At 39.6% G+C, this 72089-nt stretch overlaps 1 pseudogene; it reads left to right on the top strand.

Moving 5' to 3' along the window:
• The first annotated feature begins 33848 nt into the window (after positions 1-33848).
• On the top strand, positions 33849-70733 carry LOC123848918 (U1 small nuclear ribonucleoprotein C-like; annotated as a pseudogene).
• Positions 70734-72089: the final 1356 nt, after the last annotated feature.

Genomic DNA, 72089 nt, shown 5'->3' with positions numbered 1-72089 from the left:
CAACACAAAGCTAGCCATGAAATGTCACCGAATTAAGTATTCAGTGCTACCAAAATATTATTGATTGTGCATAAAGACAAAGTGTGACAACATGTATAGTGCGTAAACAAAGCACCATGACATGAGCATATTAGCATTTGGTGAGAACAAATGTCAGTAAACAGCTCTGAAATTTCAGAGGGCTTTTGCAAGAACAGGCATTAGGGAGGATCTGCTGGGGTTAGGATGCACTGGCATCTCAGAAGATTCTCCCTACTGTTAATGAGTGAATGAATCAGCCACTTAATTTCTATTCTATCTGAAACATGGGGAATTCCCAAGACAAGATTTCTTAATAGTCCAACCTGAGCAACAGAGAACATCCCTTGCTTTGCTCCATTTCCCAATTTATTTATTTATTTCTAGTGGTAGTATTATAATAGTCAGAGATAGGAGGAGGAGAATGAGCACTAAACATGGTTTGTAAGTTAAATGTTGTTCAAAGCCTGACTTGGTGGATCATTTGAAAAACAGATGCCAAATAAGACAAATATCTGATAACACAGTAATTTATTTTCATGATAATAATTTATGCTTGTAACTATGGACATCTAGGTCTGTGTAAACCTTGACCTATCTCTCATTTCTGAATATTTATTTATACCATTGTGATTCCTGACTCTTAGCATCCATTTCCCCTTCCAGGAGTACCCTTCTGATATTTCCTTATAGATATCTCCATCTAGCCCATTATCTATTAGGTGAACGTGGCCCTAATCTCTCATCGGCAGTCTCAACTTGTTTATAGCCCAACTCCGGTGGCCCATGACCTAGATGAGGCAATAAGAATATTCTGTCATTTTGGCCTTAATGACTGTCTCAGAGAAAGGTCTGTCCCAAGTCAGGCTAATGGGACTCAACTCCAGGGCATATGTGCATGTTCACTCTCTGCAGGGTTGCTGAGTTGGCAGGCTATATGTATCTGGAGCTTCCAGTCCCTACTGTAAAGGAGAACTTACCAGAGAATGAAGACAACACAGAGAAACACAGTGGTGTTTCGGTATATGCTTCTGTCATATCAAAGCAGGAGCTACTCCTAGACTTTTGAATACCTGGGCCAATAAATTCTTAGTTCAGGAAGGATGTTGTTTCTAAATATAGTGTGAAATGGGTTTCTCTAAAGAACCCATACTGGAATGTACTCTGTTCCTTTTGCTTGGAGAATTTTCTTGCCTTCTATTTACCTCCCAAACGTGTGCTCATTTTTCAAGATCCAGCTCAAACCCCACCCTTTCCAGGAAGTCTTCCTTGAATATCCCAGCCTAATGAGCTCACCCTCCCTTGACCTCTTACACCACTCAGTGTTCTTAGTCCTTGTTCCTTGTCTCCCAGGGATTGTGGACCTTGTAGTGCTAGTCACTTTGTTCTTTTCAGATAATCTTATTTCCAAAGGGGTGAAAAGCCAGTCCTTAAATGTACTATGTCCCTCAGCCGTTGTCATGGAAGGTTATACATTGTAGGTAAGCAATATGTATCTGTGACTTTAATTAATGTAATAAAAATAGATATAAGCACATTTCTTATCCACTTGTTAGTCCTAGCATGAAATACATGATTGTATGGTCATAAGGAAGAGAAACAATTATGAGGGATTGCGGCTATCAGGATGATGCTATCCGGTATACAGGGAAGGGCAAATAGAGATTATCAGAACTTCAACTTGCCTGTATTATGTGGTGAGCATTTCTCATTGCTGGTAGAGAAGGGACTCAGGGCTAGTATCTTCACTGTTTCTCAGGCTTCCCTTACAGCATTCTCGGCTGTGGGAAAGCCTTGGGCACAAGCAATAAGATATATCATAACTGGGTTTTGAGCTAAGCCTATAAATGAAATAGTATCTCAGTTATTTAAACATCTAAATTCTTAGGGGCTAATACTGCCACATTTAAGACCATTTCAACAAAATCACCGAGCTTCTGGTTCAAACTTGTACCCTTGCTTCACCAGAGATGATGGTTGTCTGGCTCCCTCAAGCACTCCCAGCTACTGCAGTCTCTCTCCCTGTATTCAGTCTGGGAGTTTCCGGGCCTCAGTCCACAGTTTGTCTGCCACCAGTTTGTAAAATGTCTTGACATCAATCGACAAGCTGTTTTAAGATCAAATCATCCAAATTTTCTTAGCCACACTGACTTACATAAATGTGCTATGTGCCTACTACGTCCACGGACTGGAGGGAGTCCAGAAGGCTATAAATGAAGGTTCCAACAAACAAAGAATTTTAGGTCTAACAAGAGAAGCAAACCAGTCTTTGCAGTGGGAGAGTGGGCAAGGTGAGGGTCCACGTCCCACAGACTGAGCCTCTTCACAGCCTCTGCCTGCCCCGCACGCCCCCCCCCCACCCCGGTCCTGCTACCACTCCAAGCCCTACACTCCTCCTTCCACCCTAGTGGACTGACTCCATCCCAGAGCTGAAAGAGTTTTAAAAAGAAGAACTGGGCTGCGATTCAGCCACTCTCTGGCCTCAGCACCAATTGTATTTCTTATTAGATATGGGCAAATGGTTTTCTGACGAGTTCTTTTTCATAAGATAGCTCCAAGTCTCTAAAAGAGTCTTTTTTGTTCCTTATTCTCCCTTCCTAATAGCGCCTGCAGATGTAGCACTTGTATAAATACCTTTCCAAGATCCGTGGAAAGAAGCTGCATTAGAAGTGAGTATTGAGGGGCGCCTGGGTGGCTCAGTCGGTTAAGCGACTGCCTTCGGCTCAGGTCATGATCCTGGAGTCCCGGGATCGAGTCTTGCATCGGGCTCCCTGCTCGGTGGGGAGTCTGCTTCTCCCTCTGACCCTCCCCCCTCATGCTCTCTCTCTCTCATTCTCTCTCTCAAATAAATAAATAAAATCTTTAAAAAAAAAAAGAAGTGAGTATTATGTGGTGTGTGGATATTCTTAGGATGTGTAGAGGAAATAGAGGATAAATTACCCATTCAGTCACCTAAGGAAATAATGCCTCTCTGGGGTTACTCTTTTGTTTAGAAGATTTCATAAGTTGAGCGTTTAGGATATTCCTTAGAGGAAAGTAGAAGGTATAGGCATCAAACTTGGGAACTCAAAGAGAGTTTTGGTCAGTATGAATCCCTGAAAGGAAGGTTCATTCTGTGTGTGTGAAAGACAACAAATTCTTTCACTAAGCCTTTGATCCCTTTATGGTTTCGTTGTTCATTCTACTGATTGTACTAGAAACAAGTTTCACTTCAGATATAATAGTTAATGACAGAGACTAGAAAAGGAAGTGGGTGTGGAGCTGTAGTAAACTATAATGACAAGAGCGTTGGTTGCTATTTATAGCATTTGTTAAACTTTCATCTCCTCAAATTGCTATTTTCATGTAGCAAACTTTAATCTCTCAGGCAACAGGGTAAGCAACATGAGATTAGAACTGGAAGTAATTTCTGGCATTAGTCAAATATGTCATGACTAAGAAAAACACCTTCTTCACTTTGAAATGTCACCAGTTACCAGTGAGAATAGGAAAATAAACATTCACAAGTGACCTTGCAGTGATCAGTGTGGGAAAATGGTGACATAGAGGAGTTATGTTACATGATACCATCCATGAGGCCAAACGGATGAAATGAGAATAAGGAACAAAAAAGACCCACAGCCATGGGGGAATGGGGTCCCTGAGAAGCGGGCAGCATCTTCATCTCTGTCTTGGGCTCACTTCTGTAAAATGTAGAATATGGGTGTTAAGTGCTCTATCTCTGGAGTTCATCTGACTGGGTTTAATGCCTGACTCGTCCACCTACCAGCTGTGTGACTTTGGGCAAAGCTATTTGCTTTTTTCAGGCCTTCGTTTACACATCATAAAGCATTTTAATGGCATTCACCTCATAGAGTTTCAGTGAGGTTTAAGTGAATTATACATGCAAAGCGTCCAGAACAGAACCCGAGACATGGAAGGAGTGAACACATAGTGTTGCAAACGTCTGAATCTTACTGATACTCAAAGAAGGGTTGTTTTCTCTGAAGTGCCTCACAAATAGGGCAGTAAATGAGGTCAGTCATAAGCAGCACTTTGATTCTTGTTATAAGACCTATAAGACCTCTCAACCAGGAGAATCAAATTCAGTGATATTAGGGATGAGAAACTGCAGCTGTCACATGAAGAAGTGATAAAAAAAATATAGCCAAATATGGTTGAAAAAAAGCATTAGCAAGTATATCAGGTAGTTAATTAATAGGAATATTGTGTTTTCATTCTAAACAATAGGCACATTCATAAATAATTTTACACTTACAATTCTGTATTCTTTTGCTTTCAAAGGGTCCCCAAAGTTTCATCCCCTCTACAAAATCTGAATTTGTCACTAAACTGTTCTTAATCTTGTTTAAAAAATGATAAACCCATTTAAGAGTTTCATGTACTCCATGGATTTCTCCAGAAAAATGCATGCTTTTCTGCAGTCCCGGGCAGTAGTTAAAGCTTTGGAGGCCTGAAGGGTAAAGACAGGCTGAAGTACTTTAAAACAAACATTCCTCAGGAGAAAAGTCACACTCATGAGGGGTAAAGAGAGATGAGGATTTTTTTTCCTATTGCCACCTATTTCAAAGAAACCAATGGCTTCCCAGATGCTCACATAGCAACTCGTGTTTATACTTAACTCACCACACCATGCTAATGTGGTCTGATGATTCGTCTCTCTCCAAAACTCTCTCTCAAATGAGGTTTTGGTAAACAAAGATTATATTGTTCATTATTGTGATTCAAGTTCTGGAACATAGGCATTAATAAGTGATTATTGAATGATCGACTGAATGAAAAAAGGAAAAATAGGTTTCCTTGGCTACTTTTGATACCTGTTGAGTAGAATGCATAAAACCAAAATATCTTTCCCCAACATAATAACCATAAAGCATCCTGCAGTTCATGATACTAAGAACTTTTATCCCCCCTTTTTTTTTTCTTTAAGATTTTATTTGTCAGAGAGAGAGATTGAGAGCAAGCACAAGCAGGGAGAACGGTAGGAAGAAGGAGAAGCAGGCAGAAGGAGAGGCAGGCTCCACGCTGAGCAAGGAGCCTGATGCGGGACTCGATCCCAGGACCCCGGGATCATGAGCTGAGCCAAAGGCAGATGCTTAATTGACTGAGCCACCCGGGCGTCCCTTTTATTCCTTTTTTATCCCAATACACGTATAGCTGGCCAACATAAACTGGTAGCAAAATCTGAAATGGTATCTGTGAGAAGGCAAAATTTGGGCCGTTGCAACTCAGTTAGATTTATGTTATTTATGCGTTTCTTTTTGCATTCATTCAAACATTGCTAGTTTGTGGCTACAGGTGCATTGAGACTTTTTTTTTTAAGATTTTATTTATTTATTTGAGAGAGAGAGAATGAGAGAGAGAGTGAGCATGAGAGGGGGGAGGGTCAGAGGGAGAAGCAGACTCCCTGCCGAGGAGGGAGCCCGATGCGGGACTCGATCCAGGGACTCCAGGATCATGACCTGATCCAGGGACTCCAGGATCATGACCTGAGCGGAAGGCAGTCGCTTAACCAACTGAGCCACCCAGGTGCCCTGCATTGAGACTTTTAATAATTAAACATGTCTGGTCCCACCAGGAGGTGGCGCACTGAATGGGCTACACCAGAATGCCCAGAACATTTCTATAACAAAAATGGCAGTTTGAAATTAAAAGCCTGTTTCTCTGGCAAGATCATCTTCGGCTCCCACTCAGTTGAACTTCATACCCAGATTAAAGATTGTCATTATGAATGACCAAATGTATGTGTTTATCCTTGGATGGCTACCTTAAGAGCTCATCTACTGGAGCCACCTTAACACTTAGTATTACATCTCCTATAGTGAGTTTAGGAGAGGAGTTGAGGTGAGTTGCAGAAGAAGCCCCAGAAACCAGCTCAGATTGATTTTCATACTTTGTCCTCCTAGGTACTTTAGGCACCAGTGACTGCTAGTTCAGTATGATTTAAAAGCCCTGCTCCTAGGTTCATTGGTTGTCTTTTATAAGATTACTTTAAACTCACATAAGGAGTGTGTGTGTGTGTGTGTGTGTGTGTGTTGGCTAATAGCTAAGAGCCTTGACTTGGAGCTAAACTTCTGCTGGTTATTTAATCTCTTTGGGCCTTGGTGTCCTCAATTGTACCATGGAAATAATAATAGAACCTTACTACCTCACAGATGTATTGTGAGGATCAAATGAGTTCATGTATACAAAGCACTTGGAACGCTTTCTGGCACCTAAGTGCTATAGAAGTGTTAGTTCTTCTTACCATTTGCATCAATACAGCATTCCATTCTTCTTAGATTCTGCCCATTGGGTTGTTAGACTCAATAGGGCCATGAAGGGCAAGTGTCTAAGTGGAAGGGGATCACTGTGTGACTTATTCCTTGAAATATTTTCAGTTTTGTCATGAAGTGGAGAAACCTCTTTCAGCAGAAACTCGTCTGTGGAGATTCAGGGATGGAGAGCACATGTCCCAGCAGCCCAGCTCTCTGCTGGTGATCTACCTAACCATCTAGCTGTAGACTGGAAGTGAAGAAGCAAACTAGGGGAGGTTGGGAATGTACAGGCTACTCCAGCAAGATATTCTAAGTATTCGGTTGTTGTAGAGATTCATGAGTGAGGAAAGTACTCCAGCCTTTAGCTGGAAACCTGAAGGCAACCTGTCGGGGTTTTAGCCAATGGAAAGTGATATCATTTACATAATCTGCTTGCAAAACAACCCATAAGAAGCTCATCAGACCCACTTACCTTTCCCTGAGTTCGTCTTACTGGACTTTGACTTGAAACACTCTCTTCTCCTGACTTCCAGAATGCCATGCTTGCCTGCTTTGCTTTGCACCTCCCGGGTTCACTCATTCTCAGGGCCCTTTGCTCATCAGCCTCCTCATCTCTGGGTGTGGTAATTCCTCAGGGCTTTGTACTAGCTTCTCTTCTCTCTCCTATACTCTCCCCCTAGTGATTCCATCTGTGCTTATGGTTTTATTTTATTTTTTTTAAGATTTTATTTTATTTATTTGACAGAGAGAGACACAGCGGAGAGGGAACACAAGTAGGGGACAGTGAGAGAGGGAGAAGCAGGCCTCCTGCAGAGCAGGGAGCCCAATGTGGGCTCGATCCCAGGACCCTGGGATCATGACCTGAGCCGAAGGCAGATGCTTAACGACTGAGCCACCCAGGCGCCCCTGTGCTTATGGTTTTAAACACCATCTAGAGTATAACACATTTCACATTTACATGTTGAGCGTAGACTTCTATTCTGACCACAAACATCATGATCTTCTACTTCCTAATTAAACATCTCCATCTCCATGTTTCTAACACAACAGGCCTGGAAGGGGACTTTTCCCTAATTTATTCCTTCTCCTGCCACTCTCATCTTAATAAAGGGCAACAGAAATCTGGCAAGTCACCTGGATTGTGTCTTCTCTGGTTAGGTTCTATTTTCAAAATCTATCTCGAATACACACTTCTCTCCATTTCCACTGCCACCATCGTAACTCAAGCCCCCCGATCTGTAATCTAGAAGTCTGATCACTTCCCACTTTTTCTTTTTCCTCTAATATATTCTTCATACAGGAACTTGAAAAATCTTTCGAAGCATGCGCTAGAGCACAAATGAAGAAACCAAATGTAAAGAGATCAAGTGAACAATGCAAAGTGACTAAGTGGAAGAGTTTTTCTCACACAGCTTCCCCCTCTCTCTGATCTCAAGGGTCTGCTGCCCCATCCATATATACTTCCGTACGAAACGGCGGCCATGCTCAGAAGTATGTTTGACTGTCTTTCAGAGTATTTTCACCGTTCCCAATGATGCCTGCTTTCGTTTTACTCTGCTCCAATCCCAGTCAGCATGCTCAGACAGTTTGCTCTCAGCATTACCCTTCTGACTCATGGGTCTGTGAGTTCCCCAACATTTTCCACCCAGAGATCTCGATGCCTACTTCATGTCAGTCACCCGCTCATGTTACCATAATAATGTGGGCCTCAGCATCACTCAACAGGGTCCCACCCATGTGTTTCAGCATGAAATTCCTCTCTCTGCTCGCAGCCTTCTCTTTTCCCGCCTCTTCCAGTTCCTAATACCTATGGGATCCATTCCTGAGCCTCATCAAAGCCTCAAAGTCATCAGCCTCCTTCTCACCTGCCATTTTATTACTGCTTTCCTGGAAGCAATCGGCTTTACGCAGCCAAGGCTTCATTTCAAGGAGGAGGCCATCCCTTCTCATTCCTCTGACATCGCCAAACTTACTGAAAGAATCAGAAAGCAGCATGGTGGGGTCCCACACAAAATCATGCTGTCACCTCAGTTGTCCCTTTGAAGGTGAGCATTTCTTTGACATCTGTTTTTGATATTCTATTGAATTAATCCTAATAGTTGTTTTAAAGCTTTTTCATTACTTAAAATTTGTTGCTTAAAAGTACTTAAAATTTCATCCCATCATACTTATTTTGAATAGAGTAGCTTTTTAATCCTTTGGTTGAGTAAGTCAAAATAACTCACACTAAAAAAATTCACTTTCGGGGCGCCTGGGTGGCTCAGTTGGTTAAGCGACTGCCTTCGGCTGGGGTCATGATCCTGGAGTCCTGGGATCGAGTCCCACATCGGGCTCCCTGCTCAGCGGGGAGTCTGCTTCTCCCTCTGACCCTCCTCCCTCTCATGCTGTCTCTCATTGTCTCTCTCGCAAATAAATAAATAAAAAATCTTAAAAAAAAAAATTCACTTTCTCTTTATACACAAATTCTCTCTCTCTCTCACACACACACCAGAATAAAAAGTAAATAAACTATATGCAGTTCAGGATTCTTTAGAAGAAACAATTACATGCAACCCAAACTTTATTTTTCTTTAGATTTCGATCTGTAAAGACATGCTTTTTTCAGTTTTCATATTACAAGCAACCACATCGGATATTATTCGAACTTCCTCTCCATCTTTAAAAAGGTGACATACTTAACATATTATTAAAGCCAGATCACAAGCAAATTGTAAAAGCAAAAACTCACCTTTTTTGATCAGATTGATGCCTCATGCACACAAAAACCAATAACACCATCACCCTTCTAAGTCATAATCATTTTGTAAAAACCAATTTCTGTAGAACTTTATGAACAGCTTTAAGTAATTTTGATAAGATTTATCCCATTATAATATTAGGGTAATTTTTTATTTTATTTTATTTTTTAAAAAAGATTTTATTTATTTATTTGACAGAGAGAGACACAGCGAGAGAGGGAACACAAGCAGGGGGAGTGGGAGAGGGGGAATCAGGCTTCCCGCAGAGCAGGGAGCCCGATGCAGGGCTTGATCCCAGGGCCCTGGGATCATGACCTGAGCCTAAGGCAGACGCTTAATTGCTTAATTGACTGAGCCACCCAGGCATCCCTAGGGTAATTAAAAAAAAAAAAAGAGGATTTAAATTTTGTATAGTGTCTTCATCATCAAGACAATAATATACTTAACCAATGACAGAATATATTTATAAAAAGACCATAGCTCAAATTTATTTCACATTTACCATCTGCTAAAACTAAGTACCTTATATATTATCAATTCTTTTAATCTTATGACTAAGCCAATTAGAAGCATACAATTATTATCTCCATCCTATAGTTAAGAAACTGAGGGTAGGGTTACTTGACCAAGTTTATTCAGCTTGAGCACACGCTTTTAACTATGAAACTTTATATCTAATCTTGTTCAGCATCGTATTGTTGAATATATTATGGGATCTTACATGTAAATCAGAATGAAAAGCCTAATATTGAAAAGCAAGCATATAGGTAATTGCATCAAATTAATGCGCAGAGGTCCAACTCAAAAAAAAAGGGGGGGGGGACTTATTCAAAAAAAGGACTTGCACTTAGAATTTAATTATCTGTACTCACAAAGCCAATCTAAACAATCAAACAAATACATAGGTTAACAATTACGTCAGTGTAGATAATTATTGACGTTTATACCTGCTCAGTTTATCAGAAGTTTTTGATACTTAACTTGGGCTGAGCTGTTGGCTGTAAAAACTTCCTCCTGGTAATTAGAATGAAATATTCTAACATTTGCATTTATACCTAATACCTCATCCACAGGACTACTAATTTTAACTTATAATTTTGAATACATTTAGTGTAAAGTGATTTAATTCACCAAAGTCCTAGTAAGATTTGTTTGCAATTCATCTCTTTCTTACTGCTCAGCGAGTTAATGAGTTAACATGCTGGGCTTGAAGTCTGAAGATTCAGTTCAAGGCCTCACTTGCCCCTGAACAGATGTTTGACCTCAGGCAAGCCACTGAGGTTCCTGGAGTTTCACTTTTCTCATCTGCAAAGTGAAGATAATGGTAGCTTCCCTGGCTGCTCCACAAGGCAGGGAGTAGGGTCAGGCGAGATAAGGTGTATGAAAGTGCTTCTGAACTACTAAGCCCAGGAAAATGCAGGGTGTTAGTCACCTGCCATCAGATCGTTCACGTGAAGGCGATGCTGTCCTCCCCGAGGAACAAGGACATCAAACTCGGAACCGGGGTAACGTTCCTTAAAGAATGTAAAATAAAACATAAGGAAGCCTCTACAATATTAAAAAATTTTTAATGTTTTTACTTCTGATTGTACTAATTTGGAGACATGAATTTGCTTTTGCCAGTTGTTTGGCAAAATAGAATTAGTTTAGTATTAAAGAAGGTTCGGGGCACACGACTGGAAAGTTTTTTCAAAGATTGTTTTATCTATGGCATGGTCATAAGAGAGAGGCATAAAGAAAGAGAAGCCTTAAGAAAATACGTTTCTTTGTCCATAAAAGAGTAAGTTCTCTTGTTGTTGCGGAAGGTACATAATGGTAAGCCAGTATTTAGACGTCCCCTTGACAAGTTCTTATTTTTAAAAGGAAATCTTTTACTGAAATTCACATATTCTTGAGAAGCCATGTGCATTGTTTGGCACGCAGAGAGTTCTGCCACGGCCAGTAACAGGTGAGCAGGAGACAGGGTGCCATAGTCTCGTTCTTTTGAAAGTCATGATAGGGCGCCTGGGTGGCTCAGTTGGTTAAGAGACTGCCTTCGGCTCAGGTCATGATCCTGGAGTCCCAGGATCGAGTCCCGCATCGGGGTCCCTCCTCGGCAGGGAGTCTGCTTCTCCCTCTGACCCTCCTCCCTCTCATGCTCTCTGTCTCTCATTCTCTCTGTCTCAAATAAATAAATAAAATCTTAAAAAAATAAAAATAAAAAAGAAAGTCATGATAGAGAAGAGGAAGTCATTTATGGACAATGGAAAACATGAATAAAGTAGCACTGAATGGCAGGCAGAAGAAATGTATCTTCTGTATCTCTTACTCTTTACCAGAGAACTTAGTGTTCTTATTCGGATCACCTTCCTAGCAATACAACTGGGAATTACAGCCCGAAGCCACAGAGATATTATTCCATGACTGTGTGTGTAATCAAAGCGAACTCAGACTTAAGAGATCAGTTTGACAAATGTCAACATACTATCTTACTTAGCAGCTTTTGTAATAGGGGATCTAGGAGGAGAAATGGTTCTATTTTGAGTGAGGATTACCACGTGATTTTGATTGAGTTGAATTAGAAAGAGACCCAGTTAGGAGCTCTAAGGATTACTAGCAATGAGAAACAAGACTCTCTCTCCAAATGACAGCGTCGTGTCCTCTCCCATGATGGTAATTATGCCTCCTATACTTCTGTGGATCAAACGAAATCTCATTCATTCATTCATCAAATACTGGGCACCTGCTGTATTTAAGAAAGTAGGCTAGACATTGTGGCAGATTTGGTGCTGTTTAAAATAGCCTCAGTTTTAAAATAACTTAAAATCTAAGATGTAGATCAATGACATCAACACCAAGAACACCAAGTTGAAAGTGTTAAGAACCAAAAGAGGCTGAAATAACATGATACAGAAATTCATGTCATGAGAAAGTGCTTTGAAACTGTAAAATGCTACACAGGTGCATAATATCAGTAGAGTTCAGGATACGCAGAAAGTGAGGGGACGTTCTTTTTTTTTTTTTTAAAGATTTTATTTATTTATTTGAGAGAGAGAGAATGAGAGAGAGCACATGAGAGGGGGGAGGGTCAGAGGGAGAAGCAGACTCCCTGCCGAGCAGGGAGCCCCATACGAGACTCGATCCAGGGACTCCAGGATCATGACCTGAGCCGAAGGCAGTCGCTTAACCAACTGAGCCACCCAGGCACCCTGAGGGGACGTTCTTGATGGCATATTCCTGGGAGCACTCCCTTTCCCCCTATTTACCTTCCTTAATAAAATAGGATAGAAATCAATTACCTAATACAGTGTCTTCCAAACTCTATATGCTCAGTAAATATTTGTTGAATAAATGAACGCTTAACAATCTTCTTCTCAATGTTATTTGAAGGAAGGCTCAGTAAAATTTATTCTAGTTGGATACACAAAAGCACCACTTACATTATTTCTAATTAATAATTAGAATAATAGTGCTATTTTAGAATCTTTTCGAGTGTATTTTATGACATTTGTTTCAGAAGAAAGAGCCTATCTCATCAACTACCTTGTAAAATACAGATGCGGTAAGAAACAGTAGAAAATGCAGCAGATTTGCGACCCAGAACCTCTGCCTGAGAATCCTTGTTCTGATACCCACTGGCTTTAGGAAAACTACAATTTCGTACCTCAGTTTCCTGATTTGTAGAAGAACAGACTAGAAGAGTTGATGTTAAGATCCCTTCCAGCTTTAATATTTTTGTGCCTCCACACAAGAGATATTTAACAGAAGACATTTAAATTTTATAAAATGGACTTAAGTTACAGTAGGTTATCACCAGGTTTTAAAATATTACCATATTTTTTGATTGACAACTTGTGCTAAATCTTAAGATTAACAAAACTTTAAAACAACATCAAGATAGTCTAATGTAGCTAGAAGTACTAGTTTTGCATCCTCAGCCTGCCCACCACCACACACACACTTTGGGCCATTTGGGGAGTGATCTATGGTTAGTTCTACAGAGCTAAGGCTTACCAAGGGACATTACTTTTAAGTGAATTGGAGTGGTTCTGGATAATCAAAGAAGAAACCTTAAGTTCTTTAAGGACACACCCACTTTTCCATTCTGCTTAGACTTTGTTTGACAAGTGACAAAAACAGCCTGGCCAACCACTTGCCAAAGCAGTACATTCAAGCAATTTTATTAATAATAAATTCAGGGGATTAATGATGCATCAAATGTGTCACTAACAAGTCTGTAATCAAAACGGTCTTTTAGACAATGTGGATGTGACGATGATTGAATGAGCCTTCCTAAAGGTAGGAGGCCTCAAGCATCCCAAAGTAGTTGAAATGGAAAGACAATGTAGTATTTATAAGGTGTCTGCACTGTGTGTGACTCTTTGTTGGACTGTTACATATATTTACTTATATTCAACCTGGTCAGAAACTAGCAAGCCTTGTAATTGTTTGAAAGATAAATAGTGTCAGAAGAGTAAGCCACTTAAAATTGCAGAGCTAATTAGATTTGAATTCAAGTCTCTGAAATTGCTCTGCCCACCACTGTACCACCTCCTGTTAACTATGCTTAGTGTATAATATATTTTAGGAGATAAAAATACAAATTTTAAACATCTTTTTAAAGCATCTTATGCAAATCAAGAACCCTCTTGATAGTTCATGAGGTCCCATGCTTGGTACTACAGAGATTCATTCTTTTTCCTGGAAAGCAGTGCCTCCCCACCCCCACCCCCAGGTCCCCTAATTTCATCATGCTAACTTTTGGCCTCCCTCTGGTTTTATTTATTTATTTATTTATTTATTTATTTATTTATTTATTTGAGAGAGAGAGACACAGAGAAAGTGTTTATGACTAGAGGGGGAGGAGCAGAGGGAGAGGGAGAAAAGGAATCTTAAGCAGGCTCCATGCTCAGGATGGAGTCTGAAGTGGGTTTCCATCTCAACACTCTGGGATCATGACCTGAGCCAAAATCAAGAGTTGGGGCTTAACCGACTGAGCCATACAGCCGCCCCACTCTGGTTCTCTTTAAATGTCACTTTCTGTGCAGGCAAACTTTGATTTCAGATGGATAAAATTCCCCTCTTACTCTTACATCATCCTTGTGCCTTTCCATATTAGCCTTTATCCCACATGTCCAATACTCACACTGAGCTGCAACATCCATGGGGGCAGAAACCATATCTGTCTTGTTCACTACTGTGTTCCCACCACCCAGAACATGGCTTGGTGTAGAGCAGACGTGCTCAAAAATATCTGTTAAATGAATAACACCTGTATCCAATAGGGTGGATTGTGCTATAAGGTTCCCAAAATATATGGCCTTTAGGGAACCTATATTGTGTGTTTTTGTATTAGGGGATCATATACAAAATGAGGATATATGATTTCTCATATATGTGGAATCTAAAAAACAAAACAAGAAAATGAACAAACAAAAAGCAGAAACAGCTTCATAAATACAGAGAACAAACTGATGGTGGCCAGAGGGGAGTGGGTGGGGGGATGGGCAAAATGAGTGAAGCAGAGTAGGAGGTATGGGCTTCCAGTTAGGGAATGAAGAAGTCATAGGGATGTCAGATAACAGCATAGGGAATATAGTAATGGTATCGTAACAGTGTTGTATGGTGACAGATGGTGGCTACACTCGTGGAGAGCATAGCCCATTGTACAGACTTGTCAAATCACTATGTTATACACCTGAAAAGAATGTAACATTGTGTGTCAACTATACTTTGACGGGAAAAAAAGAACATTGAAGGTCTTGTAGTAGTTAACAAATGAAAGAATACATTAACAGATTAAAGACCCCAGTATGGATTGAAATTGTCTCAGGGTAAAGCATTTATAAGCAGGTTCATGAAGTGCGGCCCCGTTTTGTTTTGTTTTGTTTTGTCTGTCAGTTCCAGTGAACTTCTACCAGTGGGGCAGGTGGTTTTGCATCAGCATTGCTTCTATGCATGGACTGAGACAAGTAACAGGTAATAAGGCCTCCATTCTTCTTTTGTCTTTTCTGCTGTTCTTCTCACTGCCGAAAGATGGCAGTGTGTTAGAGAAGGACAGCCTTCTTTTTAAGTCTGAGCTGACCAGCAGGCCGAATGGTTGGTTGTTGGCCTGAAGAATTGACCTGGTTTGGCAAAAATCTCAGATTTCAGAGAGATATCCAAAGTGGAAACCAGGGGATCTCCAGGAGAAATGTACCTGCCTGTTGGGCTCATTATCTGCCTTTGTTCGGGAGAAGAGAGGTCCAGAAAGAGTATGTTGTTACACACAGATAAACAAACAAATTTGAACCACAAATGTAAAAGATAGTATTTAATGGCAGGAAAAAAGGTATTGCTGGCTTCGAATTCCAAATGCCAATGCTATGATCAATCCATCTGCTGATCCCGCATGGAGATCTACTGCCTCCATTGACTGATAAACCAAGAGACGTCTCCTAAAAACTCTTTATTTTCTTTTATGGGATGTTAGGTTAAAAATACTTAATCTTTATCACAAGCTGTATTTTCTCAAATTTTGTTTACAGCAAGAACATCATAAGTAAGCTTGAGCTTTGGCACAGTTGTAGACTTGGTGAGTTGTCCTTGAAGGCTCCCTTAGGTTCTAACTCACTCTTTTCTGCCCTCCTTTAAGATTTTCTAGTGCTGTTCTCCAAAGACTACCTCCTCACTGAAAAGGGTCTCATCAACAACTCCTAAGTGATTAAATGCACCGCCTTGCCATTCATTCACTCCTTTATTCATTATCCATCACTCACGAATGGGGCTGCTGCTGTGCATCAGTCACTGCCACATGCGGGGGTTACCAATGTTGAAGGCCCTACCTTCAGGGGCAAAGCTGGAGAGACAGATAATTAATGGTTAACAATAAGGATGCTTCGGATAAACTCCCAGGCAGAGCAGAGCAGTTTGATATGGCAATGCATAGCAGGACTTTAGAGGATCCTACTAATCTTTTGTATGCTTGTATTATAGTATCATGCCTGGCCCACCATTGACGTGCCGTAGATACTTAGGTCTAAGCTTTTACTGAAGAGATGCTGAGACGAGCTGATGGGACTGATATTTTTGGATCTCTCTTTGTTCCCATCATACCATCTGTTCACATGTTGGAAGGAGAAATCCCTGCCTACTATGGACGGCCTCTGCCCATGACTGTAGCACTGAAACAGAAATCGTGCTTCCATTTTTATTCCTTTTTAATATTGCTTCTGAGGTGTAGAAGAAAGAAGGACTCATTAGACGGTAAGTCAATAAAATGGAGATTGGAATAAGTTCCTGAAACTCAGAACTGCTCTTATTATGAGAAGGCCACTGGGGCGTGGGAGGGGCCATGTGGCCATTGGGCACTCGTCCCTCGCAGGGAATAGGCCTCATTTGTCTGGCTTGACTAATAAACATGACTCAGGCATGCACACCAGCCAGTGTTCATTTCCTTGAAAATCTGTTCTGCTTTTGTTTGATGTGTTTCCCCCAGAAGTTTTCATTTAGCTCCAAAGCATCCCCTAAGGAGCCCATAAATCCTTCTCTTAAATTCTACCTTTATGGGTAAATGAACCAATATTGTTAGGATTTACCCTACCTGTATATTTTTTAACTGTTTTACATAAAACAGGCCAAAACACTGTCCGTTGCCTGAGGGAATCCTCTATAAATGATCTGTGATCCAGTTTCCATCATTTTTCTTTTCCTGAGATATTATTTCTCCCAAGGATAAAACCAAGTATATCAGCAAGATTCTCTGTCTTCATGGCTTTGAATTCAGGCAACTCGGGTACATCAGGAAACAGCTCAGTGCAACCAAAGAGGAAAATCACCCAAGGGATGGGACCTTCGCTGCTGTGACTTCACGCCTGTAAACTGAGGACAAGCCAGTCGATCCGGCACAGCGGGGCGTGTGTCAGTTGGAGTTTCCAGGGAACAATGGCCTTCACTGTGCAAGCTGCCACGTGGGAAACAGATTTGTTTATGTTTTCCTTTAGGTCATTTTGGGGAATAAAATATGGTTGCTCTTTGCTTTATTTGAACACCATGGCATCAGCAGGGAACGATAGCTTCCTGGTCCCAAATGTAGGCCAGTTATTCCAGAAACTGTAAAATCCAGGGACCTGTTTGGAGCCCTGTCGTGATGGTTGCTCTTTTACCTCCAAGGGCAGGAGGAGCAGGTTTGCTTGTGGAAGAGGAGGCAGATTTCAGGAAGTTCCCAGACAGTCATTTGCCATTTCTTTCTGGAAGGGGGAGGAGGAATGAGATAAGGAAAAGGCGGATGGAATGACACCTTCACGAAGGCAGGGTACCCACCCTGGGGGCGTGTGAAAGATCACTGTGAGTTCAAAGGCTTTGTGAACTTGTCTGCACCAATCAGAGGCATGTACGCAATAAAATTTTCCACCTTTAACTTATCATTATACATAGAACCTAGGTTTCAAAACCATAATAGTTTTGAGACCAGAAAAGGGGGGGATTCTTATTAAATTTAACTCTTATGTGCATTAAATTGCTAAAGTTAACCAGATATGTGAAAAACAGCTACCTCTTATATATACTGATTTCAAATCTTCTGTTCCATCAATTCAATAAATGTACTCATCCTTATCAGATAATGAGACCCAACTTTTGGTCTGTTAATGAAATTGCAAGGATTTGATAAATAACAATAGAAGATAAATGTGATTTAGAACATAAATATATAGGGAATATTTGGTCAGACAATGAATTTTGAAGGGTTTCTACCTATTATCTTTTAAGCTCATTACCATGTTTTAGTAGTATTTTTTTATTTTATTTATTTTATTATTTTTTTAATTATTATGTTATGTTAATCACCATACATTACATCATTAGTTTTTGATGTAGTGTTCCATGATTCATTGTTTGTGCATAACACACAGTGCTCCATGCAGAACGTGCCCTCTTTAATACCCATCACCAGACTAACCCATCCTCCTACCCCCCTCCCTTCTAGAACCCTCAGTTTGTTTTTCAGAGTCCATCGTCTCTCATGGTTCATCTCCCCCTCTGATTTCCCCCTCTTCATTCTTCCCCTCCTGCTATCTCCTTCTTTTTTTTTTTAAACATATAATTATTATTTATTCCAGGGGTACAGATCTGTGATTCAACAGTCTTGCACAATTCACAGCGCTCACCATAGCACATGCCCTCCCCAATGTCTATCACCCAGCCATCCCATCCCTCCCACCGCCCCCCACTTCAGCAACCCTCAGTTTGTTTCCTGAGATTAAGAATTCCTCATATCAGTGAAGTCATACGATACATGTCTTTCTCTGATTGACTTATTTTGCTCGGCATAATAACCTCCAGTTCCATCCACGTCATTGCAAATGGCAAGATTTCATTCCTTTTGATGGCTGCATAATATTCCATTGTATATATGGACCACATCTTCTTTATCCATTCATCTGTCGGTGGACATCTTGGCTCTTTCCACAGTTTGGCTATTGTGGACATTGCTGCAATAAACATTGGGGTGCATGTGCCCCTTCGGATCCCTACATTTGTATCTTTGGGGTAAATACCCATAGTAGGCAGAGTTTTAATAGAAAAAAGATACTCAGACATAATTGGCAGTAAAAGAATTGCTATATCTCCTGGATTTTATGTAAATGTGAGTACTGCAAAAACATATTAAAGGCATATGATCTGTCAAATTCAAGTCCAATTTATTTATAATTATAGATGTAATGGAGTTCTTGAGGATAAATGGAAAGATAATGGGTTATACAGTTCTCATTGTCTAAATCAAATGGAGCTGATCATCTCAACATGAGAGAAATTTTGTTTGCCGTGGCATTAAATCTCTAATGAAGTGTATTTCCCACTTATGATAATGGCCCTCCAACAACAAACACACATAGCCCCCAGCTCCTCCATTTCTTACATGGTCACAAAAGAAGCAGGAATCCCTGTTAAAATGAGAGCCCAGGTTAAGAGAGCTCAGAAAACTGCTTATTATGGAGGAAAATATGGACACCATGGCTGATGTGGTACAAAATATTAAATATTGTGGCAGTGACAGGGAGAACTCAACAAATGGCCCATCTACTCTCCCCACATTCCTCAGCCCCCTTTGAAGTTAATAATGTGGGCTTCTGTCCAGGCTATTAACTATCTGCATTCTCTTTCCCTTCTGTGGCTGGAAAAAAAGGACTCCAAGGAAGAGAAACTATGATGGGAGCGGCCTCAGTTCCCCAGTGGTTGTTTGGAGGAGAGTTGTGCAGGAGAATTGCCTCGCCGCCACTGGGCTCTGACATGAGCAAGAGACAAACTAGGCTATGCCAAGTCTTTGAGATTAAAGATTTGAAATTGGAATTGATTTTGCCACTTGGTTTTAGAAAACCAGTTGATTTTAGGAATGAAGACATCACCGATGACCTTTACCAGAGTGGTTTCAGTACAGTGGTGGGTCTGGAAGCTAGATTTCTGTAGGTTAAGAGATAAATGTGTGTTGAGGAAGTAAAGAGACATTTGACAGGGAAGAAAAGTAGAGAGAATGTACCCATCCTTCAGGACTCAGCCAGAAACCACCTCTGCCCCCCAAATTTCCTTAGATGCCACCACCACTTGCTGGTTTCTATCACATAGTCAACACATCTGGTCCTATACATATCTCTATTTTATCATCGATGACACAATTCATTGTAATTAACTGATTATTTGTCTTTTCCACTAAACCAAAGTCTGAAACTTCTTAGGGTTTCTGATTTCCTCTAGAATTTTCTGAAATGTAGAACTACCTTTGCTGAGGAGTTCACACATGCACAAATATGTGCATAAAACTTCAACATGCTAAATGGAACCCTAAAAGCTCACTTGGGTTAAGAAATACCCAGGTTAAGAAGCTCTGTATAACACTTTAGACTTTTGATAATAGAGATTGTGTATTATTTGTTTTATATCTCTGGTACCTGACATAGTGCCTATTACATAACAGGTACTCAAAAAATGCTCAAGGAATGAATGACTGGATAGAGGGATGGATCAATTAATTGCAAAGTAGAAATAAGTACAAAGGGCGTTGAAGGTATGGAAGCATGAGCATCACACCCTGCCTTGGGGAAATGAGAATCCTTCAGTGCAGAGGTTTGAAGGAAGAGGTTGCTGAGGTGATAGAGTGAGAAGAAGCACTTCTTACAGAAAGAACATCAGTTGAAAAGACCCACCAGGTTGTTTAGAGAACAGGCAGTTTAATCTGGATGGAGTGCAAGAAATATTGCAAGACTATCAAAAGGCAACGTGAGTAGCTGGTGGCCATTCCCCAACACTTTGAAGTGGGCCGGAAGAGAGGCTATTTTTATAGCTATTGTAACTTCCTTTAAAACTCTTTTCTAGAAGAATCTCAGCCTTTATTATCTAGATATACAGTGAGCCCTTAAATCACACCAAAATTCTTTGTATTTTATTTAGTTGACCATTTCAAGTAAGTATATTTTTAAAAGTGCAATCTTGAAAAAAAGGAATTAAAAAATAGACCCGAAAGTACAATTTTACCTGTAGTTTAGCATGTTACCTTTTGTAACTTTTTTCCTCACCCATCACTGTATTCTCAACCACTACTGGCAGTACCAAAATATACCCAAATAAATGGTCAAATGATTATGGAAATTTGATGTAAGAAATCCAAAGTGCTGGATCAGACTTAACAGATTAAAATATAAAAATTCTAATGTTTTCTACTTATTTCATTTTCTGGAGGTTAGAATTTACTGAATAGGAATATTCACTGTTCGTATACAGAAATACCATGACCAAATCATTGACCTATCTTGAGGATTTAAAAAAAATCTATGAATAATGTTGGGCTAAAAAAGCTGTTTGGCTTAAAGGATTTAAAATATAGATGTTTGGAATTCTTACGAAGAACAAAGCTCATTAGGAGCTCTTTTTGGCCTATTTTTCAAAGGGATAGATTTTAAAGGAGGCTATGGAGAGGGCGGTACATATTAACTGGAAAAGTTATGCCAGAAGTAAAAGGTTTTCAGAGACCCCCAAACTCATTCAGAATTCTCAGCGCTACAATACAATTAAATATCTGTTAGGTCAAGCCAATATGATGATGATCTCCCTTAATTATTTACAATGTTTAACACACTTCTTTGTCTTTTATCCACCTGTTCCTTGTTATTATGTGAAGAGGCAGTTATAACATCCATTGCACAGCTGAAGAGTTGTAGAGACACCTGTCTCATGTCCTACTCAAGAGAATACAGCTAGTAAAAGGCAAAATGACATCTTCCGAATTTGTGTGGTAAAGTCAACTTCAATTCCAATACTGTTTCCAAAGAAGGAATTTGCCTTTTGTTTTGGTAATACCACCGATTGGGTATTTGAGGTAATTTATATGGCTGAAATTGATTACTGTTGAGTCATTCTGTAGTTCATCCTAAGACTCTGAAACAAATTGATTAATATTTGATAGGCCTGGAGAATGCACACTGGCAATACACTCTCAGTCCAAGGATGGACTGAAACAGTGTTCTTAGGTTTCATAACTATACTGTTATATCTCTGGAAGTTCACTAGAAACTCTCTTGCAAAATTCTCAGGCTGAGTGTGGGTAGTGAGTGGAATTATTAACTAGAATTCTTTGGTTTACTTTGCTCAGTTCATTTGGTCAGAACCCAGTTCAGGGGAGGGCCAAGATGTAGGCAGAATCTATGTGGGTCAGTTCATTTACTTTAACTTTGCACAGTTGTATCAACAATGGAAATAGAGAGGATTATATCCTCCTAAAATAAAGTGAATGGTTCAGGGGAAATCAAAGCTAATGCATCATCAAAATTAGGAAATCAGCATAAAGTTCATGGCCCTTTTATGGTTGGATCATCTCAGTAGCATCATCCTCTCAAAGGATGTACATTTCCCTCATTAACCAAAAGGTCATTATCAACACTCCATTAGTCACCAGCATGTAGTGTAGTTTATCTGAAACAAATATTTAAATGATTAGTGGTGAGGTCAACTGATTGTTTGAGTTGAGGATAGAGTGGGACTTTAAACTTTTCCTGAATTAATGTAGTTTTACAAGTTTTTCTTTCTATAGTTGCCTTAGCACCATAAAATGTTATTAAACACAAAAGTCTTGTTTATGTGAGTCAGGCAGGGTTTGAACCTTAGCATTGTCATTTATTAAGTGATTCTGGGCAAGTTGTTCAACCTCACTGTAGCCTCGGTCTAATAGTGGTTTCCCAGCTCATGAAAGTGTTGTTAGAACCAAGTGAAAGAAAGCATTTAAAGCCTTTAATATAATGCTGGCATATAGCAAGGACTCAATAAATGTTAGATCATAGTATGATTATTATTATCATTATTATTAATTTATTTTTGTCATCCCATTGAGAAAAGTTGGAACCAGAAGGGGCAAGGGAGAATTAATATTTTGAGTATTAAGTATTGTTTCTCCTCTTCTCCCAAATGAATGGGGAAGTCTTATGGAAGAAGAATATTTGAAAGGCAGTAGGGAGAATAAGACAACATTGCCACACCTTCTGTTTTAAGGTTTCATGGTGTGGCTTTGTTTGGTTTGAAATTAATTCCAAGACTTATATGTCCACATTAACTTTAATTGCTAAAAATATTCCAAAAGCCAAGCGTCATTTTATGTAGATAAAATCCTTCCTGTGATCATTACCACATTCTTGTCTTCCCCTGTGCTATGTTCTGAGTTAAGCAACCAAGACAAAGACTCGTAGTTAATAACTCCATCCACAGTTCATGCCGTGGAATTTCACAATAGATTCTAATGAAACTGCACAAATAAAATATCATGATTGTGATATTTGGTCCAGTCCATCTTGGAGCATATTAAGTGGGTACTGCCCATGCACATTGACTGAATCCATCAAAAAGTGCTAAATCTTATGTTCTACAGTTTTATTATTGATATATTAACCAGGTTAATTCTGTAGCAATGTCACACAGCCATTGAACATCTCCGAATTACCAACGTAATGATATCACCTGTTGATTATTTTGGAAAGTTGATTATTTTGGGAAGAGTGCTGAAGTTGGAATTGTGTTAGCCACTTGGGTTAAAGGCCTGATTTGGATTGACCATACAGCTTTTCACTTTCTTTAGTTAGTAATCGTGAGCACAAACTGGGGCTATACACACAGGACACCAGAAATATTAACAGTGCAACATTTTGTCATTTATCATGTGTTTCCAAGTCATTTACATTAATATAGGCAAATTCCAGAGAATGCTTTGTTTACAAAGGCATCTTTTCACACTTTATATACTACATCACATTTAAGGCCTCAGAAAATTTAATTTTCAATTGGCATAAATGTTTGTAATTACAAATGGCATGATCCTTTAGAGGCAATGCTGTGGAATGTTGAGGTTAAGGCTAAGATGGATTTGTCTCGCCAGGAAATTATGGTAATGTGTGGGAAAGGCTAAAGGTGATTCTGGATATTATTTTTCATGAGTAACAGGGATTCTCTTTGCAAATTTATAATAATAGGATTAAAAAACATATTGTCATGGGAAATATGTTTTTCTAGTTCTCTGAAAGAGTCTTCATTGTTATCTGAAAGAACCGTAAGAAGATTCTGTTAGAGTGTGTTTTCTCAGCTAGCACACTACTCAGTTTGAAAGACTCTCAAAGGGATATTCATTGCCATTTTCAAAGTTCAAACTATCCTGCCCATGTTCGTGAGCTTTTTCCTCTTTCTGTTGCTTGGATACCAAAAAAATCAAGTTTCTAGTTTTTAAACTTCATATATAGAAAAAAGTGGTGGAAAGCAATAGAATAAATAATAAAATGAGAGCCTAAATCTGGTATGTTCCTTTAGTGAACATAAGCAATGAGCTTTGCCATGCACAGATTTCAAGCTTGTGGTTTGCCTTCACCATGGATTGTCTCCATGAGATAGGATTGCGGCAACTACATGGATATGGTCCCATTCTGGAAAGATACATAAAGATACTGTGCCTTGAACAGTATAGTGACATAATTGCTGGTGTCATTTATTTGCTCTGGTGCTTCAAAATACTTCCCTATTTATACCAGCCTCTAAAAATCTTGCTTTGTGAATTTTCACTCAACCACCCAGGTTCTAATCTTAATGAATTTGCTCTTTATGTTTAATTATGATTAATAGAATTCTTTGAACAAGATGCGGTTTGGTTTTCTCTGCATATTCTTATTATAATTTATAATTACAGTAGTAACTGAAATACGCTTTTAATTTAAACATATTTACCCATAATTCCATGGTACCACTAGTAGATTATTTTTCTTTGTACTTCATTCAAATCCTTGTCCACCTATGTCCGTGTATACATGTAACTTGGTAAATAATCTTTTTTTGATTTAAAAATAAGTCAGGAACATGTTATAAAATTATAGCTAGGCCTTCATATTTATAGTTTACGATAGTTTGATAATATTTTACTATGTAAAAACCAGTATAATTTCATATCACACAGGTCTAATACAAATATATTGTGAGAAAAACGACCTGTGGCTTTTGCCACCGAGGTCCTTCCTTGTATTGAGATAAAATATTAGTGATGTGAAAAGTCCTATTTGTGCATTACTTGGGATGACTTAGAAGTTGGTGGATGAGGACGTGCGGACCACATATCCAGATCTAGTTCTACCCAAACCTCTCCCATTTGTTGTATAAGGGTAGATGCATAAGGAAGTGTAGATGTATAAGGAAGTTCAGTAACAAACACATATGCCTCATGTATTCTATCTTTAGACTCTGCACAGACCTCCATAAGAATCTATAATTGGGGCAAGACTATATTGGGGGCATACTCATGACATTGAGTCCCCATAAAAACCTCAACAACCCATCCATTAGGCAGGCATTCCAACAGATTTAAGGAGATACTGCATGTTAAAGTAATTATTGTTCAACATTTGGTAGAAATACAAGTATTTTAAGAATTTGTGTAGTTAAAAAAAAAAAAATTTGTGTAGTTAATATACATGGTGAGGGTGTATGTGAAAATTAGTACCAGCAATGTCAAGGGCCTTAACAAATGCTCAGGAATCGGAACCAGTTACCTTTAAAACAGCATAGTTGGGGGGGGGTGAAAATGGGCATTATTTTTGTCACAAATCCTGACTATATATTCAGGAGCATAGCAAGGCCTTTGAACTCAGCTGACAATCATTTCAGATAAGTTTTACCACCAGCAGTAATAAGAGTGCTTAAATTAGGACAGGGTCATCAGTCCAGAGAAGTTAATGAACTCACATCGTTTGCCTTTGGAGTCAGACACTCAAAAGAGCATGAGGCATTGATAGATTAAAATTCCCACACATGCTGGTAGCTTTCCAACACAGGCCCCTGCTTCTCTGCTTTCTCCAGCACCAGGAATGCTTGCTAAGCCCACAGAAGGCAGTCTGGGAATATCAAGATTGAATGACTCCAGAGCAGCTATCGACTGATGAAGGGCCAGAGTCGGTGGATGAATACCCCAGCCTCTCTGACCCTCAGTGGAACAATTATGAGGTGCAGTCCACATAGTAGCTCACTGGCCCCCTGGGGGATTGAGCCCCAGCAGTCCACAGTGGAAATCTAACCATTAAAGTGAAATCTCTTGACTTCCCTCCCTTTCTCATTTCACCTTGCCCATTCCCTCACATGTGTCTTCTACAATCACCTTCCAAATAACCTACGTACTTGTAGGTCTTTGTCTGCTTCGGGAGCCTCCCAAGCTACGATAGAACAAATGGGGCCTAGGCATAAGCTCTATGAAAGCTGTTGAATTTATAGTAAATGAAATAAGCACGTCATCTTTCTTCTCTTATTTTTTTTTCTCTTCTGTTCTTCTCCACCATCCCCTCCCCACTCTATCCCATACAGGCTTATGGAAAGCCAATACATCTCCAGCTCTTCAGTCTGCCCAAGAATACCCAGGGCTGGGATTCACTTTGTAACTGTCCATTGATATTATTGAACTTTGGTTTTTTTTAAATCATCCTATTGTCTACATTCTAGAGACTGAGAGAAACAGATGTCTGGAAAATTGGCCCTGTGAAATGCTGGGACAACTGGTACTTCTTGAAGGCAGTAGGAAAATGTGAAAACTTCAGAACTCCTTCAAGTGTTGTGGGAAATTTGGGGACTAAGTACATACTTAACATATGAGTTTTTTGAAGGAACAATCATTGGAATCTAGGATGCAAATTTTTACCTATTTCAATTTGAAAACTGTATCTTTAGGAGACTGAATTTGTGATCTAAAGAACTGTAATTGTGCACTGAAGATAAAGTGTCAGGATGAACTCGACAATTTATGGATCTTTCTAGCTTCTGGCTATACACCTAAATACCAATGATTTGATGGATATGATGGATATATTTCTCTAGTGTAGCCCAACTTTGCAGTGACAGCCTGACCATCTTATATAATGTCACTTTCAGAGAAAGTAGAGTGGTACCCAAGCCTGAGGAGTAACTAATTTCCAAGACTGTTCTATTGCAAGTCAGCCCACCATTAGATAGATAGATGATAGATATATGATTGATAGATAGATACATAGATACATAGATGGATACATATATACATACATACGTACATACATAATATATACATACATACACAGGTGCATACATAGATCAGAGGATATCTCATCCTTGTGCCCATCAGTGTACTAAGAGTAAATTTATTGAATATCATAAACTCTGGTATTGTCCAATCTATGACTGCTGACTTAAGGGCTTATGGTAAAAACTGTGTTCTTTGGTATATAGAGAACTAGCCTAACCGAGGTCACTGGAGATCCAGATTTTCAGATAATGTTCTTAACTCCCTAACCAAAGGAAAAATTGTAGCTGTAATTCTGAAAATATCTAGCTATTATGGGGCAAGCAAAAATGCTGATAAACATTAAACAGTCTGCAGGACACAGCAAGAGGGATACACACTTGGCTTATTTAATATTTGATTAGTGGCAGCACTGAGATGACTAGAAAAAAATTGAGAATATACTAATTAGTGCATGGTGAAAATGATACAGAGTGGTTCCTTGCCAAAATAACTCTCTTAAGAGCCTATGTGGGGCTTAGAAGAGACCATGGGCACTAGGGAAGAGCAGAGGAATATTGAGGGAGCACCTAAATGATATGATTCAGGAATTCTACCCAAAGGAATTTGACCCTGGGTTGAGGGAAGACTCTGTTTAGGTAATACACTAAAATTGAAGATTAGATGCTAGAACATACGAATCAGGATCTGGAGTTAGAGGTGATTGTTTGAACATAATCTTATTCTTGAACACAAATATCTTCTGGCTCATTTTGCTTGTGCTGTGACATTTTACATAACAATTTCCCAGGAGTCTCTAGCCAGATCTTTAATCTGGAAGCTGACACCTGGTGTTTCCAAGGCATTGAGCATGGACTATGTGTGAGCTGGCTTAGCACCTTCCAGAGAATAAGGCTGCAGACATTGCCTTGGGATGGTAGCACCTCCAGCTGGAGATGATAGACTCATTCCTCATTCAAACCGGGCAAAGGAGGAAGGATAGTGATTCTAGAAGGAAGTGAGGGGGGATGACCTCCTCACTAAAAGCAATAATACCCCACTTAATGGCTCATCCTTATAGCTTGATGCCATTCACCAGGGAGTGGCTGACTGAGTAGCCTGACTCCACTTGCTGAAAAAGGCTAGTAAGTGTGTAGTTGAGAACTCTGTTATTAGGTCTGCCGGGCTGAATCTATGGCATGAAGAGCCAACCACCTGGCTGATCTTTGAATCAAGTATAATAAGAATCCCACTATATTAGCAGTGATAGAAGAAAGAAAATTCGAACTTTATTTTCATATTTAAATCAAAAGGCAGTGTAACCTGAGTTCTGGTTTTCATTGTTTTGGACATACAAGTCTTTGAAACTATAATTTTGAACTTGAGTTTCTCCCTCAGAATTTGACAGAAAAAAGGAAGAGTTATATTCAAATTTTGGACATTTAAATTTGGGGTGACATTTTATTAATAGAATATCTCAATTCTTATTCATTAATTGATTAATAATCTATATTGGACAACATGATTGGCATAATTTGGGATACAAAATAGAAAAAAGGGTAAAGATACTGCCAGGCAGGACATAACATTGAAGTTAATTTAATTAGTGATTGCTCTGAGTCAGTTCAACACTGACTATGGAGGTTTTGGGGAGAATACACAAAGGAAGAATGGTTGGTATTGAGGAAGAGACCCCATGAAGATGGAAAGAGGACTGCCCTACCAGATTGCTCCCTTATTTCCCCAAGTAGAATAGCCATGATTAGGGTATGTTATGGATGACTATTTGTTCCTAACTTTTCTGGTTTCCACGAGAAGGGATTTGCCTGGGCACAGCTGGCCAGTTATTCTTTGTCCCTCCCCAAGAAGGTGGCCTGAGCTGCCTGGTTGGTGAAGGATAGCTTGAACACTAGGTCGCATTGGAGAATACCATTCAGCTTTATCAGTGTATTAGGTGGCTTTTTCTGTGGCACCAAACAATGCCAATATATCAGTGGTTAACAACCACAAATATTTATTTCTTGCTCATGTTACATAAGAGAAGCAGGCCAGTGGTACCTTGGCTTAGCTCTGCTGCGCTTGACTCGGGGCTGTTGGCTCCATGTGTCTTCTTAGTGCAGAGACTCAGGCAGTTGTAGTAACCCTTATCCGACACATGCTGTTCTAACAGGTGAGGGCAAACTACACAATTCAACTTAAGCTTCTTCTCAAAAATAACAAATATCACATCTGCTTCCATCCCATTAGTCAAAGCATGCCCTAGGCCTGTGCCCAAAGTCAGTAAGGTACGGACGTATACTCTTCCCACACGATGTAAGAGCTCATTTAACAATCAACAGGAACATATAATCCTGTCATAAGGAAGAAGCAAATAATTGGGAAATTATAATTCAATCTCCCACAATCACCCATAAAGGCAGTATTTTCTTTTCCATCTTCTTGAATACTGAGTTTATCGACTAAGTATAGCAGAGTACACAAGGGTGATTTATTGGATCTTCTAGAAACCAAACCAGTCCTCAGCATTTCTCAAATCTTTTATTATTTATCAGTGTCATAGATGTGAAATGGTACCATACTATTATTTAACTGAATATATTTTTATGTTTATTAGCTACTTGAGTCTCCCTTCTATTGAGTTTCCCATTCATATTTTTTGCTTATTTCTTAGTTTTTTTTTTTCTTTTGCTTATTGATTTTTGTGTGTTCTTTATATTTCTGGGTATGAACCCTTTGTTGATTAAATATATTGCACATAACTTCTCTTAGACTAGGGGTTTACTTTTTCCCTTTTTTTGAAAATTATGTATTTTGAAGCACAAAAGTTTTTATTTTAATGCAATATCATCAATAAATTTTTCTAGTTATGTTTTCTCTTTATATTTTGTTTAAAATAGATATAAAATATTATAAACGTTTTCTACCATATTTTCTTCTAAAACTTTTGAGTTGTGCTTTTCACATATAGATTTTAATCCACCTACAATAGATTTCTTATGATTCATATTAGAGTAGTACTCTAATTTTACTTTATCTCTTTTTGGAAAACCCAAATTCCAAACATCATTTATTAAATAGTTTATTATTCTCCTCAGATCTCCAATACTGCCTCAAAAATTGTCATATGCCAATGGTCATTTAGTTCAGTTCTTCATTCTGTTCCACTAGTCTATTGTTTCTTCCCCCATTTGGGTACCACTTGTTTTAAATGCCGTATTTTCACAGGTCTTGCAATCTGGAAGGGTATTTACCATAATTTGTCTTTCTTTTTAAAAAAATTTCTATGTTTTAGTTGGTTAAGTTATTATCATTTAAAATGTTGAATTTTATCAAATGCTTTTCTGTTTTTCTTAAAATAATATGATTTTAATTTTTTTAAGATATGGTATTTTTATTTTAGAAATTGTAAGTATGCATCAATGTTTTTGTGTATATTATATACCTATTTCATATATATGAGCATATATATATATACATATATATAGAGAGAGAGAGAGCCAGTATTTGAATGTCATTCAAAATTTCTGTCTGTTTTACATTAGCCACATTTCTTTTCTTTTTATCTTTTGATCCCCTTCATCCATTCCTTGGTTAACCTTTAATCTATTAAAGGAGTGAATGCATCCATTCAATGAACGCTTTTCAGTGTAAACTATACTTGCATTTTTAGTATAAATAAACTCAGTTTGGTTGTAACTTATTTTATACTTTTATAAGCTAGTATTCTGTTTGGGGCGTTCATGAGAGAGATTAGCCTCTAAACTTCTTTCCTCACTTTCCTCAAAGTGTCAATTTCTGGTTTTGGTTTCAAGATTATGTTAATAAAATCATTTAGGAAACATTTCATCTTTTTCTATCATTTGGATTACTCTGTGTAGCTTTTTAGGTTGTAAAGTTAGTTTTTTAACGCTTGGCCCATGGTATTTTGGATACTAGTATCATTTGATTCTGCATATGTTCTGATTTCTATTAGAATTTCTTTTTCAATTTATGAGTTATTTAGAAGTATATTTAAATCCCCAAATATATATAACTTAATAGTTGCTTTATCATTATCTGAATTGCAATTTCATCAGAGTGTATATTTTGCATAATTTTGATTCTTTGGTATTTATTGTAACTGGTTTTATGAGTAGTAACATGGTCAACTTTTAAACATTAGCAATGTGTTTTTAAGGAGAATAATTTCTGGGTTTAGCATTCTCCATATTTCCAGCATATTGAATTTTTAATTGTGTTTACATATTCTATATCCCTATAGACATTTTTGGACTCATAACCTATCAATTACTCAGAAAGATATGTAAAAATTGCCTAGTGTAACCACAGATTTATCAGTTTCTACTTTTAATTGTTTTAACTATTTGCTTTATATTTTGAGATTGCACTATTAGAAATATTCATGTTTAGAATTGTTATATCTTCCTGGTGAACTTTACTTCTATAACTAAATAATTCCTTTTCTCTAATTGCTTTTCCTTATCAATTCAATCTGCTCTGAACATATGTAATAGATGTGTAATAGATATGAAAAATAGAGATATTTTAGTCTCAGTTTTGAGCAAGCAATAGGTGCCACATTCTTTTAAAAATAAGATGTGAAACCATTCTGCAGTATCTGCAAAGGAGGTGAATGTAACTGGTTTAAACTTCTCTCATACCTTAAGGATATAAGGTTAGGAGCTGGACAATAAGAGAGCACTTTTTTCAAGATTTTATTTATTTATTTGACAGAGAGAGAGAGCACAAGCAGGGGGAGCAGTAGAGGGAGAAGCTCCCTCTACCCAGGTCCCAGGACCCTGGGATCATGACCTGAGAGGAAGGCAGACACTTAACCATCTGAGCCACCCAGGTACCCCAATAGGAAAGCATTTTTAAGAGAGTATTGATGTGCTGAGTCTACTCCCTATTTCGTGGAAGAGGGGAAGATTTTTTCATTCAACTAAACCCTAAAGAAAAGAGCTCTAACATGACAAGAGAGCTTGATGTGTATTTCTAAGAATGTGTGTGATACAGTGGACTGATGTCATATTTATAAATTCAGAGTGAAGGAAGAGATGGTTATTCTGGTCATACAGGAGGTGTTGAAATAAAGCATACATGAGTGTATACCAAGCGCATGATGTGGGCTAGGTGCAAGACAAGGATGGGATTACTTGGATCCTGCCAAGAGGAACCACTTAGGAAAGCAGGGTAATTTTCATAAAAAGAATCAGTAGGTGTAGCTACTGGATTCTTCGAAGTTAAGAATAAGTCAAGCTAGAAACAAGCTAGAGAAAGATGCCTTTTCATAGCTCAGAGGAATTGAAGTTGATAGATATCCAGTAAAGTAGAGCTTCTCCTCAAGGCACCTCATGAGAGAAACATGCCAGCCCTAAATACCTCCTGGGCCCAGAGAGCACCAGTCCTAGATCCCCACATCTGTACTAACCCAAGGTCAGAACACCTGCAGGAAGAGAAACATCGATATATGGGCAAAGAGAGAAGCATCTTACCATACCTCTTTCTACACTGCATGTTGCAATAAGCCTAAATTGAGAGGGGGGAAATGTTTTAATTTTAGATGTAGTTTGACTACAAATGAAACTGGATATGTTACTTCCTGAACTAAGACTATTTTTTTTATTGGAGACGTATGTGAGAAAATGAGAAAAGTCATTGAATTGACTCTGTTCTAGTTCCATCCAAAGATTAAGAGTACAGCTAGTCTAGATCTTTTTGGGATATCTAGTTCAATTTCTTTTGGAGCAAACACCGATGCCAAGACCTCCACATTTACAAGATTGGAAATACCTATTTTTGAACTCAAATTGGTTGTTTGCTTCCTAATTATAAATACAAATTATTTTACCTAACAACCAATTTATAAGGTGGACTTTGCAAAGTTAGAAATTGATGCTCAGAGTGATTAAGAAGTTTTCCTAAGCTCATAATTAAATGAATGAGCCAGAATTTTCAACCCCAGTCAAACAGCTTGACTATAGTAAATATGCCGTTTTCTATTCCAAGTTGCCAATTTTTATAGCAGGATATTAACTTATCTTGATTTAGGTGCCCTGCTGGGCGCAATCCCAACACTTAGAACTTTCCATACTGTGTGGCAATTGCTTGTTTAATTATCTGTCTCCAGTTAAATTCTAGGGTCTAAGAAGGCGAAGGTTCCATTCCCTCCTTCATTGTGTCACCCTGGCTAGTGGCAAAAATAAAAGGGATTTGATATACATTTCTCATATGAAAGGATAAGGTTAAAAAAAAAAAACGACATAAGTTATGTATTCTGTTATCAGCATTATAATTACCATAGAGTTAAATTGTGCCTTTGGATGGCCTGAACCAACTACTAGACAATGTCATTTCTTGTCTTTTAAAAGTTGGGAGTTTACGTTAGAAATATGATGCTCAGGAACAGATTACAGATCAGGGCATGCAGTTTAGGTAAAATTTAAAAAATATTTATTGAGTGCAAACCGTGTGTTAGGCACTGTTCAAGTTTCTGATAGTACAAAAATAAAGACATCTTCTGTGCCATCTAGAAACTTACAATCGAAAGACAAAGATAGGTGCACCCATAGGTAATTTCAAGTTAATTGGCATCTCTACTTAAAGAAATGGGTATTGGTTAACTTCACAGCCTCAGTTAACCAGGGAAAGCTACCTGGTAGAGAGGGCACCTGAGATGGGTCTTGAAGCATGAAAATAAATTAATCAAATAAACCTAGAGGAAAGATAGCACTTCAGGAATAGGGAGTTGCATGCATAGGTGGCTGGTGCTATGATGGCAGAGCGTTTCTGAGGAAACATGGGTCCCTTGGGGTCATCAGTCCATGCATCAAGAGTTGGGGCACAGCAGAAAGTGGGACTAGAAAAGTAAAAGTGCCTAAATGAAAAAGTAAATGCATCGCATCGTTTCCCATTGTCCATTATAGGTACTCTTTTGCATGCCACGACTAACAATGAAATGATGAGCATAAAGAGAGCTATTCTTCCAGAATTGGCAGGGAGAGGAGATGGACTTCAGTTAGCACACCTGGAGGAATCTTCCTTCTTCCCTTCTAAGGCCTTGATGCACTGCAGTGAATTCTTTCACACCTTCCCCTAAATATTATCTCATCCAGTGAAGAGGAACACACATGGAATGTAAAATATTATAGACAAGAAATGAAAGTGAGCAGAGGCATAGCTCGGTAGGGGCAAGGGTAGACAGTGGTAAGGTTGAGTCATTAGAAGCGTTGGGATAACTTTAGTCATGTTGGCAGGGATATATAGATGGTTAGAGAGCTTCTGCTGGAGCAGAACTCCCAGTGGAGGTCTAGAATGAGAATAAGTGGAAAGGACAGACAGACGATGGGAGCAGTTGAAGAAGAGAAGCGGAAGAGGTAGGTAGGACAAGTGGTTGCCAGGCTAGGTCACTGTTTTTTTGGGCAGTTGCTAAAGTAGCATAATAGCATTATGGGGCTATTAAAAATTGTTTAGTGGCAACATTCTGCAGTCATGGTTCATTCCTACTTAGGACCTGTAGAAAGTCAAGGTCCTACAGCTGAAGGATTAGACGAAGTCTGTGTCATCTTGGTTCTAACAGTCTTCATCGGATGGATGAGAGGATATCACTGCCTCCTTCTAGTGCTTCAGGCCCCAGCGTCCGTATGAGCTGAACACACTAAGAGTTGGTGCTCCTCGCCATCTGACACATCTCTTGGGACTGGGTCTGAGATCCCTGTTAGTCCCCATACTGTCTGTGCTGTCCCAAAGTGGCACCAAGGAGACCAAGTGAACCACTGTATGTATTTGTAGGGTTCCTTCATTGTTTATATTCATGTATTTAAAAGCACTGATTGAGTGGAAGGAGAGGATCCTGGTGATGTAATACAAAAGTTACCAACATAGGCTTTGGAGTCAAACAACACTTGGTTTATATCCCAAATCTGCCACTTCCTAAGCTGTTTGACTTTGCATAGGTTGCGTCTCAGAGTCTTCACTTCCTCTGCCCTCAGCTGGAGCTATAAATAAATGTTCACCACCAAATGTTAGATGGCTTAAATAAGACGCTACACGAACAATGCCTAGTACTGGGTTTTCTACAAAGTGAACGTTCAGGACACCATGGTTATTAAGAATAATGATAAAGAGAGGAGGAGAGAAAAGAGAGGATGAGAACAGCATGCTTCATGCATTCCCACAAAACAGTAGGGGTGTGCAGATATAAAGAGCAGATTGAAAGAGAGACTACAGGGTTGGAAAGGAGGAGGAGAAAGGCCGAGGGTCAGCTGACTAGGGTTTAGCCAATGTCCACGCTTTGAAATGGACCACCAGTACCTCATATGGAGGAAAAACATTTAAATTTCTTGCCATTTTTAATCCATCTCATTGGATGATAAATGAACCTCTTAAACCTCCACTGGCCCTGGAATCTCTAGCGAGCATGAGTGCTTTGTGTCTGAGTCCTCTGTTTGGGTAGGACAGCCAATGCAGTCCACTTCTCCACACAGAGCGAATGGCCTTCATATTCTTTTGTTTACCAGACACAGACTAATAATGGGTCATTTCTTCTTTGTGCCTTTCTACTGCTTTAGAATAATTACAGGAGAAATACTGTCTCTACTTTTTTCTAGATGAGAAAATAAGATTCATGTAAGAATCTTAGACTTTGGACTATTGAGACCCTTTGCTTTTTATATCAATGATTATATAGGTGTGAAACACATAATGCAAGCTAATAATGCTTTTAAGGTGTGCAATTATTATGTGGAGGGTGGTAATGAGTCACTCCTCTGCATACAAAAAACATGTTAGCTTTTTAGGTGATGAATAGGCTAAACCCACAACCCATTTTGCTGCAAGAAAATTATTTACTTGCTTAGAATATCATGATGCCTTCATCAAGTTTTTACCAGTCATAATCTTCAGGTAATGCTGGAGCAGGTTTTCGGTTTTGTCAGAGTAACTCTGACAAAAGAAAATCCCATAGAAATTTTCCAGTTCTTCTAGCATTTAAAAAACTACTGTCAGGAAACATATCGTCACATTTATTACTTTAACAGAAATGTGAAACTGGTCCCAAGATGGATCTGATCATCAGTTGGATCAAATTTTCATGTGACTTGGCCTGTGAAGGAAGCTACTGATTATGTGACTTCTGGAATCTGGTGCAATCCCACAGAGACCCCAAAGCTGAAAAGGAGAATGGTTAGAGCAAAGCCCAGAGACTGAAGGCAAGTGTTATTCTGGGCAGGAAACAAGAATAGAATCTAGTCTATCTATTCTTTTACTGTCAAGTGGTTTTGAAATTAGCCACTAGCCATGTGTGGCTGTGGAACACCTGGAATGTGGTTGATCGGAATTGACATGTCCGTTAAGTATGAAATACACACCCGATTTCAAAGACCCAGTATGAAAAAAAGAATGTAAAATATCTCATTAATAATTTTATATTGATTACATGTTAAATGGTAATTTAGATATATTGAGTTAAATAAATCCCATTATCCAAAATAGTTTCACCTGTTTCTTTTTACTTTTTACAGTGTGGCAGTAAAGTACATTTAAAATTATATAGGTGGCTCTCACTGTGTGTTGACTAGACAGCACTACTCTAAAAGCTTGCGTCAAAGAGATCAATGATTATTCTCCTGAGGTCACCTCATTTCATGTTTGTTCCCTTTCATGAAGTGTTTATCAACATTTGTGACTTTACAAATTAATTTCAGTCAGCTTCTCATGAAGGCCAGGTAAACAGTGCTGCTGGAAAGAGTCTAATGCGTTTGCCTCCCTAAACATGTGGGGTATCGCAGGCTCTATTTCTTCTAAACCACAAAGATGAACAATCCACAGGCACTTCATCTGGATTTTGTGGATCATCAACTTGAAGCTCTTCATGTGAGTGTAAGAGTAACTCTGCAAAAGAAAATCCCACAGAAATTTTCCAGTTGCCTTTTAAGATGCCATCGATTGTAAGTTTATGTGAAATATCATAAGGTAACATGTGAATTATAGGAGAAATGACTGCTGATAGGTATGGAAATTATAAACTCTGAGGACAGAATATACAATGGTTGAGTTCACTGTATGCTGAAGAAGAGCACAGATACTCATTCCTGGAAACACAAAAATGATTCAACCTTAATTGAACTATATTCTCTCAGAACAGAAGCTTGGTGAGAATGGCTGAGTATGCGTCCTAGGGTAATGGAGATGGGAAGAGCTTTGTAACAGTCAGGGCTCCTGCAAAATAAGTCTACACCTCAGTGATTGTAGCAAGCTACGTGGCATCTCCGAGCCACAGTTTTTACATGTGTAAAATGAAGACAATTTTATTAGCCGTGCAGGGATATTGTTGCATAGAGAAACTAACAAAATAAACACTGGCTATTATTATTAAGAGTAGAATTTAGTAAATCATTTTCATGAAGGGATCTCTTAAGTCCTAATTCCTATGGCAAACATTTCCATGTGAAGTGAACTCTTGATTTCTACCCTATGACTTATCTTTTAGGGGTACATTGAACTTAGAGTAATTCACTCATCATCAAAATGCAGAACGTTAAGCCTGGTATTGAAGGGAATCCAACAATGAATCTGATTCAGATCTTACAAGGAGTTGATGGTCCTAGGGAAGAGAAGACATCCACACCTGTAGAAATAATGCAAAGTGGATTGCACAAACTATCTCAAGATGGTTTTGGACACACTGACTTGGAAGGGCTGCTGAGATCCAGATGGAGAAGTCAGAAAAATGCAGGGCTATCTCCAAGGAGTGAGGTATGTGCTGGAGGTAGAGATTGGGTAACTATCCATATGGATGGGGTCCTTGAAGCAATGGGACTAGACAGGCTTGCCACGGGGGATGGTCTGAAAGGGAAGGGAAGTGAGGGAAAGAGAAGGAAAGAAAGGATGAGTAGAGCACCTCTGTTTAGAAGAGGAAGGAGGGAGAACATGAGAGACAAGGAGAAAGAAATAGTTTCAGGTAGAAGAAAAAAGATGCCCACACTGACTCTCTTTTTCTGGTACCCTACCTGCCAGGGGCTTCAACTCAGGTATTCCTAAATGGGCTCAGCCTTATTTCTCAATCTCTATGTCTCTCTATCTCTATCTATCTGTCTGTCTCTCTCCTATTGCCCAAAGCTGTGTATCCTGTTCGCTTCATGCCACAGCTGCAATCCCTCTCTCACTGCTTGTCCTCACTCTGCAGACCTCAAGCACAGCCAGGACCCTGATCTCATGCTTTCCCAGACAGAGCTGCAGGGCACGGAAGACTGTAACCCCACTACACCGAGTCCTACAACTATTTTACCAAATGGAACAGAGTAAAACAAACTTTAAGCAGATAATAAACATTTTATTTATACCAGAGTCAAATAAAAATGAGTTTAACCTTTTTTCCCTATCTAGTAGAAGGATGCCTGATGACTGCCCAACTCCAGATATCAAAAACCTCAAATCTGGAGGGAGAATACCTTTATTTTAAGCCAATGTCCTTGCTCAAGTCCAAGAGATTTTTAGGGAGGCCTTCTGGTGAACTCTGTATGAATTTTGTCAGTTAGAATATTAATATAGAGCTATTTTTAAAGACAGATTATAGCACATCCTAAGAATAGTTTGACTTTCAGCGATAGGATTACAGAGGTGTGATGTACTCACGATTGCCTGGAAATCATAAAACTATGTAAGAATATAGATTCTTATGTGATTACCAGGTTCTACTGTTCTTTTTTAGTTTTCTAATGTAATTACCCATTGGGTTACAAAGTTTTTAAATCTCTGAAATGGGATCCTCTGGCTGTCCTTATGTTTATTTTTTAAAAGGTTTGATTCCGATGTATTTCTTCTGCTTTTTAGGAACAATTTCTGTACTTAGGTGCAATCACTTATTTCTTCTCCTTATAACTTCACACAACCATCACAGTTTCTATTTGTTGCACAGAGCATGGATTTGGCAGTGGTAATCACAACTTACAGAAAAATGACCCGTTTTTCCTATTTTCAAACCCAATACACAGAGATTTTTTAAGGAAAAATCTATCATTGTACAAATCTTCTCTACATTGGTATTAACCATTTTCTGTTGTATTCAATTGTTCTTGTCATAAAAGAATAAAAGAATTGGATTAGTGGGATACATGGAGGTTACTGTTGAGTTCTGAAGTCTGAACAAACACGGTTATAGGTTTGATCTGGAATGTTAAGCCACTTTGAGGCTGGCTGAGAGAATCTTAAGTACAACAATAAAGATGCTTCCCATTGTATTGAAACACTATTTTTCTAACAGTGTACTTCAAAACACGTTTTCATTGTTAAATTATGGAAAACAGATTTGTGGTGGATTTTGTGGTTCTAGGAAAACTAAGGATAATGAAACAAGAACTAAGAGATCTAAGGTTGGGACCAAATAAAGATTACACCTTGAGGGAATTATCAAATTATCTAAATGGTTTTAAAATACCCCATGTGTCATTCACTCATTCTACTCAACAAAAGTAAAAAATTATGTTGAGTGCCTGTTTTGTTCATTTGTATTAATCAGAGTTCAGGGTTCTCCAGGGAAACAGAACAGAATTTTATAGATATATATTTATATAATTTTATATATTAAATTTATATATTTATATTATATAAATTTTATATAATAAATCTATACATATATTAAATAATATTTTTACCTATTATATAAAAGGAGACTTATTTTGAGGAATTGTCTCATACAATTATGTAGGCTGAGAAGTCCTAAGATCTGCTGTCTGCAAGCTGGAGACCCGGGAAAGCTGGAGGTATAATTTAGCCCAATTCAGTCCAAGGTTCAAAGGCCTGAGAAGCAGGGGAACCCATGGTGTAAGTTCCAGTCTAACGACAGAAGATGAGATGAGATATTTCAGCTCAAACAGGGAAGCAGGAAAAAAAGGCAAACTCCTCCTTCTTCCACCTTTTTGTCCTAATTAACCTCCCCGAATTTCTGCTTCTCATCTATAAAGTAGAGATAATGCAGATAATAAATAAGGGTAAGAATGGTCTCTATTTCACTTGAGTGTTGTGAGAATTTAATGAGATCATGTAACTCAAAGCCAGTCATTGTTAGGCAGCCTTTAAATACCCATCTTTCGGAGACGTTAAATATCTTATAGGTTCAAATCTTAAGGTAGTTACGAAAATAAGTCAATATGAAGTGTAATGTTTGGAATTACATAGCCAAATGAGACATAAAATGTTAAATAGTAAAAGTAGATAATCCATCTAAAATTCTAAAACATTTGAAAGAAAAGAAAGAAATTAAAAAAATCCCAAGGTCCTATCTTTGACAATTTATTTATCTTTATAAGCTCAGCATTTAGTTCAATGCTGGGAAATCCAACTCCCTTAATAAATGTTTGTGGAATGAATGGACAAATAATGAATAAATGATTGACTGACTGAATGAGTGGATGGAGGATGGATACGGCTTCATATGTTGAGCAGTACAAATAGAAACTCAGTGACTGCCAGGTGCAAATGTGACTCCAAACTAAATCTAGCAAAGAAAGAGCAACATGAACATGCTTTCTTTTTTCTTTCTTTTTTTTTTTTTTTTAAAGATTTTGTTTATTTATTTGACAGAGAGAGAGACAGAACACTAGCAGGCAGAGCGGCAGGCAGAGGGAGAGGGAGAAGCAGGCTTCCCGCAGAGCAGGGAGCCCGATGTGGGGCTCGCTCCCAGGACCCTGAGATCATGACCTGAGCCGAAGGCAGACGCCTACTAACAGACCGAGCAACCCAGGCGCCTGTGAACATGCTTTCTTGGAAGATAGCCAGAAAGTAAAGTAAAAAAGAGAAGCTCCATCAGGACCAGCAAGAAAAAAAGATGAAGACTCCCCAATCCAATCTTTCCTGGCTATAAAGATATGGTTAAAAAAAAAAATCCTTGTTTAATTTCAGGTTAGTGACATAGTTGTAACCCAAATGATCTTTCAGAAGCAGCAGCTCTACGTTCATGCACGTCTCGGCCTCTGATGCATATCTTCAGATGCAATTTTAAAGTCCACTCTCAGAAATAAACATTTCCAAGAGATGGAATATTTGCTTATCCTTCAATTCATATATGCCACTCAGTCATATCTAGTTTTCCAGGAATTTCCACTATGCACTTCTGCTATCTAAGCTATGAAATTTTAATACTGCATTTTTTTTCCGCAAAAAATATCATGTAACTAATTTTGGAAAGAAAACAAATCAGATGCCAATGGTTGGTTATTTCAGGAATCAAATCAAAATGTATTACAGGGACTTAATACAAACACTGATTGAAAAAAGTGAGAAGTAGAGTGTGTAAAAGATATGTAGTCAGCAGAACTTTATTTTTTTAATTTTTTTAAAGATTTTATTTATTTATTTGACACAGAGAGAGACCACAAGCAGGGTGAGTGGCAGGCAGAGGGAGAGGGGGAAGCAGGCTCCCCTCTGAGCAGAGCCCAAAGCAGGACTAGATCCCAGGACCCTGGGATCATGACCTGAGCCGAAGGCAGACACTTCATGGACTGAGCCACCCAGGTGCCCCTAGCAAAACTTTAATATTCAATAAAAGGCACACATGTAAGTTGAAAATGCTATTTAGAGGCTTTCCTTCCCATGGACCTCTATTTTTGTTGTTGTTGTTGTTTCTAAGATGGTTTTTTTTAATTCTTATGTTAAACCCCATACATTACATCATTAGTTTTAGATGTAGTGTTCCATGATTCATTGTTTGTGCATAACACCCAGTGCTCCATGCAGAATGTGCCCTCCTCAATACCCACCACCAGGCTAACCCATCCTCCCACCCCCCTCCCCTCTAGAACCCTCAGTTTGTTTTTCAGAGTCCATCGTCTCTCATGGTTCGCCGATGGACCTCTATTTAAAAAGCACTGTGTACTCAAGATCCTTTAAGAATATATAAACTGAGGAATCTAGCAATTAGACAGTAAGGGCAGAATTTCGTTTATTACATCTGCAGAGGGCTGGGGACAGACAAAGTCAGACCAAGGTTTCGAAGAGCTATGTTTTCACAGCTCGGCATTTTTCCACTTTTTGTCAAGAAGGACATGGAAAATCATTTAAGAAGACTTAATGCAACGCAGTAAGAATAAACTATGGAGAAGCTTGGCTGCACATATAATGCTGAACACCAGCTGGCTTGGGGCTCTCTTCACCTAATCCTTCGGTGTTTTAGGCACAATAGTTGACATTTATCAACATGCATGTTAACAATGAGTGTTTTTTGTTTACATTAGGGAGAAATGTAAAGACCAAGGAAAGCAGGTAAAGAACAATGTGTTCACAAAGCACAAAGGAAAAGAAGAATAAAGATGATCAGTAACTGATTTCACAAAATATTTATGACAATACACACAATTTATCAGTACACCTGTGGGCTTTTATCTTTATAATTGTGTAGTGTTCATCACCTTGATACTTCTGTCCTACACGAGAAGTGTGAACATTGAAGGATCTCTTGTGGGCAAGATAACACTCCTATTAAACAATAAAAATACAATCTGCCCCACATCAATTTCTCCTACATTCAATATTCCTTAGAACTCATGGATATTTTCTCCACTTGTTTCATATATATATCATATATATATGTATGTTACATATATCATATATATATGGTCTAGTTAATGTTCAACTCGATTATATATTTTTCCTGGGAAAACAGCGTGTCTTCTGTTTTTTTGCGCAAAATGAATTTTCTTCTCCCTTCTTTTAATAGTTTGTATTTCATTTCTTTTATAATAGATAAACATGAAATCTTCTGTGGATGAAAAAATAAATGAACAGATGAATAAGGGCACAAACATGTTTTTAGACTGCTTGACTATAAACTGCTTTAAGGTAGGAAACTTGTCTCAACTTTGCCAATTACACCATGAGTAGAGTGCAAAACAAACAAACAAACCCTCCCCCGAACAAAAGAACAATCTCAGCAAATACACTGGCATTACCCCTTCCCAAGCCCCAAACTACTGATCCCACACTAGATGACAGAGTCCTCCTTAGTCTCAAACCTCTTAAGACCTTTCCCAATTAACTATAGAAGGCATCTATAGCTGAGACATCCCTGGCACATAGTAGGTCCTCAGTGAGTGTTTGCCAAATTGTGGGTGTCATCTACCGTTTTCCATTACAACAGAGACTGAAATGAGGAGACAAAGTGAGACAAATTCAAGAATGTAATATTGTGGTTTTAATAGCAAAAAAAAAAAATGTTTTATAAAAGATATGTCTATTGCTTCAAGCGGAAACACCATAAGGGTCTTTATTTCGTGCGTTAGTTCTTTGTTTCCAAAGATACCAAGGGAGATGTGCGTGTACTTTAACTCTTATCCGGGTTGGGAATCACCGGACGACTGCAGGGACCTATCTCCCTGGCTTGTTTGCCACGCCCCCTCGCGCAGCAGCTGGAGAGCCAAGGGCCTGGAGGGGCAAGGAGAAGCAGCTGTTGTACTTCCCAGGGCGTTAAATGGAAAGCAGGCCATCTAAGAGAAAGTAAGTACCCACAACTAACTTTCTCATAGGAGTAGAGCAGTGTTCTTTGGGCCCTGCATTGGAAATACCTTTCTGTTTCCAGTATTTGTGTGGCTAACCCACATGGTAAACTCAGTCAAACAGAGGGGGCTGTACCAAAGATTTCACTGAGAAGGCTGCTCTGTCTCCACCCTATGTCCTTAAATCTTAAAATAGTGTGCATCTCTAACAATCAGAGTTTATTATTAAAATTATTTGATTTGCAAATGAGTAAGCATATCGGCCCAAAGGTTAATCAGCTTGCACAAATGCAGGGAGCATTTAAAACTATTCAAAAACCATGAAAACTGGGGGCTCTGTCTTTAGAAAAGGAAGGTGGAACATTTCTCCAGTGGACACCAATCATTATTTTTGACTTCATAGCTCATAATCATTGGTATTAACTAGCCTTCTTACTGCAAAGTATCTGAATCTCTGTTTCGCCTAGTAGACTTATAACAAGAGAGGATCTCATGCAGTTTTCCATCTCCAGCATTCAGCATTATGCTCGAAGCCCCTGGGAGAGCACTGAAATTGAATCTATGAATATCTTTGCGTTTTCCAAGCTTTAGTTCTCCGTGGAGTAGAAGCTCAGTGTCCACATGTGTGATAGAGTTACACATAAGCAGAGCAGTTCCTGGTACAACAGGTTATAATTGCAGGCAGGTATGGGCGGAGAAATGAGAATGTTTTGTTTTGATTTGCTTTTCAGATACCCTCGCAAGATAAAGAAATTAGCTGGATTCATTTGAATGTTTCTTTCAGTTGCTTTTTAGAGAGTCAGAGAGTTCATAGGCCCAGGTAATTCCACACACGAGAGGTTGGAGCTTTCCACGTGCTTGGCAGAAATATAAGCTTCTTCCGTTGTTGCTGACTTAGAATCCTGCACATACAAGCTAGAAAGGAATCTAGTCTCCATTCTCTAAATGCTTAGTGACTCCAGAAAAAAGATAACATTTTTAAATAGCAACGAGATGTGTTTATCAGCATAAGACACCTTATGCCATTGAGGAAATCCCTGCTCAGCCTCTGGTTCTTTTCAGGCATTCCCTACATTTTTGTTGCTGAGTTTTGGTAGATCTTTAGCTTTTTCTGGTTGCCTGACACCTGAGGCTGGGGCAGAGTCTGCTATTCATCTCAGTCTAGATTCTTATCCCCCTACTTTGTCTTTTATTTCTGCTGAGCCACAGTTGACTTCAAAGGGGAATTTGGATGAAAAACAGATACGGCCTGATGAGAACAGACGGGATAATTGGATGCTTTGTGCTGTAAAAAGAAGTTCCTCAAACTGTTCCTAAAACTAGGAATCTCTGTGTTTTTACCTAAAATCTGACTTTGAACCATCCTATCAATAAATATACTTTTCTGTGATCTCCAAGGACATAAATTTTTCCAAATCAGCGAGAACATTCCTTTTATTTTAAATGATTCATTTGCTCTTCTCTCTGACTTTTGATTCCCACTGAGCAAATCATGTTAAAGAATAGAATAGGGATAATCCTTGTATGCCTATGAACCAGTCAATGACTTTTAATAGACATTGAGTCCGATTATTATTAACCTGGGGAAGATGTGGGAACCAAAGGCACAATGTTCTCCTTTTTGTGTTCTGGAAGGTGTAAAATGGAGAGTTATTTTGATTACATGCTCTCATGTCACCAGTTTCGTACAGATGCTATTGCTGTAAAAGTGTCGATTTGTTATCCAACTAGTTCTTCTAGTATTTAACAGATAATCTAAGCCACAAAGAGTATATATTTATTTTTGTCTATTGCTATATCCTGTGGATTGTCTACATTAATTTGGGATAATTACAAGATCTCCACTTCAGTTGGACATGCTCGTTTCACAGGTGGGATTACGGCTTATCTGCCTGTGTACACATCTCAGATAGCTCCAATCCAATCTCTAACAGCATATGTAATTAGATGATGTATCCAGGAAAACACATCTCTTTATATGACTGGATGTCCAAAAGTTTCACCTTCTCCCTTTCTATTCTATGACTTCTGCAACAGCTGATTTCTCGGTATGTTGTTCTGAACCACAGTTTGGTGATTTCTGATTTATTAATTAAGGCTGTATGTTATCCAGAATGAGATTGCCGCATTACTATGAGAAAGGAGATTATACTGTTTGGCAAAGGATCACATTACCCTTGCAAATAATACCTTGATCTCAGGAGAGCACGGTCTCCTTTCTTGGGTGATGCCCGACTTCCAAAAGCATTTGAATGCAGCACTGCCTCATGGGATTAGGTCCGTGAACATAGTTTATACTGGCTGAGGCTGAGGCTCGGAAATACGGTTTTTTTTTTTTACTCCCCACTCTTCAAATGCCACTTTACAAAAAAAGAAGTGGAAAGTTACGCATGTGGGAGGTACAATGAGTGACAATTACAACCTGGCCAACCTGCCTTAGCAAAGAGTACCTGGGAGAATGTTCTGTTCTTTGGGGACAGAGGTGATGCCACGTTGCTTCTATCTGAGGCAGCTCTGAGTGTTATGGCCTCTACCTGCAGATACATGATACAGACGTGCTCGCAAAATCATCCCAAACCGCCTGCGACTTGTCTGTGCCCCTAGACAGAGCACACGGACTCTAGATAAGAATGGGGGGGAAAGGTGTCTCACCTGAAAACATCAACTGGAGAAAAGCTAAATGTGCAGTAGCTGAAATATGTCCTCTCAGTACTGAAGATTGCTGCCCCCAGTAAAAAGGACATAAGAGATTCTTATCTCCCTTTCCCTTGGCCCTTTCTCCACGATTCTTTTGAGGACCTGCAGTTCCTAAAGAATTTTTTCTTTGGATGAATCGAGCCTCATGATATATGTTATGACAAACTGGTAGAAATTTTTTTTTACAATTATTGCCATTTATTTATTTTATTTAAATTTGACTTAATTAACATACAGTACAATAGTGGTTTCTGGAGTAGAATTCAGTGATTCATTACTTACATACAACACCAAGTGCTCATCGCAACAAGTGCCCTCCTTAGTACCCATCACTCATCTAGCCCACCCCCCCACCTACCTCCATCAACCCTCAGTCTGTTCTCTAGAATTAAGAGTTTCTTATGGTTTATTTCCCTCTCTCCCTTTTTTGCACCCCTTCCCATATGTCCATCTGTTTTCTTTCTTAAATTCCACATATGAGTGAGATCATATGGTATTTGTCTTTCTCTGACTGACTTACTTCACTTAGCATGATGTACTCTAGCAAATGGCAAGATTTCATTCTTTTTGTTGGCCGAGTAATATTCCATTGTATATATACACCACATCTTCTTTATCCGTTCATCGGTAAATGGACATTTGAGCTCTCTCCATAGTTTGGCTATTGTTGCTAATGCTGTTATAAACACCGGAGTACATGTACCCCTTTGAATCTGTATCCTTTGGGTAAATAGCTAGTAGTGAAATTACTGGGTTGTAGGGTAGGTCTATGTTTAACTTTTAACTTCCTCAGAACTACTATTCTGTTCTCCAGAGTGGCTGCACCAGTTTGCATTGCCACCAACAGTGCAAGAGGGCTCCCCTTTCTCCCGTTGTTTCCTGACTTGCTAATTTTAGCCGTTCTGACAGGTGTGAGGTGGTATCTCATCGTGGTTTTCATTTGTATTTCCCTGATGATGAGTGATGTTGAGCATTTTTTCATGTGTCTGTTATCCATCTGGATGTCTTCTTTGGAAAAATGTCTATTCATGTCTTCTGCCCATTTCTTAACTGGATTATATTGTTTTTTGGGTGTTGAGTTTGATAAGTTCTTTATAGATTCTGATACTAACCCTTTAGCTGATGTATCTTTTGCAAATATCCTCTCCTAATCCATAGGTTGCCTTTTAGTTTTATTGAAGGAAATTTATAATTTCCTTCACTGTGCAAATGCTTTTTATCTTGATGAAGTCCCACTAGTTCATTTTTGCCTTTGTTTCTCTTGCCTCTGGCAACATCTCTAGTAAGAATTTGCTACGGCAAGGTCAAAGAGGTTGCTGCCTGTGTTCTCTAGGATTTTGATGGTTTCCTGTCTCACATTCAGGTCTTTCATCCATTTCAAATTTAGTTTTGTGTGTGGTGTAAGAAAGTGGTCCAGTTTCATTCTTTTGTAAGTTTCTGTCCAGTTTTCCCAGCACCAACTGTTGAAGAGACTCTTTTTTCCATTGGATATCCTTTCCTGCTTTGTCGAAGATTAGCTGACCATATAGTTGAGGGTCCAATTCTGGATTCTCTATTCTGTTCCCCTGATCTGTGTGTCTATTTTTATGCCAGTACCATACTGTCTTGATGACTACAGCTTTGTAATAGAGCTTGAAATCCAGAGTTGTGATGCCTCCAGTTTTCTTTTTCTTTTTCAACATTCCTTTGGCTATTTGGGGTCTTTTGTGGTTCCATAGAAATCTTAGGATTCTTTGTTCTAGCTCTGTGAAGAATGCTGGTGGTATTTTGATAGGGATTGCATTAAATGTGTAGATTGCTCTGGGTAGCATAGACATTTTAACAATGTTTGTTCTTCCGATCCATGAGCATGGAATGCTTTTCCATTTCTTTGTGTCCTCTTCAATTTTTTTCATAAGTGTTCTATAGTTTTCAGAGTACAGATCTTTTACCTCTTTCATTAGGTTTATTCCTAGGTATTGTATTGTTTTTGGTGCAATTACAAATGGAATTGATTCCTTGATTTTCTGCTGCTTCATTATTGGTGTATAGAAATGCAACAGATTTCTCTGCACATTTAATTTTATATCCTGCAACTTTGCTGAATTCATGAATTAGTTCTATCAATTTTTTTGTGGAGTCTTTCATGTTTCCTACAGAGTATCATGTCGTCTGCAAATGGTGAAAGTTTGACTTCTTCCTTGCCAATTTGGATGCTTTTTATTTCTTTTTGTTGTCTGATTGCTGAGGCTAAGACTTCCAGTACTATATTAAACAGTAATGGTGAGAGTGGACATTCCTGTCTTGTTCCTGACAAACTGGTAACGTTTTAAAAGATTGATAATCTCTGGTGTTAACAAGAGGCACAAATTTACATTGTTATCAGAATTCAAAATGGTACAACCTTGACAGTTCAGAATAATTTGACATTGTTTATCAAAAGATGAAGTGTGAACACTTTATTTTTTTTAAGATGTATTTATTTATTTTAGAGAGAGAGAAAGCAAACATGCACATGTGGGGGTGGGGGGGAGGGGCAGAAGGGGAGACTCTTCAAGCAGACTCCCCACTGAACACAGAGCCCGAGCACTTGGGGCTCCATCCCACGACTCATTAGATCATGACCTGAGCAAAAACCAAGAGTTGGAGCTGCCCAGGTGCCCCTAAAGTATGAAGACTTTAGGTATGGCTCTAGGAATGTCCACAAGCAGGGGAGTCCTGGAGCCACTTAGAAACTTTCCATGTTTGCATTTTGACTGACTCCCAGTTATCTAGAAAACTGAGAAGCTACTCTGAGTGTGTACAGATACATATTACAGAAGCTAACATTTAGTGAGTGTTTTTTGTGTGCTGGGCATTGTTTTCAGCACGCATTCTAATCTGCTTAATCTTTATGACAACATTAGATGCTATTATTATCAACCTCAATTTTCAGATTATGAAATTTGGAGAATAAATACCTTGCTTAACATCACGCAGGTAACAGGTAGCAGGCCAGGATTTGAACTCAAGCAATCTGTCTCCCAAGGAACCACCAGATGTAACCAGTTACCTCCACCTGACCAAGTAGCCTACTTCAGCATGTTTGTAGCAGGGGGAATAATGAAGCAATCTAAATAGCACCACTTCCAAGCTATTTCTTGGAATTTTAAGCATTAAAATGAGCTATGTACAGCTGAATGAGCCAATCAAAAAGACACCCATTACATGTTTTGTTAGTTGAAAAACAAGTTTTAAACTGTATATATTACATTCTCATTTGTACGCTATCAAACACATTAAAAACAGAAACAAAAGCCCTAAATCTGTGTTTAAATATGAATAGGAATTAACCTGGAATGATAACATGCCAAATTATTAGTAATGGTTAATTCTGAGGAGTGTAATTGGAGGTGGGAAGGAAAAGAATATTCGCTTTTACTCTATAGGTATCTGTATTATTTTATTTTTATGTCTGTGATCATTTATTACTTTGCTTTGAAATTTAAAAAGAAAAGAAGAAAATATATCCAGAGACAGCCAATACATAACATTGTCCAAATACTGAGATCCCTAATGCCACATTTGAATAAGTACAGAGTGAGACTTCTATATCTCATAACCCTTTTGGAGTTGGCACCGAAGAACCTCCATCTGTGTGGATGGTAGCTCAGAGTCTTCCATAAGACTCTCAACCTCACAATGCCAAATAAAGATGCAGCTGGCTCCCCTTCTCCCCAACCTTATGACCCAACTCAGTTCCTCTGAATCATTTTAGAGTGGCGTAAGAACAGTGATTACTCATGACAGCAGTGACCAGAACCAAGTAGAGATGGAGTTTCTGAAGAAGAGCTCATGTGACTGGTGGCTAGGTTGTGACCTTTGACCTCAGCCAAGCAGCTCCTGATTCAGAATGACTGGAAGCAGCAAGTAGGGTCCTAGTACTTCAGAGGCCACTGAGTACCTAGAAGTAATTTGGGTTTGTTCTTTCTCAGAAACTCAGTCTTTCAGCTAAGTGGCTAGCCCAGTTTTGTGCAGGGGAGGACAGTAGAAATATCTTTCAACAGCGGTGTGCTAGAGCAGGGTGGGACTCGCTTGCTGGAGCTGGTTGTGTGCCTCTCTCCCCGCCTCTGAGTTCAGGGACCTCCTGTTACTGAAATGGGCCATGATGGGGACTATTTATACCAGACAAATCAGCAAATGCTACAAATCAAGGCTCCCTTAGACAGTTAAATCTTTACCTGCACACCACTGGCCTCAAGGCATTTTAAATCATGAACACAGAAACTTCGAAAGTTGTTCCAAGTCTTTCGAATCACACTCTGTACCTTGAGAAGCCCAGAAGACTTGACTCCTACTCTCTGCTCTTATAAAGGAGCAGTCACATGGGAATAGATGAGACACTTTAGATACTGCTTACCCAGGAAGGCAGCGGTCATTCTCCAGAAGGCTCGCAAGTAGCAGCAGAAGAATCCATCAGCCTGATTCTTACTCGACAAATTCCCCCACCGTGCCCTGCAAAGCCTCTGTCCCTAAAAATGAAAGCAGGAAGAAAAATATTTATCACCGTGATCTGGGGGGTAAATGGACTTGGGGGAAAGGAACTGCCAGGGCAAATCCCCAGCAAACCTGTCTCTGAATACCTGAGCCCTGTATTGCCAGGACAAAGGTCCCACTCAGGGTATTTCCTCCCAATCTTTGTTTTCCTCTTCATTCCACATTAGTTATGGAGGCTTAAGGGGCCTTTCTTGTGAGAAGGTCTGTTTTTTTTAGAGCAGATCACGAGGCAGCAACAGCGACAGGAGTCTGTAGTCTGTCCTTACTGTGAGTATGCAATAGGAAGTAAAGCCCTTTGAACCTGCAGTGACAGCTACTACACAAGCAGCCTTCTCCTTCTCACCAAACCTGTCTGGGAGCCCAGCGGAGGGGGTGCTGGCCTCAACACACCTCTCCACCTGGCACCCGGCTCTCACTGCCAACACCATTCCACACCTCTTGGGCTTTACCCAGTTGGTCTGAGAAGCCATAACGCCTACACCTAGATCCCCTAGCCCAGGGAAGCAAAGTTTTTGAGTAGAAAGAACCTCAAGTCATCTTGCCAGCCACCGCATTTTGTAGGTGAATAAACTAACACAGAAATGTTAGGTGACTCGCCCAAGATCACACGGTGAGCTAGCAGAGCCATGACCAGGATCTAGAAACGTTTCATTTCAAAGTCTGTGCTCCTGACCAGTAGGATGTGATGGGTGAAATCTTTGTCATTCTGCAAAGTCCAACTGGAAGGGCTGCACCCTTCATTCCTTGGACCCCAAATGGGTACCATCTCTGCCTACTCTGACTCACCATTATATTCTGCATATCTTTATCAATGCTCTGTATTGTATTTAAATCACCTGCCTTCTTAGTCTTTTTTTCTTCCTTCTGGAATGTGTATTTCCTGAGCTGGAAGTGGGTCTTCCTTTTCTGTCTCCTCAGCAGCCTCTGGCTTAGTGCCCTTGGTGCTTAATAAATATGTACTGAATGGGACCGAACTGACCTGAGATTTGGGTTGATTTTTCTGAGATAGTTCTCAATTGCACATGCAGAAGAAGCAGCTACAAAGCTTATTAAAATGTAGATTCCTGAAATTCTGAGTCAAGAGCTCTTGAGAGAATTCTAGGAACCTGCATTTTCAACAAACCAACCAACGATTCTGAAGCATGGATGGATCTGTGCTTTCTTGCCCAGCCTCTTTTGTGACAAAATCTATTTGTGAGACAGTTGGCCAAGATGACAGGGGTCATTGAGTTCACAGAGCATGCCAAGGGGATGGGACCACACAAGGTTGGACACTAGAGTCTTAGTTTCATTAACAAACAAAGTTCTCAGATTGGCTGTGAGGTAAGGAACCCAAGGCTTCTGTCAAGTGCCATCCTCACCAAACTCCCCCACTCCTGGAGCTGAGATCATTTTTTTAGGAGTAGAGAAGGAGGGACAAATAAAGGCTTTCTGCCCATTGAAATCAATGTGAAAGTCATACCTTCCAAGAGTAGTTAGGCATTTTAGGAAGAATAGAGAGCTTCAACAGAGACTCATCACAACACTGACATTCTGGAAGATGATATGCTCAATTAGTTAATGTTTGTAAAGTGCTTTGATCTCATGAATCAGTGAGATAATCCCAGGCCTTGTTTACTGAGTGCCTCTCTTCCCAAGGGCTCAAAGCGATTTATAGGCAGCAAGCCCAATTCTTTGCTCGCCAGTTCAGAGGGACACTCAGATTAAGGGGGGTTGGGGGGGCTGGTGACCTTGGAACCACGTTGCAGGAGGGCATTGTGCAGGTCGCGGGGGTGGTGGTGGTCTGGGCGGGGGAAATATCACAGAGCCCATCAAGTTCCAGGAGGTGTAGCTAATCTTCTGTACTCGCTTATCACCTGTGCAGGCTGCTTGTTGTCAGCACTTAGCACGTTGTAGCGCAGAGTTAACATCTGTTTATGAGTAGGTCTCCTGCACTTGACTGGGAGTTGCTTGGGCAGAGAAACTGGGTCTTTTAGCTTTACATGACCTGGCCATTATCCAAGCCTCCAAGATAGTACCTCCAGCTTTCCCGCTCCCTCACCACCCTCCAGCCAGACTGGTCTTGCTATTTCTCCCACATACCACACTCATTTCATTTGGGGTCCTTTGGCACCAAAGTTATTCACCACATGGCTGCCTTTACTTCATTCAAATTGCAGCTCAGCTGAGGTCCTCCGACGACCCTGACCATTCTTTTTTTTTTTTTTTTTTTTTAAGATTTTTTGTTTGAGAGAGCGAGAGATCGATCTCACGACCCTGAGACCAGGACCTGAGCTGAAACCAAGAGTCAGAGGCTTTACAGACTGAGCCACCCACGTGCCCCGACCCTGACCATTCTTATCTAAATGTGCTACTCCCGAGTCACTCTCAAACTCATCGCTCTGCTTTATAACTGGCCTTGCTTCATAACACCTGCATTTTCTGACATTATCTTAATTTTTATTTCATATTATTTATTTATTCTTTGACATTTTGATATTATCATTTTGGGGGGAATGGTGGCTATGTTCTTTTTTTTTTTCTTTCCTATTTATGTCTATTTTATTTCTTCTACAATAGTCTGCAGGCTTTTTGAGAGTAGGGACTTTATCTACCTTATTCACCTCTATAACCTGGTACCTAGAAGGGTTTAAGTGGTCAATAAAATACTGTTCATTGAAATGTTGGCTGTTTCAGTATCTTGTGTAGCACTTAATACTCATGAATACGTGAACAAATATAAGATAAACAGGAAATGCTGATGCTTCAAGATAAATCCCTTACCTCACTAAATCGTTGGTTGACCCGCACAAAGTGTGACAGGGTTGGATTAATATATCGCTGGTATAAACTGACCACCTTTGATTCTTAGCTGTCTTTTAGCCAATGACATACCCAGCCCGGAAACCTGTCGCTTTTTCTACTGCATTGTTTCTTATGTCTTTCTTTTCTTTTTCCACTTCCATTGCTCCCTAGTCCATGCTTTTAAAATTTCACATGTATATATTTCTTTTTTTTTTTTTTTTTTTTTTTGAGAGGGAGAGTGAGAGGGAGCCTGTGTGTGAACAGGCACACGAGTGGGGAGGGAGGGAGAGAGAGTATCTTAAGCAGACTCCACACCTAGCATGAAGCCTGATGCTGGGCTCAATCCCAGGACCCTGAGATCATGACCTGAGCCAAAATCAAGAGTCAGATGCTTAACCGACTGAGCCACCCAGGTGCCCCTCATGTGTATATATTTCTATATTGCCTTTGATTTAACAACCGCCACCAGACAGCCCCATCCACAGGTCCTGCTCATCATTGGCAGATTCAGCTATCTCTCATTCTGTCATGCCCCTGCTCCAGATGCTCCAATTATTTACCCTTAAACACTCTGGCATTTCCATTTGCCAGCTGTGAGGTCATGGGCAAGTTATTTAACATAATTTCTTCTTCTGTAAAAATGAATCTGATTAATAGTACCTAACTCGTGTCTTGTCATGAAGATGAAAGGAGTTAATTAATTCATAACTGTGATTAATTCACAGTTCCTAGCATGGAGTAGGGAATTACCAAATGGTAGCTCTTTTTATTTTCTTATTAATAATAACAATGGCTATAGGGCGCCTGGGTGGCTCAGTTGGTTAAGCGACTGCCTTCGGCTCAGGTCATGATCCTGGAGTCCCGGGATCGAGTCCCGCATCGGGCTCCCTGCTCGGCAGGGAGCCTGCTTCTCCCTCTGACCCTCCCCCCTCTCATGTGCTCTCTGTCTCTCTCATTCTCTGTCTCAAATAAATAAATAAAATCTTAAAAAAAAATAAAATAAAATAATAATAATAATAACAATGGCTATAGCAATAATTGAAATGCTTTAGCTAGGGTCTCACACTCTGATCCAGGACTATCTTTCTGCCCTAATTTTTTATGACATTGGCCCTAATCTTGTTTTTTCTTTCCATTTTTACTTCTCCAAATGCCAACCATGATTCAAATTCTCCCACGTAAGAGACTCTTACTTCCTTTTATTTAAAATTTGATGAGGATGGTGTGACTGATGAGGTTGACCTTTCCCACTCTCTTGTTTTCTCTCTCCTCTGAAATTCTTCAGTTCTCCCTACTACTTTCTTAACATATCATCCTGACTGGTGATACCTGTCCCATCACCATATTTCTTTAACTGTAACTCTTGTCTTTAATTTTTTTTTAATAATTGTAACTAGAGTGCTAATAAGTGGGAAAACTTTGAGTCCCCGAGAACCCAGCACAATGTACAACTTCCTTATTTTTTCTTGCATTAGTTCCTTGTATTAGCCAACCCCTTACACTGAAAATAATGAAATGGAAGGAAAAGGAAAAATAAGGCCACCCACAGTTTGTTGTCTTTTGGTCCCTCCTTACCCATCAATAAGCCAAAGGTAGAGTGTTGGCACAATGTGTGTGTATCAAGAAGTGAAATAAAAACAGTTGAGTTTTGTCCAGTGTTTCCACTACTCTGGAAAGGAAGAATTCATATGCGTGTGCAGTCTGGAAAGGAAGAATTGTGTAATGTTACTGATTTTACAAACAAGTGAAGTACTATATTTGCTTTTAAAAAATCACATTGTACAATGTAGAAATGAGTGGTAAAATTCAAGCAAGTTTTAAGTTTTCTTTACTTAGGGGCATTTAAACCATTATAGGTAAAAAAAAAAAAGACTGCAGAAAAAATGAAAAAGCTTTATATTTGGGTTCCTTTAATGCCAATTTTTTCCTAATTTTTGAATAAGCAGCCCCTCATTTTCACTTGCACCAGGCTCTGCAAATTATGTAGCTACTACCGATGAGTACTGATATTAATGCAACTTCATTTGGGGCTGGAGAATATTTGGATTATAAATGCCTTTTGTGCTCTGACTCTTATGAAATTGGCTTCTGTGACTTTACCCTTCATGAAGGGTAAAGATTTAGAACAGGCTTTTATCTACATGTTTTTGGTTCCAACAGAAAAGGGATTTGAAATGTGGTTCTTATTTTGTTTTGTTGAGTGAAATGAAATGATCTTGTTTTTTTTCTCTTCCTTGCTATCGTGTTTATGTTCAAAAGGTTATTACATCAATTCCAACCTTATTGCAGCAAACCCAATACCATTTCATCAACAAAGCTCATCAAGCCAAAACTACACGACATCCTCAAATTAAATGATGACTGGACCACAGCAAAGCCTGCAGGAGTTGGCCTTCACTGTACAAACGTAAGTAAATGTGCCCAAAGATAGCCTCTGACCTGCCTCTCTCTCTCTCAGATCTTTCTTTTGCAGCCTGGGCATACCTCCTACCTACCAGTGCCAGGCCCTGCTTATTGTGCCCGTGCATAGGAGCACAACCCCTTTGATGTCTTTTATACTATGACTTCAAGACTATGAACTTGGTACACTCTCCCAAAGCCACGCCTTCCCCTAGCAAAGTCAGGGATCCAGGGCCATGAGCAAAGACTCACGCCGAGGCAGGTTAGATGAGGGCACGTTGCCCTGCTTTAACAACCTGTCAACAACTTAAGAAGAATTGCAGAACATTTGAGTTGGCAAAGTAAAGAGATCAACCTAAGCTGTCAAGTTGCCCAGATTTAAGGGTGTCTTAACTACCTATATAAAACTGTTCAGATCATAGGATCTCTTCTCTCCGCATCTCCCCCCATCCCTTCTGGCTTTGCGAATGCATTTCCTGCAGCTTATCAATTTCCATATCATTGATATGATTAAGGGTTAAAAAGGTATTAGTAGGCTAGAGAAAAAATTCTTTGGTTCCTTTTCATGATTGATTGCCTGATGATGTGGGAACAGTCCATCAGGGCTCGTAAACACCCACAATGGCAGCACTTCCTGGAGGGGTAGGGAGGCAGGAGGGTGCCCAGAGTATTCTGGATCTATCATTAAAATTGCCATCTTGGTAAAACAGTTTGCAAAGTTGCAGCATAGACAATCTAAGGCTTATTTCTCACACTGATCTGGTGTAACTGTTCCAGCCCACACGTGTCTTGGAAAACCATCACCTAAAAAGGACTTCTGAGCATGCTTGAGCACTGGGTAAGGAGCAGTGTTTTGATTCCAGGAGCCAGATTATCCAGACCACACAAATGCAGCTGAGGATGAGAATGTTGGCCTCAACTTAAAAATTTAGTATTCTCTCTGCCATGCAGAGGTTGCTATGCTATGTAGTGGTGATAGGGAGTATCGATGTCAGATCTATCTATGAGAAAATGAGAGCATGAGTCCCCAAAACGATACTAGTGTATATTCCCAGGATGACATCTGTTTCCACTGTAGGTTGCTAGGCAGATCATGAGTATTAAGAAACATCGGCGAATAATGGCATTGGATATCCAAGCAGGAAATGATATGAGCAGTGATTTGTTCCAGTAATATTAACCAGGCAGTTCTATGAAAGATTCATTGTGGGGAAGAGTAGTAAATGGTGAAGATGCAAGACATTCATTGGATGGCTTTGTGACTATTTAAGCAAGAGATAATTGGTGCTACAGAAAAGCAGGCAAGATGAAAAATAGGGGACCAATCGAGGAAGTTTTATTTGGATCCATTTAATATGATTTTGATGGGATATTCAATACAGAAGGAGAAAAGAAATGTAGATGGAGTAAGTGATGAACAGAAATAGGGAACACAGTAGTGCTAGGAATAAAGGCGAGTCCTGTTTGGGAAATACTGGTTTCAATGCCATCTCAGCCTGGAGGTGTAAGGAAGAATTGTCACAAAAGAGAGTTAGAGTGATGTGTTGACACAACGCCCCTGGTCGAAGAGACAGCAGGGCAAGTCTGATGTAAGTGGGGCAGCTTGGGGAGAAAAAGCCAACTCTGAAGAAACAGAGAGGTCCTGGAGAAGAAGCTCAAGCATTTCAGAGATGGTATATGTTCTGAAAAAAAAAATAATGATGATAAAATAAAATAAATAGACCCAAATCTGGAGTGCAGGGAATAAGGTCACCTGGAAAGCTTTGAACCAAGGACAAGGAAATGAGAAGAGAGTGCTAGAAGATTTATGAAGCTGGACTCAGAAATCCCTGGCTTGGTTTCACAGTGAGACTGTGTGACCCTGAGGTTGTGTATATAGAAGAGAAGGCCAGCTGCTCAGAGGCTTTCTTTAGAGTGGCAGTGTGATTGGGGGGATGGTGCAGTCCTGGCTTCCTTCCCGTTTTGCTCTGGATGTGGGCTCAGCCCCACTTAGGCTTTGGGTCAAAGACAGCTTGCTCTTATTCTCCAAACGTGGGGGATGGATTTGTTTCTTCTGTCCTTCATTAAGCTTGAGGATTAATCCAGGCCTGACCAGGAAGTAGCCTTTCTCTGTAACCATATTATTATGTGGCTTTTCTTTTGTCCCGTTATCTGCTTCTCTGATGCCCTGTGGGAAGCTGCCTTCCCGCCCCCTCCCCGCCCCCGAAACCTGATTCTCTATTTCTCCAGTTCCCATTGTCATCTCAAACTGACACCTCCCTGAACCATTGGCCAAAATCTCATCTAGGGCTGAGAACAATAAAATGTCTCAAAGGTGCTCCAACCGGCGCATCTTCTTCCAACCAATCCATGCACAGGATAGTGAAACCAGACCCGAAGCTAGATGGTGAGCTTCCCTAGAACCTACTTCCTACAGAGTCAATATTTACCTCGTCCAGTCCCCTCGGGGCAACTGAGTTTCGGCCGATTCCCTTCTCCTGTCTGAATGACAGCATGCCTCAGTCAGTGTGGCTCTGGTCATGAAAGATCTGACAGATCTCTGAGCAGAACAGCTTGGTCTATAGAGCAAAGGAATGTATCTGAGGCTCAGAGAGGAAGTTTTCCCCACTTCGTAAATGACCTAGGGAACCTGAAAGGAAGAACTTGAGCTGAGTCTATCTAGCTAGGGGAGTGCACTAAAGAAGAAAAGATGAAGGTTGAAATATTGGTGATACAGGGGAGGGGGTGCCTTGCTAGAAAGGAAGTCAAAAGCAGTGTCTAGAAAAGACTGTTTTAATTCCTTCAATTCCTTAAACTAATTGTGTGTCATGGCATTATGTTGCATTTGACTGGTTTCTCATGTGCCCTGGGATTCCATCAATGATGGTAATTTGCACAGTGGTGTACCTTAGGGCAGGGATATGCTGAACAACAGGAAGGGGGGGAAAGGCCACTGAACCTTCCCAGGAGCAAGGCCCTTTAAGGAGAAATGCCACAGCCCACCCATTAACTGCTCAGAGGCTGCCAGTCCAATATTAGCAAGGGCAAGCAGTGATGAGAACTTGGTGGGGGAGGGGAGCCAAGGATGGCCATATCAACACATGGATCCAAAGTTCCAATACAATTGGATAGTTCAAGGGGCCACACTTCAAAGAAAACTACCTAGAACATGGTCACAGAGGCAGTTCTGTCTCAACTCAGTCATCAGTGAGAAGTTTTTTTTCTAAGAAGGCACATTTTCTGTTTAGCACTCTGTAGTCTTTGAGAATATCCTTGTGAACCAGACTCCGCTCCACCATGGTACCCATACTTGGCACTTTGATTCATTTCTCAGATGTGGCAGCATGTAGTTGCTAAAGATACATGTTCTGGAATTAGGCTGTCAGGTTCAATATCTAACTTTGCCACTTACTATTGGCCATGGCATCCTACTTAAATTACTTAAGCTCTCTACCACTAGATCTTTCTGGTCTGTAGAAGGGGAATAATACCTACTCATAGGATTGTGTTGGTAACTAAATAAGATAATACATCTCAAACACTTGAAAAGTGCCTGGAACATAGTTTATTCACCACTAATGTAGCTGTTTTTATTATTCTAAGCCATGGACAAAGAAGAAAGCTGTCATATCTGACATCAACTGGCTTCGTTATGATTCAACTCAGTCCAATTATGTAATTACCTATAGATTATTGCTTATTTGCATCCACGCACTAAAGATACACTCAAGACCATTTCATACTGTGATGTGTTTAAAGCCATCGCCCAATATTTTCAACAAGTTTCAATCAATGTGTTGCTATGCCTGATCTAACAGGGCAAGATATAGTAGTAGAGTGTATGTGTTGTGTAAGATCATGCTCTCAGTTGAATGTTTTCAAACAACATTTTTTTTCTTTTTACTTGATACTCTGTTCAATTAAACTTGGAATGTAAATTCAAATTTCAGTTCTGAGTCATCTTGGTGAAATTTCTAAGCCTTGTTGGATCTCATTTGCCTCAGCTAACTACAATAATAGTATTTATTTCAGAGATGCAGTGTAAGGATTAAATAAGCTAGCTCATGTAAAACTTAGAACCTGGCCTGACTTCTAGAAGGAGTGGAAACCTATTCATTATTATCATTCTATTAAGTTGGGCTTTGAGAGCTCTAGCCTGCAGCTTAAGTGCAGCTGCCGAAAGAAGGATCTCTGTCGTCTCTGCTGACAGCTTTCCTCCTCCCATCCTTAGAACATTCTGCATTGTACACGGAAGTGTGGGAAGCCATTTTTTGTCTTCTGCATAAAGAAAGGGAAGAATTGTTGTCACTAGGTGAGCACTGCTATCTGCTAGAATATACCACTTGAAGGTATGCGTCTCTCTCATTACAGATTACACAGAAATGGGCTTAAGTTGAGGGTGAGTGGGGCTGGACTCAACACCAGTGGGCTATTTTACAAGTCACAGCCGGGTCTTTGTCTGACCTGCGGCATGATCCATGTGTCTTCGGAGGCCTGATTATGTTAAATCATGTAACGGGCCAATTCCTCCAAACAGAAGAAAACTCTGTTCCCTAATCTTCCTCAATGCATAAGGAAGATCACCATTAAATCACTTGCTCTCTCTGAGTATCAGGTCAACGGAGAGCCAAGTAAGCCTGGACATCAAGAAGAGACAGTTGGCAAAGTTTTTCTGTGAAAGACTAAATTGTGCAAATGGTCACCAATAATCATTTCACTGAACAAAAATGAGCAACGAAGATGTTATTAAAGACCGTAATACACAAGCCTGTGCCAATAAGTACATGCATATATGAGTTCAAAAATATGTCTAATTGTCATTTTTTTCACCAAATATGTGGTATTGTACTAGTTAATATACCTGTCAATTCTGTACTTCTTAAATTTTTTTTAAAGATTTTATTTATTTATTTGTCAGAGAGAGAGAGAGCACAAGCAGGGGGAGAAGCAGGGTCCCTGCTGAGCAGGGAACCCAATGCAGGACTTGATCCCAGGACCCCGGGATCATGACCTGAGTTGGAGGCAAATGCTTAACCGACTGAGCCACCCAGCCTCCATTTTATTACTGATAGTTAGTCATCACTAGGTTATTAAAATTAAGTCCTAGTAGAAAAATGTATGCAGCCTGTTAATACTTGGTATGTATGTAGCACTTTTCCTCCTAAAGTTTAAAATCATTTATCTCCATTATATGTTATTATATTCTGAGTGTTCTGAAAGGGGAGGACTTCTGGGCAGTATCTCATTTCTATCTGTCTCTCTAGCACCTCCCACCACAACTAGGGCTCAGGAGCTCTTTAGTGAAAGATGAAGCTCCCGGCTGTATTCTTTCCGTACAAAAATCCCATCCTACCTCCATCTCCCATTCTGCCTCAGTAATATTCAGAAAGATCTCTTTTGTACATATTTTGAATTATTATCATTTTTAATCAGAAAATGATGAAAAATGGTTTCAGTTTTGCTAACATTGCTGCTATCGTCTCTTTGAGTTTCCGTATCTCGAGAAATCTGCTTTCACAACCCCTCAGGTACTTCATAAAGAAGTAATTTTATCATTTGTTTTTGATTCCTAAATAAATGAGGGACTTGGGGACTGTTTAAAATGAAGGCCACTTGTCTTGATGCTGGAACAGGCAGATGAAGTGCGGGTTCATTCTCATTTTCGGTTTCGCCTGCTTTCAGGCAGTAAGTACAATGAAACTTGAGCATTTCTGACTCACCTTCTGTCCTCAGTTTGTTATCACCGTTTACATGTCATTTGATGTCATACAGTGAGGCAATGTGCTACTTGGGTGACCCTATTTATAACACTGTTCAAAGGGTAGGCACTGAGTCCCTAGTAAGAATAGTTTAGCAGCAGCCATTTATAGAGAAAAAGTGCTAATAAGTGCCAACATTTAATGTACTCTCATCGTAACGGATCCAGGAATATAATATTTTATATTTTTTTTCCTTTCCATTTAACCCCCCCAGCCAACCACACAAAGTAGGCAAATTACCATCTTATAACTTTCCCATTTTCTAGCTGTGGAAACTGAGGTTTAACCAAGTGGTCTATCTTGTCCACAGCCGCATAGCTAGTAACAACAATTCAAACCTGTTCGGCCAGTCCATTGGCTTAGGGTTTCAGTGAGTTCACTAATATTCATTGAGTGTCTGCCATGTGCATGGAATTTAATCAAAACCAGCCCGGGTGGTACCCATCATTTTTCCAGTTTTCAAGTGAGCAACTCTACTGAGCTAAGCTAGGTCATTTAGCTGAAAAACGGTCAGCTGTGAGATTATAACTTAGATTTGGCTGACAATAAAACTATTATTTTGGGGGAAATCATCCCTGTAAAAAGCTCATGCATACTGTTCCATTGCTATTCAAAGGAAAATAGTGAGAAAAACTGGAGAAAATAGAAGCCTGGGAGATCAATGAACCTACAAAAGGTTTCTTTGGACGACTTTGGTTCAAGTTGGCCACGTTTTTTTTCTTAACCCATCCCTCCTTCCTAATTGATCCCTTTCCTCCCCTTTCCCTCTTCCACCCCCACCTTCTTCTCTCTACGACTCCTTCTACCTCTGCGCTAGCTGCTAGTTCTACAGTTTTGATGAAACCCCATTGCCTCAGTCCCATTTTTTTGTTACCTCCCCAAGCCTTGAAACCAGTTGTCAGAGGACTTGGGTGTGCCCCAATGCCACAGGCAATCTCTGCTTTTAAATAGGAAGCTTTACCCAGGGACTGCAGTTCTACCCTGAAGAGCTTTTGTTGTGTTTGGAAAAGGTAATCTAACTGATCAGCTGGGCCCTCCCAGAACAAGTTCAAACAGTGCCTTTCCCTGAAATGTCTCCCTAGGTCTCCAGGCTTTCCCCCCCACCCCCCACCCATAGCTATTCCTCCAGTGGAGGTGTGTTGATTGTCTTCGGTGATTTCCGGAAAGCTCAGTTGCATTACGTTCCAAAAGGAGTTCTACTGGGACATCATTCCTAAGAAAAGACAATTTATTGTTTCCAACTTAGAAGACAGACTTCCGATAAATATGGTTTTGATTCATTTTCTCATTACCTGGTTGAAGTATTTCCTGCTTTTACTTTAGGAAGACATATAATGAGTTTGAAGCTACCAAATCCAACAGGGACTTCTATGCTATATGAAGTTTATTCCCAGAAAATAAAAACATATCTCAAAATCCATAATTATGCCTCTTCTTTTAAACAGTTTCTTTTAAAGTTTTTGTTTAAATTCCAGTTAGTTAACATGCAGTGCAGTATTGGTTTCCGTTGTACAGTATAATGATTCAACGCTTCCATATAATACCCAGTGCTCATCGCAGCAAGTGGATTTCTTAATCCCCATCACCTGTTTCATCCATCCCCCCATCCCCTCCCCTCTGGTGACCATCATTTTGTTCCCTAGAGTTCAGAGTCTGTTTCTTAGTTTCTCTCTCTCTTTCTCCCTTTTTCCCTTTGTTTTGTTTCTTAAATTCTACATATGAATGAAATCATATAGTTTTGATGGTACTTGTTAATTTTGTTTTTTCTCTTCCCAAATAAAGGCAATATACTGGTCAATCATAATAATTATCTGACCGGGGGAGCCTGGCTGGTTCAGTTGGAAGGGCTTGCAACTCTTGATCTTGGAGTAGTGGGTTCATGCCCCATGTTGGCTGTAGAGATTACTAAAAAATGAATAAAAGTAAAATAATTATAATTGTCTGACCAACATTAAAAACTTGTCACTTTGGCAGTCTAATAATGTATATATCTTTGACCTACATAAGTTATTGGCTTTGATCTATTTTCCGTTCATTTCATGAGATAATAATAAAAATGTAAAATGGTATTAGTGATTTTTATTATTTTTAAATTGTAGAAGAGTTTATTCAATGAGGACCTTCTTAGAGGCCAGTTCTGATCCAGAAGTTGTTCTTTACCTGGTCTGGTGGAATTTCCTCATAATTATGCATAGATTAATAGTCAATCAAAGGCTTAGGGAGACCCCATGCAGATTTCTAGACTTCTTTCTCTGCATATGGTACTCTAACCAATAAACCAGCTGTCTCAGCCAACCTGTACTCAAGCCTGACTCCTCAATTTAGGGAGAACTCCATGCTCTGCTTAGGTTTTCCCACTCTGTGCTGGGATACAGGTACTTTCTGGCAGAAATTCAGAATGATAGTTAAGGCCCACCTCATTTGTTTTCCTTTCTTCAAGGATCATAGTTTTGCACTATCTGTTGTCCATAGTCTGGAAAGAGTTGTTGCATTCCCCCCACACACACACCTAGTTTTCTAGTTGTTAACAGCAAGAAAGCGAGTTTAGTACTAGTTACTAAATCATGTCTGGAAGCAAATTTTCAGAAAAAAAACAATAAATTCTTCTATGTAGATTCTGCTATTCTAGAATACAAAAGTTACCATATCTAGGTAATAATGTTTTATGTTTGTTTTTCCATGATCCTATTGCTCATGCAGAATTTATCGAGAAGATCTAATCGTCACTTAGTTCTATAAAATAGCAATTATAAACCATCTGAGAGATCCTGTGAGTTGTGAAAAGACTTAATTACAGCCCATTTTATTGATTTCTCATCTTGTCAATATTCCTATATCCAGATTTATTTTTTATAACAATAACAATAAAAATGACTACATATTGCCCAGATTGAATGCCCACCATTTCCCCCAGATTTGCTTTTTGATGATTTGGGTTGGACTCAAGAATGTAATCCATAAAAGAGCAGGAAGACTTGCCATCATTGAGGATTTTCAAAGGAATGTGATGCTGTCTATAAGGGATAATTTCAGTGGGAAGATCAAGTACCATCAGGACAAGAAGAGCACTTCCCAGCAGGTCAGGCCAACACAGACTGTAGTGATTAAGTTCTGATATATTTCCAAGGAGAAAACTCATCTCCAATGTGCCTGAGCTGCTATTGTTGCTATGTTTTCATTCACTTCTTCTGAAAGCATAGGCTCAAAATCTTTTATCACAAATCTTTGAAACTAAATGTGCTATGAAATTTAGTTTTTCTGGTTTTAGAAAGGTAATACCTTACATAGTCCATATATTTCATAATATCTCCAGCTGAACTGGACAACACGAGAAATCACACTCTGATATATCTGCAATGAAATGAATAGTCTCACTAACTGGGATAAATAAATAAAAACAAAAAAGTTTTTAGAGATTTGTAGATTTGGCAGTCACAGATAAGGAACTAAGGATATGTATTTTGAAGGCCCCTAAGGAGCCTTTAGGAAATGCAATATGCTCAGATATTGATGTCATCAGAATATGCACATACACATTATTCAATAGACTAAATTGTATGTCAGAGAAAGTGACCATTTATATTGAAAACAATAGATAAATTTCTGTAGGAAACTTTTTCTCCTAATTAATGAGTTAAAGTTAAAGCTTACTAATGAAACAATAGCTAATATTGAAGGAAATACAAAGGTAATTAACTCATTATCACGAATAATTAACAGTAATGATTAACTGTAATCATACTGTTCAGGTATTATGATATCAAGTGTTTTTATAACATGATTGTTTACAAAGCATTTTCAGATAGTATTTGATTCTTACCAGAATCCTGTGGGGCAAATAAGATGGATATTATTATTTGTCTCCACTTGCAAATGAAAAAACTGAGGCTTAGAAAATCACATGCCTTGTCAAAGACCATTCAGGCCTCACACTTAGGGTATCTGATGGCAAATCAAGTGCTCATTTCACTGTATTTCCCTTTGAATCCAAGCTTTCATCATAATATATTTCACCTTATTGTAGCATATTCTACATTGTCAAGAAGTCATTCATTCCCTCTGCATGGGTTAAAAAGCCCTCATTTATTCATTTACTCATATATTAAAAATAATATATGGAGATCTGAGTTTCGCTATATTCTTCCAAAAGGCAATTTTTGAAAGCTACTTAGGTAAGAATTCTTTTTCTTTTAAGATTTTTTAAAAAGATTTTATTTATTTATTTGAGAGAGAGACTGAGAGAGAGAGAGAGTACGAGCAGGGCAGAGGAAGAGGGACAAGCAGACTCCTGGCTGAGCAGGGAGCCCAACCCAGGGCTCTATCCCAGGACTCTGGGATCATGACCTGAACTGAAGGCAGATGCTTAGCTGACTGAGCCACCCAGGCATCCCTCTTTTTTTTTTTTTAAGATTTTATTTATATGAGAGAGAGAGAGGAGGGGGAGGAGCAGGGAAAGAAGGAGAGAATCTCAAGCAGACTCTGTGCTCAGTGCAGAGCCTGATGTGGGGCTTGATCTCACAACCCTAAGATCATGACCTGAGCTGCAATCAAGAGTAGACACTTGGGGTGCCTGGGTGGCTCAGTCGTTAAGCATCTGCCTTTGGCTTAGGTCATGATCCCAGCATCCTGGAATCAAGCCCCACATCGGGCTCCCTGCTCAGCAGGAAGCCTTCTTCTCCCTCTCCCACTCCCTCTGCTTGTGTTCCCCCTCTTGCTGTGTGTCTCTCTCTGTCAAATAAATAAATAAAATCTTTAAAAAAAAAAAAAAAAAGAGACACTTAACCGACTGAGGTACCCAGGTGCCCCAAGAATTCTGTATTTTAGCTGAGTTGGGACTGTGACTCTTCCCTACAGCATTTAGAAGGGTGTCTAAGAACTTATGGTACACAACCAATGCATTTTATTTTTAATATATGAGTAAAGAATAAATGGAGGAAATGCTCTGGATTGGCCACTCCTAGAGCCCCTGACCTTGAACATTGAACCACACGTTCTTCTGCACTATCTGCTTGATAGGAATATAGAGGGTGAATGGGATCTCTACATTCCCAAGATAGTGATTAACAAGGGCATCCAGGGTAAGCTTGTACAAACTAGCTATTCCAGTGCATACCATACAAGCATTATCTTCTCTCAGTGGAGGGGCCTGAACCTTTATAAATCAGGGAAAAGGACATGCAGAAGGGAGAAATACAAAATCATACAGCAAGTCCAGGCCTAATTAGGAATAGACACAAGTTCCTTAAGCCCCTTCTCACCACACTGGCCCTTACAGTGAGTGCACATGACAGGACAGAGTGCCAATCCAGTACCTGAGCGCTGGGCCTGTGGTGGTCCAGCTCAGTCAGCTACTTGGTCTCTGTGAATTCCTCTGGGGACTTGAGTGACACAGACTGAAGTTGATTGAGATTGAGGTATTTTGTTTCCCTTGTCTATAATTTGTCTCCAATCAGACCTTGGCCAATTAAGATTCTCCCTGCTCGCTTTTAGTTGAAGGCAACTTAGGTGAGCTACATCTCTAGTCCTTGTCCTTAGTACTGAGGTTATTGGCTCTAAAAGCATCCATGGAATGAGTCATGTGCTTGAAATAATCTCTGGGGGAAACCCAATGGGCAAGCTGCCAAGTCAGATGCAGCTGACCTTTGGCTAAGAAAAGTGCCTGAAACTTAGTGGGCCACCAATTTCAGGTCATTCATGGAATCCTAGAATCAATCAATTAATTAAATATTTAATAAGCAAGCACTGGGGATCTCTAGATTAAGGGATCTATGTTTACCTAGATGGTAACAGTAGAGTGATTAGGAACCAGTGTCCTGGGATGAGGCCCGTGCTCATGCTTCCTCCTCCTTCATGGGTAAGGATCACAGAGGTACCTTAAATATCACAGAGTGCTTTATTCTATAACACACTTGTTAATATGTCTACAACGAAATAAGTATATATTACCACTAATCGGGATGTGTATAAATATGTATATGCTACATTCATATGTATGTGAACACTAAACTCATGTAATATAAAATGCTTTTCAAGAAATATCGTATTTGTATATGCAACATGATTATTCTTAAGTTCATCCTCGGCATATTTCCAGTGATTTTCTTGAGAGTGAAACATGATTTCCACCCAATATTCAGCCTACAAAATGAGAATCCCTCAAGAAAAAAAAGAAAAAAAAAAGAGTTTGGGAATTCTCCTTACCTGGAAAGAATAGACATCAAATGAATTGGGAAGGAGAAGCAAGGATATAGAAAGAACTCACTGATCTTCAGAGAACCTCAAAAGGCCTTTGTTTAGGCCTGAGCAGGGATTCCAGTCGGCCGTCCTGATCTTTGGGTTGTTTGTCCATCCCTGGTATTTTTCACAACAAGGTGCTTTGCACATTTTCAACACTACAAGGAAAGGCTTCTTCATGGCCCAGAAGCCAGTGCCATTCTTATCCTGCCAATCTTTCTGCCCTTAATTTCCTTCTCCTCTTCATGACTTTCTTGGTACTCAAAACTGCTGAACTTGTTTATTTTTCCAATGGCCATCCCTAGTCGTAGAAATCTCCTCTGACCACCTTCCTGTGAATGGAAAAACCTGCGCCTCTTGTGTCCCACCAAGCGTTCCTGTGTTCAGCAGGAGGGTTAGGGCTAGGATTAAGGGAGTTGTTATTTGCTTACAAACCCCTAGAACTGGAGTTGAGTCTTTGAGAATACTAAACAAGTTTTGAGTGCATTGGAGGGTTAAAAAAAAAAGATCAAGGCATAAAGGACCTATTAAGGCATTTTTAATCCAGGGTTTCTTAATCGTGGCCCATGGACTCTTTGGTGGTTCGTGAATGGGCTTCAGGGACTCTGTGGGCCTCCTGTAATTGGAAACAACAAAATAAGTGTAAATGAGTGGAGAAAGCTTTCATTTATTTTCAAAGGATTTTGTGATCCCAAAGGATCCCCTAATTAGACCAACAACAACAATAAAAATCCGCCAAATAGAATGGCTGGAGGTTTGGGGTTTCAATGACTCTCCTCCTGTCTTCAGGCCCTAACCTACTGAGAATAGGTAAATGTAGCTAAGCTGGGACCAAAGAATTCATGGTAAAGAATGGTGGAGAATGGACTGAACAATGGTGGTTTAGCTTGTTTGCTCACAGTTATCCAAGAAGAAGGAAGAGAGTAGGGGCAGGGCAGGTCCTGGCACCTTGTCTCTGCAAGGCAGTGACCCCACTTTCTGCTGGCCATGGCCCACTGGATTGTTACCGATTACTAATTCACCAAGTAAAGTCATCCATCTTCTTTTAGGGAGAATCAAGTAAAAGGGGGGGAAGAAAAAGCAGAAATAATCCAATACTAAGTGGGGGGGTCTGTTCACCTCTGTGCAAATGTGGTATGGGAATATGAGTTCCTGGAATGTGATGGGATATACATCATTCCCAATCCACTCTCCACTGAGCCCTACAGAAGTAAAATCAGTAAGTTCAGTCAGTGTAACCTTTGGTCTAACCGTAGGTGAGGCTGCTAACGTCTGGCCTTTACCCCTTCCGATACCATGCCTAAGCACAGTAGCTAAGAGGGCAGGCCTGGAGCCTGACCCCTGCATTCCATTCCTAGATCCGTCACTTGTGTGGCCTTGAGCAAGTGACTAAAACTTCGTGCCTTTATGTATGACATGAGCAGTTAATACTTAAGAGGGTTGCTATAAGGAATAAGTGAATTTGTACCTGTAAAGTGCTTAAACCTTCTTTGGTACAAGGCAACAATTAAAGTTACTTGTTACTTGCTAAGGCTTTGGATTTTGCCCAGTAAAAAATATCCTTCGAAACTTTTCCTCCTATCCATACAATTTTACAGCATATGCCATAAAGATTTTTATATAAAGCCTTACCCATACTGTGTCCTCCTCATTCCACTTTCAAAATTATCTACAAAGTGTTTAGGGATTGGCTAAAGGATGAGATACTCTCCAGCATTAAGAGTTACATTATTGAACACTATTTAATGATATAGGAGAGATAATTTATAATACATTGTTCAATGAAATAGAATTTTCAAAACAGTATGAAAAGTATGATAAAAATTTTTCTTAGATAACAGATACATGTTGATAAAATGTTTGGAAGAGTTTACACCAGAGTATTAGAAGTGTTATTTCCAATTGGTGGAATTTGGGGTGATATTTATTTTTTCCTCCTTTAATTTCACAATGATTACACACTTCTCTGAAGTTATTTTTAAGAAAATAATTCAAGTTCAGTGCCTTCAAGAAAGTATTTGAGACCCTATTCTCATTCCGACTCTATTAATGATAATATTAATGTTTTCACTGTGCTAAGCCTTAGCAATATTTCCTCACATTTTAATCGGTTAAATAGATTTCTGCTTTTCTCATAGAATGAATGCCACTTAACATTGGAAGAGACACGAATCGTTACAGTCCAACCTCTGCACACGTCGCAGATTTCACTACTGCTACCTCTTTACCCTACCGCCATGGATTCAGATATAGTTTCAGCTTAAAAGATTTCATAGATTGAGATCCAGAAATTCAGGGGCAGCAATGTGGACTGTTAGTTTTCAGGTATTTCTTACTGGTATTAAATCAAGTCAACCCTTAGGAGACTGGAACAATAGAAATATTGCATTTTCTCTAGAGTAACCGAGTATGGGTATTCCCTGTTTTTCCAAAGTTTGAGTTATACCACTTTGCTATTTAGAAAGAACTACTTTAGTACCAGTTTGCATTAACTAAGAGAAATAGGAAAGGGATTTTCCCCATTAAGGAAAAAGGCAAAAAGGGAAAGTAGCATTCAGCATTTATTTTGTACTGAGCCATTATAGAGGCAGCGCGACACTGAGCAGCCCCACCAAGCTCCTTCCCCTCATTGATACTCAGCATCTCCGCATCCAGCCGCCATAGCCTTGAACTGTGTCTGTGAGCATCTGGGCTTATTTGGATTTATTTTGTGTACCCGTTAGTAAAATGTGTCTTAAGGTATCAGAGAAGCTTAAGATAGGTTATTTTGGGGGTCTGGGAAAAACACAAACATATAGGTGCATCATTTCCTGGTGGCGGGGACCAGAGTGGCCAACGGCCTGCAGAGCAACGTGTCTGAGCTTTATTGTGACTGCTGTGACCCATGCCTCACCCATGACTCCGCATCTGTGAGAAAGGCACACGGCAGTGGTAAGAAACACAAAGTAGGTGAAAGACTACTATCAGAAATGGATGCAAGAGCAGGCTCAGAGGCTGATGGACAAAACAATGGCTGCATTTCAACAAGAAAAGATACCTCTTACTCCATTGTCTGCTCCTCCTCCTGCGGGGCAATGATCCCACCACCTCCCAGTTGCCCTGGTATGATCCCAGCACCCAATATGGGGGGCCCTCCTATGATGCCAGTGATGGGCCCTCCTATTCCCGGGATGATGCCAATGGGACCTGCTCCTGGAAAGAAGCCACCTATGGGAGGCCAATGATACCTGCACCCCCCCGTGATGAGACCACCTACCTGTCCCATGAGGGTGCCCAGTCGTCCAGGACTCGACCAGACATGTAAGAAGGGACAGGAACCTCTTTATACCCAGTTTATATTACTTGTTCTTCACCAGGAGATCATGGTGCCGTGACTCTGGGTGTTTTCTCACAGCAAGACAGGGAAGACTTGCTCCCCCTTCCTATCAAAGAAAGAATAGTTTTGGCAGGGGAAGAGTGGGACCAAAAAAAAAAAAAAGCAATTTTCATTCGCATTGTGAAATATGAAAACAAAATTGTCAACTGTTTTAGTTAAAAAAATTTTTTTCCATATAAATTAATGGTACTTGCTTCTTTGGTGTACGCCACTTGGGGTTATGAAAGTTTTCATCTCTATTTTTGGAGAGCAAGGGAAACTTGTAATTCCTTTTTTTTTTTTTTTTTTTTGTGGATAAGGTTTAGACACGTAACTAGAGTGACTACTTTCCCCCAATTCTCCGTCCTGCAGGCCATCTTTCATGATCTCCCAGCAGTGTCTTATTTCTTTCCACTGTCACTGCCATTACCCTTGTTCAAGCTCCCTTTATCTCCTGCCCCATCCCCCTGAAAGTGGCATCTTCCCCACGGATCTCTTTATTTCTTACTTGCTTTAGCACCACTTTTTAAAATTTTAACCTTTAAAAAAAATCTATTCATATTGCTGTGAGTACACCTCCTCTGTTTCTAATGGCTGAATACTGTTTTCCAGTTTGTACTCAGCACGTTTGACTTTTGTGGTATCAGTAATAGACACCTAGACTGCTTCTAATTCTCCACTATTGTAAGTAACACCACAATGAACATCCTCATGCAAGTCCCTTTGTGGGCCTACCTGTCCCAGGGATATGTTCGCCCTGGATAATGGGGTATATTTACCTTTAATTTGATTAAGTACTGCCATCATGACAGTTCCAGGCCAACCTCCAGTCAGTAATGTTTAAGGGTCTCTACATCTGCAAGCTTCTGCCAACATGATCTTTCTCTTTTTGCAAATCTGATAGGTACCAAGTGATATCACATTGTTTTGATTTGTTTTTCTGCCATTTCCAGTAAGTTCGAGCATCTCTTTCTAGTCAGCACCACGATGTTTGAATGTGCACTTATAGTTACAGAAGTGTACCCAGTCAAGAATGTGAGTGGGACCTAAGATCCAAGCCATGCTCTGCATGCCCTGGCATGACTATGACCTATCTGCAGAAAGGGCTGACTTTTGCTGATTTGCACCAAGGCAACATATGGGCTAGCCCTAGTCCAGATCACATACTTATTAGTCACTTAGGTTTCAAATTCTGGGAATATCTTGCTCATATCCTTCCTCCCCCCCCCCCCATTCAGTTGAAGGTCTTGTAATTTCTTGTTAATTTTTAGTCATTTCTTACATATTATAATCCCTTTTTGGTTTCAGACATTGCCTATTTCTTCTACAATTCTGTCAAATTTGTCCACGGTATTCTTCCTTTAACAGAACTTCC

The sequence above is a fragment of the Mirounga angustirostris genome, unplaced genomic scaffold (genome assembly GCF_029215605.1).
Source record: "Mirounga angustirostris isolate CCGP_5_RB_7025 unplaced genomic scaffold, mMirAng1.0.hap1 SCAF_2, whole genome shotgun sequence".
NCBI lineage: Eukaryota > Metazoa > Chordata > Mammalia > Carnivora > Phocidae > Mirounga > Mirounga angustirostris.
The sequence above is the reverse complement of the archived record's forward strand: the minus strand, read 5'-3'. Positions and strand labels throughout refer to the sequence as shown.